Below are 72,089 nucleotides of genomic sequence, written 5' to 3'. Positions count from 1 at the left end.
GGCGGCAGAGCTTCACACGGAACAGAGAAAGTAAACCTGCATGAAATGAAACATCAAGAAGACAAAATGATCTCGGTGGAGTGAAATGGAGAAAACGTTAGACCTGGAGTCTGAAGACGTGAGCTTGAGTCCTTCTCAGCTGACTTGTGACAGCTTACTTCATCTCTTTCATCCCCACTGCCTTCAATCTGCAAAGCAAGAGGTTGGTCTAAACAATGTTTAAGCAGAAATCTAAGCATTCCTTTAGTCTGCACGGGAATGGTTCAGCGAAAGAGACTATTTGACTGTAAATTAATAATTAAAACTCAGCTCTATTTGACAACAGACAAAACAGTCTCATTAGGTGACTGTTGGATGCCTGGGTTTTATCTGCTTACTCATAAGTTAGATGTAACACGTTCAAAGTGACGCAATAAATGTCCAGTTGTGTTCACATTTCAGTCAGTGTTCACATTTTTCTAATATATATGAAGGATGTGGTCCTTTTCTCTCACCACAGAAAGTTTTAGGGGGATGGACGAGAGTGAGGTGGGTGTTTTGCAAATCCTGAAGCTCTGACAGGCTCTGGCATTTTGGAAATTTCTCCAGCCTGGAGTGAGAACTGTTGGATGTGCAGAAGGCTCAGGTCATGTCCCAGGACCTGTGGCTGTATCTCAGAACGGCTTGTGGAGGAACCTCAGGTTCGTCCTCTCCTGTGGGAAGACCCACGATTAGATGCTTGGGGCTGCATTAGGCTTCCAGCTTCTCACGGCTACCGTGTACCTTCAGGGCAGGTGCGTCGTGTCTCTGACCCTATGGCCAGGTACCCTTTGGCTTCTATCCTGTGGGACTATAGTGTCACCACCGACTCCCTGGCCAGTGGATGGAAGGTACCAATGGACAATTTCCCCCCTTTCTTACCCGGGGGAGGTAACCTGAGACGTATTTCACAAGGTCCTGCCTCCTGAGATGTTATTTCACGCAGTCCTCATGATGGGTTAGCTGGAGCAGGGGCCTCCTGCACTGTGTTCTGGTCATTAGCTCTATTGTGCACACCGTTTCTTACATTCCTCATTTAATTCTCTCAGCAACCTTATTTAGCATTTTAAGTATGAAAACATGGACGCTTAGAGAAGAAGATAAGTTATGTGCCTCTATTCACACAGCTAGTGTGTGGCAGTTGTTCAGTTGCTCAGTTGTGTCTGACTCTTTTTGACCCCCCATGGCCTGCAGCATGCTGGGCTTCCCTGTTCTTCACTGTCTCCTGGAGTTTGCTCAAATTCATGTCCATTGAGTTGATGAAAAGCTTGCTTCAAACCTAGATCCAATCTAGGACACGCAGAGGGTTCGGGGGCTTTTCCTGAGCCCCACCCCCACTTCGGGACTGTGACCAGGCAATTCGCCTTCTCTGCAGCCTCATCCTACAGCATCCTACAGCGCAGCCTGTTCCCAGGGCAGCCCCTGCCCTCAGCTGGCGGGGGCCTCACTGTCCTCTCTTTAGGCCTGACTGAGCCCACTCTGCTGTGAGCTGTCCTGATGTTGACCCTTCCTTAATCAGCCCCTGGAGCCAACCATCTGTTTCCTGCCACAGCCCTGCCTGGTGCAACTTGGAAAGATGTCTGATTTATTTAAGGTATGAATGTTGTCCATTTTAGTCATTTAGATCCATACATGTGTCTCTAAAATATCACCTTTTCTCAACATATTCAAACATATAATCTAAAAAGGAGATTATAAGAAAGAATTTGAATTGATGTTAGAAAGAGAAATGATTAAGAATATTCTCCTCTGTTCCCTTCTTTTTTAATATCCAAAGAGTGACTTTTTTACAAAACCCCAAGTGTTACTGAATTTCATAGCTTGCCATGTAATCAAGGCCAGTGTGAAAAGAGGAAAGTTCCACTATCAGAGCAAAGATCTCTCAAAAGCTTTCATTCCAAAATGAGTCATTGAGACTGTCACAAGGCTTTGTTGAGTACAATGCTATGAGCAAGTACAAAATAAAAACAGCAGAGGAGGAAGCTTATGGATGAGCTCTGGTCTTGGGGTTTTTCCATGGGAAATTGATTTATTCTTCACAAGTCTGTAAATTCAATTATGTCTCTGACTTCCTGTATTGATAAAAATGCTGTGGATCCAGGGAAGGCTCAGGCAGACACGACTGGCGAATGTTGCCCATTTTTCTTTCTCAATGAGATGAGCTAAAATTGCATTACAGACGACTCTGCTCTGAGAGCCCATACATGCATGGTTTCTCTGCTGTCTGGGGAAACCTGAGGCTGTGCAGGCAGCTGCTCTCCTGACCCACCGCATGAGTCCTGGCATCTGCCTGCCAAGCTGCATCTGTTCCCGTGGTCACTGCCAGCTGAGATCTGAAGAGACTGCCCTGCGCCTCTGTTTCCTATGGATTAAGAAGTGGTTTGGCTTCCTGGTGGCTCAGTGGTAAAGACTCCGCCTGCCAATGCAGGAGATGCAGGTTCGATCCCTGGGCTGGGAAGATCCCTTGAAGAAGGAAATGGCAACCCACTCCAGTATTCTTGCCTGGAGAATTCCATGGACAGAGGAGCCTGGTTGGATATGATTCACAGGGTCGCAAAGAGTCAGACGTGACTGAAGCAACTTAACATACAATCAAATTTTTGGCTTTATCCCAGCAAACATGAAATAATTCTTACTGAATGTGTTGCTTGAAACTTCCTTACTTTTCCACTGATAAAGTGGAGAATTCCTAGAACTCCTGGTATTGCTGATGAGCACCCGACCCCATCCCCTCTCCTGCCCCGTCTGCTCCCCTTGGTCATCCTGTGACAGGACCATCATCTGACTCTACCTGGTGACAAAAGCTTGTCCTGCACGGGGTTGCCCACAGGATCTCACCACAGCTCCTGAGGGGCCCCGTCTAAGAGAGTCTTTGAGGGGAGACTGGAAAACATTGCCCATGCGAGTGCAGGTTCTAGAGTGAGACTGTAACCCAGCAGGACCTCAAGGGGCCTTGGGGAGAGACAGGCCTTCCCCCGCATCTTCTGCTGCAACTCCTCTCTGGAGTACCTAGATAACAGTATTTGATGTTTTCTGATACTATCTGATGCTATATAGTTTCCTAAGTTGTTTTGCAAATGTAAAAAACACCCCTCTCTCCACCAAATGGAAAATGTTAACTACTTGACGACCTTGAGCCCCAGGCCTCCTGGAGCCTAAGGACTGATGATGTTCTTTCCTCTAATACGACCTGCTGCCTCCCCATCAGCCAATCAGAGGATTGTGCACGAACTGATCACACACCCTGAGACCCCCTCCCTCACCTGCTTTTAAAAATGCTTTGTAAAAACCTTCAGGGAGCTCTAGGCTTCTTAGGGCATGAGCTACAGGTCTGCTTACCCAGTCCTGCAGTAAACCCCTCTCTGTTCTGCACTTCGATGTCACAGTGTGCCTGGCCTCACTGTGTGTTGGGCACACGGGCCTGCACTAACAGGACATCCTGGGTGTGAGGCTGTCTCCACCACGTGGTGATCTTGTGGCCTGTGGCAGGTTACTCACCTTTTCTAGGATTCGGTTTGCTCCTGTGAAAAATGTAAATGATAACAGGTCAAATGCCTTAGTACCTAAAACGCTTAACGCACCCACAGAAGATACCCACTGCATCACAGCTCTGAGTGTTTCTCCCAGGATGTCTGAGGCTGTGGGACCCCGGCCTCGGTCTCCTTTCTGGGAGCTCCTGTGGTTGGATTTGGGCTTGTTCATGGACCCAGCCCCTGATGAACCCGCAAGGGGCCCCAAAACCAGATGCTGTGCTCAGTTCTTCGTTTTATTTTTACCAAGACATCTCAGTCAAGTGTCAGGAACACTTATCTTATTTAAGATAAGAATATATTTATCTTTATACAACCAACAAGAAAAAACACAGTGCAGTGAAACTGTAATATTTTTCCCCAAATATTTCGTCAGTGGAAAGAGCAAGAGAGATGGTAGTCTGCGGTGGGAATCTGGAAAGGAAGGTTCCCGGGCCCTGACAAAAGGGCTCAGGCAGGAGCAGGGGAGGGCTCTGGTTGGTTCAGCCCTGTAACAAGACTTTGGCACTGAAAAGTCCACATCCCGGGAAACCTTTAGCTGCAGGTCTGCTGGGACTGTCAGTCACCATGAGAGTCATGGCCCTGTGGCCTCGATCTCCTTTCTGGGAGCTCCCATGGTTGTACTTGTCCTTGTTCATGGAGAAAACGGGTGATGTGCAGCTGCGTGGGTAAGTGTGGGCAAGTCCCCAGCCTGACTATCATCCTGGCGTCTGGTTTAAGACACCAGGTGTCTGCACCTCACAAGCCTGCTCTCTGTTCTAATGAAAAACAGAGATTATTCTATTTTCATTTTTTGTATCATTTTTTTTAGATTCTCCATATAAGCAATATCACATGATATTTGTCTTTCTCTGTCTGACTTACTTCACTTTGTATGATCATCTCCATCTGTATTGCTGCAAATGGCATTATTTCATTCTTTTTGATGACTAATATTTCATTATATATATGTATATATCTTCCTTATCCATTCCTCTGTTGATGGACATCTAGGTTGCTTCCATGTCCTGGTTATTGTAAACAGTGTTGCAATGAACATTGGGGTGTCTGTATTCTTTTGAACTATGTTTTTCTCTGAATATATGCCTAGGAATAGGATTTCAGGGTAGCTCTATTTTTAGTTTCTGAAGAAACCTTCATACTGTTCTCCATAGTGGCTGCACCAGTTTACATTCCCACCAACAGTGTAGGAGGGTTCCCTTTTCTCCATATTCTCCAGCATTTATTGTTTGTAGGCTTTTTGACGATGGTCATTCTGATTGGTGCGAGGTGATACCTCATTGTAGTTTTGATTTGCATTTCTCTAGTAACTAGTAATGGAGAAAGCAATGGCACCCCACTCCAGTACTCTTGCCTGGAGAAACCCACGGACTGAGGAGCCTGGTAGGCTGCAGTCCATGGGGTTGCTAGAGTCGGACACGACTGAGTGACTTCACTTTCACTTTTCATTTTCATGCATTGGAGAAGGAAATGGCAACCCACTCGTGTTCTTGCCTGGAGAATCCCAGGGACGGAGGAGCCTGGTGGGCTGCTGCCTGTGGGGTTGCACAGAGTCGGACATGACTGAAGCGACTTAGCAGCAGCAGCAGCAGTAACTAGTGAGGTGGAGCATCTTTTTGTGTGCCTCTTGGCCATCCATATGTCTTCTTTGGAGAAATGTCTAGTTTGGTCTTCTGCCCATTTTTTTGATTGGGTTGTTTGTTTTTTTCGTATTGAGCTCCATGTGCTGTTTGCAAATTTTGGAGACTAACCCCTTGTCAGTCTCATCATTTGTAAATATTTTCTCCCATTGTGTGGGTTGTCCTTTTATTTTGTTTATGGGTTTCCTTTGCTGTGCTCTATTTTTACTTCTGAGTCATGCATTATTTTATATATGCTATTACACAGTCAAAACAAATTGTACTTTGATATTATAAAAGTACCTTGAAGAAAAGCAAAAGTAAAGAAGAAATTTGGGTGCAGACATATTATAAAATAGATGCTAGCCCGGTACCCAACAACATAACAAGTTATCTTTCTGTGGAGGTCTAAATACAGAACAATTGTGGGTAGGATTGTACTAAAACTCAGAGATCAGGTGTAACTGCAAACAAACTGCCCAACGATAAAGTCAGACTACAAGTAATTCCCTTAGTATTATGCAATCAGATCCCCAAATTACCCTCTAGCTGAATTCACAGACCACACTGTTGTGAAGAAATACCTCATGCATGGTAACCTGAGGTTCCTTGGCCCTTTGTGTCAGGGCAGCTTCTCCCCTGAGCTGCACTGTTCCAGACAGGCCTTGGATTGACTCCAAAGCTGCAGCTGCTCCCCGCCCCCAACCTGGGGCCTCATCACAGACTGATGTTAATGAAGCTGCAACAGCCTCCTAGGAAGGCCCCCTGGGAAATCACGGTAAATAAGAGCTGGCCTGTTTAGATCATAATTTACCTGCTTAATGGGCTCTGACAATCCCTGTGCTTTCATAAGCCAACTGAACTACCCTCCTCATCCAATTTTCCTTGAAAAATGCTAGATCACACAAAAAATCAGAACAAAACAACAAGTTTCCAAAGGTTTTACGCTAAGAACCCTGTTGGGAAACAGATTGGCCCTGCAAACTGGACCTCATTCCTTTCAGGGTTGCTGAGCTGTGAAGGTGGGGGAATGCTGGGCAGTGGGTGGTCCTTCTGCCTCAGACCAGCCTCACTGCCCACGAAAAATTGCTTATGCAGCACTGGAGTGACCTCTCCCCATTATAGGTCCGGAAGATCCCCTGGAGGAGGACATGGCAACCCACTCCAGTATTCTTCTTTTAAAATTTGTATTTATCTTTACCTTTAGCTGTACCTGTTCTTCACTGCTGCACGTGGGCTTTCTCTAGTTGTGGAGAGCAGGGCCTACTCTCTAATTGTGGGGCATGGGCTTCTCGTTGCCATGGCTTCTCTTATGTGGTTACTGTGCTCTAGGGCGCAGTCTCAGAAGTTGTGGCACATGGCCTTAGCTGCCCTGTGGCATGTGGGATCTTTCCACACTAGGAATTGAACCCGTGTCCCCTGCATTGCAAGGAGGATTCTTAACCACTGGACCACCAGGGAAGTCTCCACTCCAGTATTCTTGCCTGGAGATTCCAATGGACAGAGGAGCCTGGCAGGCTATAGTCCATGGGGTTGCAAAGAGTCGAACATGACTGAAGCGACTAAGCATACACACAGGTTATTGATTTAAATTTTTCTTTTTTATTATATCCATTTGAGGCTATAAACTTATATTTAAGCACTATTTTTGCTGCATCCCACAAATGTTAATATGTTGTGTGTCCATTATCATTCAATTAAAAACATTTTATAAATTTACTTATAATTTGTTCTTTGACCAATGGATGACTTGAAAATCTGTTGCACAATTTCTAAATGTTTGGGACTTTTCTGTCCCTCTTTTTAATTTAATTCAGCTGTGGTCACCGAGTGGCCTCTGCCCGTTTAGTCCTTTGGGGTTTGCTGGTCCCTCTTTACTGAAGGTTGATACTTTTAAAAAGATTTCAGATGATTGTTATTTACGGTAACAGGTGAGGACCACTGGGTTAGATGACCTTTGGGGTCACTCCTAATGTAATAATCTGGTTCTTTGCTTTCTGTTGTTAGGGAGAGGTTTTTAAATAATGGTTTTTCAGGCTGACATACGTGTGGACAGGCTCTGCTGCAGCAGGAATCCCCTTTGGACGCTGTTTCCTGGGAGCTGATACAGCATGTCAGCTGCCCCCACATCTGGCGCCGAGTTGGTGTTCCAGGCTGACAGACAGCCTCTGGTTATCTTGATTCGTATCCTTTCTGTACGACGGGTTCCAATGAGAACCAGAAACCAGCCCTGCCGATGGCTTTTCTGCAGAGATGCTACTTGTGTTATTAATAAAAGAAGGGCACGTAATGAACTTGATTCATTTAGCAGCTTTGCAGGGTGATAGATCATCCACAGAACATATTAATTGGGTGTATCGGATAGTCTGGAATGAACACCGATGTTATTAAGGACCTTGTGTTGAAACGACTTTCACTGCCAAGTCATGAAGCTCAGGCAGAAAGGGAGACATTGTGAATATAAACTGAACCCAGCTCAGGCACTGCAGTGCTTTTCCTCCTTACCTGCACTGTTTTGGAGGTGACTCTGATGAAGCATCTCTTTCTGCAGGGAAGACATTGGCAGTCCTGGAGCAGCCCTTCTTTGATGCCACTAGTCAGTGTCAGAGAACGAGGGCAAGGAGATCTTGCCAGAGTTTCTGTTTCTCGCCAGATGACCCCGAAGGCCCTGATTCATGGGAGGCTCTGTGATTCCTGGAAACACCCGCAGGTTATTTTCAGGGTGACTGGCTTGTGCAGGAAGCTCAGTGACTGGGCTCTTTGTCCTTCCCTGACTTTCCTGATTTACTGTCTAATAAACCCATTTCATCACCTGCCTCAGGTGCCTGCAGGTACAGCCTGCAGAAGATGCAAATGTGATGGGCAGCTGAGGTTGAAATAAACAGTTTTTCTTTTATTGTTCCAGACACAGTTCAACGGTTTCTTATATTTCCTTTCCTTTGCTTTGGACATAAGCTCTGAAAAGTTGGTATTATGATACACAATCTTATGGATAAGGAAACCAAGGCTCAAAGAAGTCCAACTGCCCATGGCCATTTGTTTTGCTCAGTTGCTAAGTCATGTCCGACTCTGCAACCCCATGGACTGCAGCACGCAAGGATTCCCTGTCCTTCACTATCTCCTGTAGTTTGCTCAAACTCATGTCCAATAAGTCTGTGATGCCATGCCGCCATCTCATCCTCTGTTGTCCCCTTCTCCTCCTGCCCTCAATCTTTCCTAGGATTAGGGTCTTTTCCAGTGATTAGCTGTTCGCATCAGGTGGCCAAAATTTTGGATCTAACCCATGGTCATACTGCAAGGTTTATCTGATGCTGAGCTCTGTATTTTCTTGCGATTTTTAAGGTCATACATATGACTCTTGGGAACTTTTCATTTCTTAGTGGAATCTTCACCTGAAGATTCTCCCCAGCCCTCTGAACTATACAATAATTGAAATGAAAAATGCCCTAGAAGGGACTGATAGCAAACTGGGTGATACAGAAGAACCCCTTTAAAGTGATCTGGAAGACAGAATAATGGAAATCACAAATCAGAACACCGAAAAGAAAGACAAATTCTGAAAGATGAGAATAGTTTAAGGGTCCTCTTAGACAACATCAAGTATATCAACATTTGTGTTATAGAAGTCCTAGAAAGAGAAAAGCGAGAGTAAAGTGTTGAAAACATATTTGATGAAATTATGAGTGGAGACTTCCCAAACTGAAGAAACAGATTTTCAGGCACAGGAAGCACAGAAATCCCCCAATAAGATGAGCCCAGAGACACTCACACCAAGACATATCATAATTAAAATGGCAAAAATTAAAGATAAAGAGAATTTAAAGGTAGAAGGGAAAAATAGAGTCATATACAAGGGACGCCCTGTATGGTTGTCAGCTGATTTTCTGCAGAAACTTTGCAGGGACTATCCCTCAACCATAAAAAAATGAAAAATTGCCATTTGCAATAAAATAGATGGACCTGAAGGGTATTATGCTAGTGAAATAAGTCAGACAGAGAAAGACAAATAAATGTGTTAAAACTTATATGTGGAATCTAAAAAAAAAACCAAATAATTGAATAAAAGAAAACTGAAGCAGACTCACAGATGTAGAGAATAGAGGAGTAGTTACCAGCAGGGAGAGGGGTGTGGCAAAGGGCAAGATAAGGATGCAGGTCTAAGAGAGACACACTACTATGTATAAAAGCACCAAAGAGACATTGTACAGCACAGGGAGATACCATCTTCATTTCATAACTTTAAATAGAGTATAATCTATAAAAATACTGAATCACTATGTTGTCCACCTGAAACTATTATAATACTGTAAATCAACTATACTTCAACATAGAAAGGAAGGAAGAAAGGGAAGAAGGAAGGAAGAGAGACAGACAGACAGAAAGAAAAGAAAGAAAGAAAGAAAAGAATAGCTTCTTGGATTCCTGTGTTATAAAGTTATGCACTTCATCCTTCAGTTCAGTTCAGTTCAGTTGCTCAGTCGTGTCTGACTCATTGCGACCCCATGGACTGCAGCACTCCAGGCCTCCTTGTCCATCACCAGCTCCTGCAGTTTACTCAGACTCATGTCTATTGAGTTGGTGATGCCATCCAACCATCTCATTCTCTGCTGTCCCCTTCTCATCCCACCTTCAATCTTTCCCAGCATCAGGGTCATTTCGAATGAGTCATTTCTTTGCATCAGGTGGCCAAAGTCTTGGAGCTTCAGCTTCAGTGTCAGTCCTCCAGTGAATATTCAGGGTTGATTTCCTTTAGGATGGACTGGTTGGATCTCCTTGTAGTCCAAGGGTCTCTCAAGAGTCTTCTCCAACACCACAGTTCAAAAGCATTAATTCTTCAGTGCCCAGCTTTCTTTATAGTCCAACTCTCACATCCATACATGACTTCTGGAAAAACCATAACTTTGACTAGATGGACCTTTGTTGGCAAAGTAATGTCTCTGCTTTTTAATATGCTGTCTAGGTTGGTCATAACTTTTCATCCAAGGAGTGTCTTTTTATGTCATGGCTGCAATCACCATCTGCAGTGGTTTTGGAGCCCCCCCCCCAAATAAAGTCTGTCATTCTTTCCGTTGTTTCCCCATCTATTTCCCATGAAGTGATGGGACTGGATGCCATGTTCTTAGTTTTCTGAATGTTGAGCTTTAAGCCAACTTTTTCACTCTCCTCTTTCACTTTCATCAAGAGGCTCTTTAGTTCTTTGCTTTCTGCCATAAGTGTGGTGTCATCTGCATAAGTTCTGTTTATTAAGGTCTGTAATTGTTGTCCCACCTTAGATGGATGGCTGGCCCTTTCGTAAACAGCAGGGGTGGATGATTAATTGCTAACTCCCTGAAAAGCGCGGGGCTATTAGCAAAAGCCTTCTTCTCCACTCCTCACTGCCCTGCATTACAACAGTCTCTTCTAGGTAGGAGTATGTACGAGTAATATATGAACAATATTAATTAAAGTTATGTTTGTAATTTAGGTTGGGCAACAGTGCATCCACCCACAAGTAATCATGTCTATTAATTCTGCTGGGCTGCTCTAGCTTGGGTAGGGGAGCTGACTACAGATAGCTCTCATGGGTCCCCTCTAGCCTGTTTGCCTCCTGTCACTGTTCACCCTGTGTACCAGTCAGCTCTGGTGACTACAGCCTAGGACCACAGACTGGATGGCTTCAACAGCACAACTGTGTCACAGTACTGCAGATTGGGAGGTTTGGCAGGCAGGTTTCATTCTGGGGCCACCATTCTTATAAAGGCACTAGCCCCATTGTGAGGGTCTCACCATCATGGCCCAATTACCTTCGAAGACCCCTTACACAGATACCATCACCTTGTGGACTAGGGCTTCAGCATATGGATTTTAGGGCAGAAACATTCAGTCCACAGCTCTATCTGGCTGATCTGATTATCACAGCAACAAAGGCTCGTGCATTTGGACGAGGTGGGGCAGACAGCAAGCCTGAGTTAGTATAAAGTCCAAGTGATAGAAACTTTAAGGATCACTATTTAACATGCAGTAACCAACATTGTGTCCATCAAGAATCACCAGCCAGGTGAGGCAAATGACTGTGTTCCATGGTCTTGGAGTCACCCTGTCTTAGTAAACAGCAATGTCTTTCTTGCATCTCAATAACATTATTGATCTGTTTAGTTGCTCTAGTCATTCCTGGATATACAACATCACATACTTCTTAACCATGGGCTCAGAATAAGTACATTTCATCACAGATTTGTAATTTCTGAGTGTATTCCCTCTTCTGGAACAGTTAACTTGGCCTCATGCTATAGATCATAAATCAGATCAGATCAGATCAGTCGCTCAGTCGTGTCCGACTCTTTGCGACCCCATGAATCACAGCATGCCAGGCCTCCCTGTCCATCACCAACTCCCGGAGTTCACTGAGACTCACGTCCATCGAGTCAGCGATGCCATCCAGCCATCTCATCCTCTGTTGTCCCCTTCTCCTCCTGCCCCTAATCCCTCCCAGCATCAGAGTCTTTTCCAATGAGTCAACTCTTCGCATGAGGTGGCCAAAGGACTGGAGTTTCAGCTTTAGCATCATTCCTTCCAAAGAAATCCCAGGGCTGATCTCCTTCAGAATGGACTGGTTGGATCTCCTTGCAGTCCAAGGGACTCTCAAGAGTCTTCTGCAACACCACAGTTCAAAAGCATCAATTCTTCGGCACTTAGCCGTCTTCACAGTCCAACTCTCACATCCATACATGACCACAGGAAAAACCATAGCCTTGACTAGATGAACCTTTGTTGGCAAAGTAATGTCTCTGCTTTTGAATATGCTATCTAGGTTGGTCATAACTTTCCTTCCAAGGAGTAAGCGTCTTTTAATTTCATGGCTGCAGTCACCATCTGTAGTGATTTTGGATCATAAATATCAAATAACAAAATAAGAATGAGATGTTGTTGTTGTTTAGTCACTCAGTTGTGTCATACTCTTTGTGACCCCATAGACTATAGCCTGCCAGGCTCCTCTGCCCATGAGATTCTCCAAGCAAGAATACTGAAGTGGGTTGCCATTTCCTTCTTCAGGAGATCTTCCTGACCCAGGGACTGAAACTGTCTTCTGTGGCTCCTGTATTACAGATGGATTCTTTACCACTAAGCCACCAGGGAAACCCAATCAGGATGAATAGTGTATTCAACAACATAAACTGGTGAGAATTTCAGAAGGAAATGGTTTTTAGAAAACAAATTTTTGAAAACAAGCTTGTGGCAAATGATGAGGACACTTCTATCCTTGTGTCCTGCCCATTGGATACATAACTGAAGACCCAGGCAACCCCAAACTGACCTGTCATCTGCTACATATGTGCTCAGGGTCTGTGCCATTGCCAGCTTAGGATGAGGATGTTGCAGTGAGTGATCTTAAGTCATCTTTTAACATTAATTTCTGTTATATTTCAGGCAAAAAGATAATTATCCTAATCAACTAATGATCAAATCAACTGAGAAGTGGAATATTTCTTGCCATATCAGTAAACAAGGATGTCCTGGTCATCAGTGATTGTAGCCACAACCAATGGTGAGCTGATGAGCCCCGAGGGAGCCCAGGAAGGAAAGAACACCTGCTATCTAGCAGCCACCAGACTGCAGCCTCTCCCAAGGTGAGCCCTGAGGAAACTCAGGGTGTGAACACACAGGATACTGGCCCCAGATAGCTGACAGGTATATCAAAGAAATGATTTCAGTGAGTCCAGACTCTTGCATCTTCTCATACATAGAAAAGTGCAAAATTCCTTAACTTGGGGTATCTAGTTTTCCTTAATTAACAATCATCTTTTGAGGTTCAAACCACCTGCTCTTTCTTGTAAAACTCCTATGTACCTTGGCTCCGAGTATTCTCTCAGGGCTGCTTGAGATGCTGCCTCTCAGGCTTAAAGTCCTAAAATTTCCCACCAGATACCACATAATTCTTTATTTTTAGGTTGTGCATTTACTTTTTTAAAAATTTATTTTTATTAAAGGATAATTGCTTTACAGAATTTTTTTGTTTTCTATCAAACCTCCACATGAATCAGCCATAGGTATACATATAACCCCTCCCTTTTCAACCTCCCTCTCATCTCCTTCCCCATCCCACCCCTCTAGGTTGATACAGAGCCCCTGTTTGAGTTTCCTGAGCCATACAGCCAATTCCTGTTGGCTATCTATTTTACATATGGTAATGTAAGTTTTTATGTTACTCTTTCCATACATTTCACCCACTCCTCCCCTCTCTCCTTGTCCATAAGTCTATTCTCTATGTCTGTTTCTCCATTGCTGCTCTGTAGATAAATTCTTCAGTACCATTTTTCTAGATTCTGTATATATGCCTTAGAATACAATATTTATCTTTCTCTTTCTGACTTATTTCACTCTGTATAATAGGTTCTAGGTTCATCCATCTCAGTAGAACTGACTCAAATGCATTCCTTTTTATGGCTGAGTAATATTCCCATGTGTATATGTACCACAACTTCTTTATCCATTCATCTGTCGATGGACATCTAGTTTACTTCCATATTCTAGCTATTGTAAATAGTGCTGCAATGAAAAATGGGATACATGTATCTTTTTCAGTTTTGGTTTCTGCAGGGTATATGCCTAGGAGTGGGATTGCTGGGATGGTGGTTTTGTTCCTAGCTTCTAAAGGAATCTCCATATCATCTTCCATAGTGGCTGTATCAGTTTACATTCCCACCAACAGTGCAAGAGCATTTCCTTTTATCCACACCCTCATCAGCATTTATTGTTTGTAGACTTTTTGATGATGGCCACTCTGACTGGTGTGAAGTGATATCTCATTGAAGTTTTGATTTGCATTTCTCTAATCAATAACCTCAGATATGCAGATGACACCACCCTACGGCAGAAAGTGAAGAGGAACTAAAGAGCCTCTTGATGAAAGTGAAAGTGGAGAGTGAAAAAGTTGGCTTAAAGCTCAACATTCAGAAAACAAAGATCACGGCATCTGGTCCCATCACTTCATGGCAAATGGATGGAGAAATAGTGGCAGACTATTTTTGGGGGCTCCAAAATTACTGCAGATGGTGACTGCAGCCATGAAATTAAAAGACACTCCTTGGAAGGAAAGTTATGACCAACCTAGACAGCATATTAAAAAGCAGAGACATTACCTTGCCAACAAAGGTCCATCTAGTCAAGGCTATGGTTTTTCCAGTAGTCAGGTATGGATGTGAGAGTTGGACTGTAAAGAAAGCTGAGCACTGAAGAATTGATGCTTTTGAACTGTGGTGTTAGAGAAGACTCTTGAGAGTCCCTTGGACTACAAGGAGATCCAACCAGTCCATCCTAAAGGAGATCAGTCCTGGGTGTTCATTGGAAGGACTGATGCTGAAGCTCCAATATTTTGGCCACCTGATGTGAAGAGCTGACTTATTTGAAAAGACCCTGATGCTGGGAAAGATTGAAGGCAGGAGGAGAAGGGGACAACAGTGGATGAGATATTTGGATGGCATCACCAACTCAATGGAGATGAGTTTGAGTAGACTCCGGGAGTTGGTGAGCAACTGAATTGAACTGAATAATGAGTGATGCTGAGCATCTTTTCATGTGTTTGTTATCCATCTGTATGTCTTCTTTGGAGAAATGTCTGTTTAAGTCTTTTTTCCACTTTTTGATTGGGTTGTTTGTTTTTCTGGCATTGAGTTGTATGAGCTGCTTGTATATTTTGGAAATTAATCTTTTGTCAGTTGTTTCCTTTGCTATTATTTTCTCCCATTCTGAGGGTTGTCTTTTCACCTTGCTTATAGTTTCCTTTGCTATGCAAAAGCTTTTAAGTTTAATCAGGTCCCACTTGTTTACTTTTGTTTTTGTTTCCATTACTCTAGGAAGTGGGTCATAGAGGATCTTGCTTTGATTTATGTCATTGAGTGTTCTGCCTATGCTTTCCTCTAAGAGTTTTATAATTATGGTCTTACATTTAGGTCTTTAATCCAATTTGAGTTTATCTTTGTGTATGGTGTTAGGAAGTGTTCTAATTTCATTCTTTTACATATAGTTGTCCAGTTTTCCCAGCACCATTTATTGAAGAGGCTGTTTTTGCCCCATTGTATATTGCCTCCTTTGTCAAAAATAAGGTACCCATAGGTGCATGGGTTTATTTCTGGTCTTTCTATCTTGTTCCATTGGTCTGTATTTCTGTTTTTGTGCCAGTACTGTACTGTCTTATTGACTGTAGCTTTGTTGTATAATCTGAAGTCAGGAAGGTTGATTTGACCAGCTTCATTCTTCTTTCTCAAGACTGCTTTGGCTATTCAGGGTCTTTTGTGTTTCCATATGAACTGTGAAATTTTTTGTTCTAGTTATTTGAAAAATGCCATTGGTAATTTGATAGGGATTGCATTGAATCTATAGATTGCGTTTGGTAGTATAGTTATTTTCACAATACTGATTCTTCCTACCCAGGAATGTGGACTCTCTCTCCATCTGTTTATGTTGTCTTTGATTTCTTTCATTAGTGTCTTGTAATTTTCTGTGTACAGTTCTTTTGTCTCCTTAGGTAAGTTTATTCCTAGATATTGAATTCTTTTTGTTGCAATGGTGAATGGGATTGATTCCTTTATTTCTCTTTCTGATTTTTCATTGTTATTATATAGAAATGCAAGTGATTTCTGTGTATTGATTTTGTATCCTGCAACTTTGCTAAATTCACTGATTAGCTCTAGTAAATTTCTGATACTATCTTTAGGGTTTTCTATGTACAGTATCATGTCATCTGCAAACAGTGAGAGCTTTATTTTCTCTTTTCCAATCTGGATTCTTTTTATTTCTTTTTCTTCTCTGATTGCTATAGCTAGGACTTCCAGAACTATGTTGAATAATAGTGGTGAAAGTGGACACCCTTGTCTTGTTCCTGATCTTAGGGGGAATGCTTTCAGTTTTTCACCATTGAGAATAATGTTTGCTGTAGGCTTATCACATATGGCCTTTACTGTGTTGACGTAGGTTCCTTCTATGCCCATTTTTTGAAGAGTTTTAATCATAAATGGGGCTGTATTTTGTCAAAGGCTTTTTCTACATCTATTGAGATTATTATATGGCTTTAATCTTTAAATTTGTTAATATGGTATGTCACATTGATTAATTTGCATATATTGAAGAATCCTTGCATCCCTGGAATAAATCCAACTTGATCATGGTGTGTGAGCTTGATGTTTTGCTGAATTCTTTTTGCTAAAATTTTGTTGAGGATTTTTGCATCTATGTTCATTAGTGATATTGGCCTGTTTTTTGTGTGTGTTGTCTTTGTCTGGTTTTGGTATCAGGGTGATGATGGTGGCCTTGTAGAATGAGTTTGGAACTGTTACTTCCTCTGCAATTTTTTGAAAGAGTTTTAGAAGGATAGGCATTAACTCTTCTCTAAATGTTTGATAGAATTCTCCTGTGAAGCCATCTGGTCCTGGGCTTTTGTTTTTTGGGAGATTTGGGATTACAGCTTCAATTTCATTACTTGTAATTGGGTTGTTCATAATTTATATTTCTTCCTGATTCAGTCTTGGAAGATTGAGCTTTCCTAAGAATCTGTCCATTTCTTTCAGGTTATCAATTTTATTACGATATAGTTGTTCATAATATTCTCTTACAATCCTTTGTATTTCTGCACTGTCTGTTGTAACCTCTCCTTTTTCATTTCTAATTTTGTTGATTTTGTTGCAGGAAGGTGGACCCCTTCCAGGGCCTGAAACTGGGCTCTTGTCTAACACTTGGAAATGAACTGTCTGAGGAGACACATGTGCTGACAAAGCAAGAGATTTTATTGGGAAATAGCACCCGGGTGGAGAGCAGTAGGGTAAGGGAACCCAGGAGAACTGTTCTGCTGCATGGCTCGCAGTCTCGGGTTTTATGGTGATGGGATTAGTTTCCAGGTGGTCTTTGGCCAATCATTCTAATTCAGGGTCTTTCCTGATGGTGCACGCATCACTCAGCCAAGATGGATGCTGGCGAGAGGGATTCTGGGAAGTGGACGGACACGCGGTGTCTCTTTTCAACCTTTCCTGAACTCTTCTGGTTGGTGGTGGCTTCTTAGTTCCGTATTCCTTATCAGGATCTCCTGTCATAAAACAACTCATGCAAATGGTTACTATGGTGCCTGGCCAGGGTGGGCGGTTTCACTCAGTGTGCTTCCCCTAACAATTTGATTCTTCTCTCTGCTTGAGATTATATACCATGCAAATGTGCATTTAACTTTTTAGTCAACACAACTAAGCAACCCAAGTATACCAGATTTTTTGAAGCAAAAGAAAAAAAATTTTTAAGCAAAAATCTGGAAAATAAGGCGAAATAATACTAATTTATTTAAATCAGTTAACTTTTTAACCTTAGCTAGGTAGGCAGTAGTCTTAGATTTAAACATCTTTGAAATGAGATATTCAGAAGCAGAAAGAAATCCCATAAACTGGTGTGACGTGAGAGGAAGCAAGTCAAGGTCAAAACCGACCTGGAAGAAAGTCTTCTTATTAGATGGTGTGGTGACCCACTCCAGTACTCTTGCCTGGAGAATCCCATGGACGGAGGAGCCTGGTAGGCTGCAGTCCATGGGGTCGCTAAGAGTCGGACACAACTGAGTGACTTCACTTTCACTTTTCACTTTCATGCATTGAGAAGGAAATGGCAACCCACTCCAGTGTTCTTGCCTGGAGAATCCCAGGGACAGGGGAGCCTGGTGGGCTGCCGTCTAGAGTCGGACACGACTGATGTGACTTAGCAGCAGCAGAGGTTCCCCTCTACTTTTACAGTAGGTCAAAAATGTTTCCATCTCCCATTGTTCATTTTCTACCTGGCACCCCTCTCTCACTGGCAATTTAATCCTGACAATAAAGAACTGGCTATTAAACTATAAATTCCAGGCTCAATATGCTGATTTCATAGTATGTTTAAGAAGAGAGAAGGGAAGATTTATTTTCAAACTAGTTTTATACAATCACTCAGCTTCTCTTAGATAATCCCTCACAACTTTTCCTGCTGGAATGTTCTTTGAAATTCCCTGGAATGTGACTTTATTCCTTGCTTCCTTCAGAGAAGCCATCCATATGGTCCTCCCCTCAGGTGTCAGACTCGAACCCTTTTATCACCACAGGCAAAGTTTGGGGCATTTGCTTCCAGTGGTGACTGGAATACACTTGAGAAAACAAAACAAAGCAGCTTCCTGTCTGGGCACTTGCAGGAGATGTTTGCATTTAAAAAAATTATGTAGTCAGAGGTTCTGGCTGTTCAGTATGCCCATCAGCTGGTAACCTCCCTGCCACCTGGAGTAGCATTCTAGGAGGCAGATATTCCAGGAGGCAAATGAGGGACAAAGGACTCCAGCTGTGGGGTGAGCTTCCAAAGGCAGCCAGGTTTCAGGGAGCTCCAGTCACCAGGGCAGGGTTTTATTGTAGTCATCATCTGCCCTGATTTAGTTTGAAATGAGCAGAAAGGAAAAAACAAGAACCCTCATGACAGTTTTTAAAAATCTGGTGACGGAATGGTCCTAGCAAGTGTCCTTGGAGGAGGATGGATCAGCGATCAACATGACGAGTGTGCTTCTGGGGAGCACAAGCCACGGTCATCTTTCAGGCAGACCGCCATGGGAAACAAGCTGAGAGCTTTGTTCCTGTGCAGGGAGAGGAGACAGCTGGAGGGCTGTAGGTATTAATATTTTTCTAAGTCATGTTGAACAAACAGAATTGTTTGAGGGAGAGGGAGTTCTCAAATTGATGGTGGAGGAGGACCAAGTTTCCATTTTACTGCAGGCTGATACCTTTTGTGAAATGCAGTAAAAAGAACTATTAGCAAATAACAAACAAGCATATATATGGAATCTAGAAAAACGGTACAGATAAACTGATTTGTAGGTTATTTATCCGTGTTGATGTTGTGTTCAGTTGCTCAGTTGTATCCAGTTCTACGACCCCATGGACTATAGCCCACCAGGCTCCTCTGTCCATGGGGATTCTGCAGGCAAGAATACTGGAGTGGGTTGCCATGTCCTTCTCCAGGGGATCTTCCCAACCCAGGGATCGAACCTAGGTCTCCTGCATTGCAGGCAGATTCTTTACCATCTGAGCCACCAGGGAAGCCAGATCCTAAATGATGCTAAAGACAACAAGAGACATTCTGCCCTTCATGTGTAAGCAGGTCCATTGGCGCACTTCCTAGGAAGTTAGTGGGTATCATATTTGATATTATGCACACTGTTGTATACAAACGATGTTTGTACAACAATGCCTGAAGGCACAGGTGAAAGGCAGTTTCATTGTGTGATGTGAAAGGTGCACTTCATATTCAGCACTGTGTATGCATGTACCAAGGTCAAGCACCTGACAAGGGTCTTGGTGACCGGAGTCTTCCCCTGCCCCAGTCAAGGGTATCCTGTTCCTGTCCCATTATGGGATTACTTCCCCCTCCTTTCTTCTCACTTGTTTTTGTCATTTTCCTTCTCATGTGCATGTTCCCCTCTTCCTTCATTTTGACCTCCCTTTCTTCTTTTTTCTATTCCTTCTCCCTTTCCTTTTACTTTCAGGTCTGCTCTCAGGTCCTGGGGCTTCCCCCTCTCCTGAAAACCCACCCATAGCTCAGCCATCAGGGGACACTCTGATGTGCTTAGGATGGAGCCTAAGTCTCTTGCTTCCAGTGAGGAGACAGGGGTTTTCTCCCTGACCTTACACTAAGATTGAGCTGTTTATCATCTGGTTCTTGCCACTGGCTTCACAGGTACTGCTAATGATAAAGAACCTGCCTGCCAATGCAGGAGATGCAAGAAAGGCAGGTTTGATCCCTGGGTCAGGATGATCCTCTGGAGGATGGAATGGCAACCCACTCCAGTATTATTGCCTGGAGAACCCCAAGGACAGGGGAGCCTGGTGGGCTATAGTCCATACAGTCACAAAGGATTGGGCATGACTGAAGCGACTGAGTACACACCCACGCTTACCACTGGCATTAGAAACTACATGTGAGCTGTTTCTTGAAGTGCACCTAATATGTATAGAAACTGAAGAATATTTGTGGAATAAGTGAAGAGACACCGAATGTTTGTGTAGACTGTCAGGGTCTATTTTACAGCTGTATGGAGACAGATGTGGCCCGTCTGCACTTGGCCATCTGAAATGAGGACCCTGAGGCTTTGCAGAGACTCCTGATCTCCTGGAAGCAAACACTCCACATTCTGCTCCTCGGCACCCCCAGGGCCTTGCTCAAATTTCTCCAAATGCACAGAGTGTGTGGTGCCAGGTCCCGACTATTTACCTTTGTGATGAACCCTTAATGCAAATGGCAAGCCATCCCTAAGGCGGCTGGCATTCGTGCCCGCACTGAGTGGGCTGGCAGCAGTGTGTGAAACGCTGATGTCAATGGCCATTAATGCAAATGAAAATGAACATTTTTCATCAGAGTCTTACAGCATGCCTGCAGGTGGGCCAACCACGGGGCCACCTGTTTACAGAAACACGCTGCTAATCAGTCAGTAAAAGCCCGCAAATAGCTGTGATTCTCCATTAGATTAGTCTCAATTAGTAAAGCTAATGTGTGCAGAAATATCGAACATTTTATTTTAATGGAAAGCATCCTGCTGGGTGAAGAATATGGTTTCTATCTGAAGCCCCTATCTCTAGCACAGGCTGTGGATTCCCTCTCTTGAAAGGTTAATCACAGGTTTATTGTAATCAAAGCACCGATGTTGGATTTTTTTTTTGATTTCTTACGAATCATTAAAAAACTTGATACTCATTTCTCCAGCGATGAAGCTCCATTAGGAAGGGAGTGACCTAGTTTGTGAGTTAGCATTTTATCTTTTCTCCTGTTGGAGCGACAAAAAGAAAGCTGCTGCCTTGTGAATGTTTTCTATCATCTGAATAGTTTTCATACAAATAAAATGGAAAATACAACCAGGCACGGCGGGGGTGGACTCATGCTCCTGCGCCCTTGTTCCTGTACGCTTGGCTCTGTTTTATTACTGCACCTGCGGCCTGATTTCTGGGGTGGAGGAGCCCCGTGTAACAGAATGCCAGAAGAATTTCAGTTCCCTGTGATTTTAGATGCCAGCTTTGTTCTCTTGAAAATAAACTGAAAGAACTACAACCAGGTAATGAGAAAATACGTTTTATTTATTGGCAGATGTTTCTATGTTGACATTTACAGGGATTTCGGTTTTCAGCCATCACTGAAGCTCACAGATTCAGTGACTGGTGATTTCGGATCTTCCCAAAGATCATTGCAGTGGGAGGTGGACAGGTGGAGGTGACAGGTGGAAACATGTGTGCAGCATGCAACCAGCTACCTGGGCTAGTCCCTGGGATCACAAAGAGGTGGACACGATGAAGTGCCTATCACTTTCACTTTTCATACAACCATCAACAAACAAGATTCCACCAGGAATCAAATTCAAGGGAACAGCAAATAAAAAAACATCAAGATAAATGTCATAAATCAAAAATAACCATGTATTCTCATCCATCATGCTACAGAAATAATGATGACTCCTGGTTGTTTATCAACAAAAGATATAAAAATTAAAAAAAAAAAGTCAGATGCTGGAGCTCAGGAGGGAGTGGAACAGAAAAGGGAGAAAAGGGACAAGGGTTAGCTCAGGGCTTCTGGAAATATTGTTAAAGCAAGTGTCATAGTCCAGGTGCAGGTTGGAAAAGAATTTCCAGACATGAGACAGAATGAGAGGGAAATAAAATTTATTAGAGTGGGAGACACTGTTAGAACAGCCGGCCAGCTCAAGGAAGAGCTGACATTGAACAGGGGTCCTTAGTCCACTTTTATACCCAGGGTACAAGGAGTGGGATAGGGGTCTTGCAAGTCATTTGCTGATTGGATGAGGCATGTATACTGGGTGGGGGAAGAGTACAGCAAATACCTTCTCCCTATGGGGTAGGAGGGGAGACAGGTTATACTGTTCCATTAATAGTTACAACATGGGGGAGGAAAGGACGATAAGGGTTTGGTTTTTCCTTTCCTGCATTCCAAGACCCTCCTTGGTTTTATCTGCTCTTTCTTCCTTGGGTTACCACAGCAAGTCTGTGCGCCCTATACACCGTGGGGCCAAACTGAGGCCAAACCCAACACTGAAATGTTTGGTGCATGGAGCAGAGAAAGATATGTTGCATGCGAGGAGACTAGTGGCTCAAGCCCTAAAAAGCCCTGAAGTACCTGAAGGGTTTCTGCAAAGCATTTTTAAAAGCAGGTCAGGGGAGGGGTCTCAGGGTGGGTGATCAGCTCATGCATAACCCTCTGATTGGCTGATGGGGAGGCAGCAGGTGGTGTTACAGGGTGAACATCAACAGTCCTTAGGCTCCAGGAGGCCTGGGGCTGTGTGCTCAGGTCAAGTAGTTAACATCTTCCATTTGTAGGAGAGAGAGGGGTTTCTTATCTGCAAAACAACTCAGGAAATGAGCATCAAATACTGTCATCCAGGTGCTTCAGAGAGGAGCTGCAGCAGAGGATGTGGGATGTAGGGGAAGGCCCTTGTGGCATCCTGCTCAGTTACAGTGTTAGACCCCAATCCAGTGCCCTTTGTAGACAGACTCACATTTCAGTTGTGTCTCTGATTCCTTCTCTGTTGGAACCACTCATTCTGGAGGAACGGAGTCCGTGTTCATAGACATGCTCCAGGGAATGCAGTGGGCAATATTGACATGTGACTGTGGGCCCACGTTCACGATTTCCTGGTTCTTACCAGGGTCCCCAAACTCACAGGTTGAGGCCATAATGGCCAGTGTGCTGGTGTTGAGAGGGGGCTTGGGAAGAGCACAGGTTCTTAGTGAATCTAGAGACAGTGAACAACTTTTATTAATATGATTATTTATTATATACAATTATCTGAGAGTACAGAGAAGGCAATGGCAACTCACTCCAGTACTGTTGCCTGGAAAATCCCATGGATGGAGGAGCCTGGTAGGCTGCAGTCCATGGGGTCGCGAAGAGTCAGACACGACTGAAGCAACTTAGCAGCAGCAGCATCTGAGGGTAACTCTTTGAAGCCAAGACCTTCCTCTCATCATCCCTCTTCTCTTTGGATCATCAATAACAGACAGAGCTTTCTGTCTGAGTTCTTAGCCCAGGGCCCCCAGCCTTACTCTGCTGCTGCAGCTCAGCTCTTCCATTTCCAAAGCCACATTTGGATTTTTAAAGGCCCAGAATTTTGGCACAACTTTTTAGCCTTGGCCTTCATGCTGAAACAGCACATGGCCAAATTGTTTATCCAAATGCCAACCTTTCCCTCCATCTGTCTGGGAACCACTCTCCTACTTGGAGATTGCAAACACTATGCAAACTTACATGAAATAAAATCACACCTCCAAAATAATTAATTCCACATTTTATCTGTAGATGTACATAATATTTTCTCATTAAAAAATAGGCTTATTTTTACAGGTAGCTCCCAGAGAAAACTCATCCCATAATTTCACTTTCTGTTTTGTATGCTAGTTTTCTAGTCCATAGAGTAGAAAATGGAAACAGCAACACAACCAAGTGTCTTTCCCCTCAGTCTGCCTAGTACATTTGGGGTCAGCAAGTGTCAAAGATAGCTAGTATATGCTGAAAGGTGATTATCTTGTAGACTGTCTCTACAAAATATGCCCTGTAGTAGAAACTCCCTTTTGAAGAGAGTCCCCCCCCACTTTTTTTTTTTTGCTGCCCTGGGAAAGCAGAATTCAGGATGTAACCCAGGGAAGCAGCGGGCTCTTTCCCTGAGAGCTCAGCTTCTCTGCTCTGGACTCCCCAGAGATGAGCTGCTGCTCTGGGTTAATGCAGCCCTAGTTTCGCTCTGTCCTGCCCTACTGCCCTGCCGTGGGCAGTTCTCACCCAGGGGTTTGGCCTCCATCCTGGGAAGCTACACAGGAGGAGAAGTAAGTCCATGTGATGGTACTGCCACTTATGTGTCTGTCCCCAGGCAGGCATTCAGCCTCTGTAAGTGATGAGCTTATTAAGGGTTTGCTCTTTCAAAGGGCCCCCAGGGACAGCTCTGTCTCTCTGCTATCTCTGCTCAGAATGTGACAGACAGCTCCCCCGCCTTCCCCTCCTCCCACTCAGCCAAGCTTCTGGCTGTGCCAGCTGTATCCATCACTTCTGCCTACACACCAGGTCAGGGCTTCTCAGATGCCTCAGTGGTAAAGAATCCACCTGCAAAGCAGGAGATGCAGGAGAGGCAGGTTCCATTCTGGATCAGAAAGGTTCCTTGGAGTAGGAAATGGCAACCCACTCCAGAATTCTTGCCTGGGATAATCCCATGGATAGAAGAGCATGGTGGGCTACTACCCATAGGGTCACAAAGAGTCAGACACAACTGAGCATGCATGCACTAGCACACACACACCAGGTCTGCTGGGGGAAGTCAGAGATGGGAGGCTGTTGGTGCAGCATCTAATTGAGGCAAGTCCCTCTTCCTGGGGCCGGGTGACTTTACAGTGAACAGAAAAAAGTCAAATTTAAGAAATTGTAAAGCAGTACAGTTTGGTGAAATGCTTAGAAGTAGAGACATTGAACTTACCAAGTCAAGTTAGTTTGGGGCTCTTTGGGGATTTTTGGTCTTAATATCCCCTGTCCCTTCTGGGGTCACTGCTCAGTGCTCTGGTAAATTTCTAGGAATCACAGTGGGTGCATTGTTATGAGAACCTCATAAAGCCATAAGCATATGAGTTTTAGCAGAAATATTGCTTCACACTTTTTGAAATGAGTCAAGAGGTCAGGAAGCAACAGTTAGAACTGGACATGGAACAACAGACTGGTTCCAAATAGGAAAAGGAGTACGTCAAGGCTGTATATTGTCACCCTGCTTATTTAACTTATATGCAGAGTACGTCATGAGAAACGCTGGACTGGAAGAAACACAAGCTGGAATCAAGATTGCCGGGAGAAATATCAATAACCTCAGATATGCAGATGACACCAGCCTTATGGCAGAAAGTGAAGAGGAACTAAAAAGCCTCTTGATGAAAGTGAAAGAGGAGAGTGAAAAGGTTGGCTTAAAGCTCAGCATTCAGAAAATGAAGATCATGGCATCTGGCCCCATTACTTCATGGGAAATAGATGGGGAAACAGTGGAAACAGTGTCAGACTTGATTTTTGGGGGCTCCAAAATCACTGCAGATGGTGACTGCAGCCATGAAATTAAAAGACGCTTACTCTTTGGAAGGAAAGTTATGACCAACCTAGATAGCATATTCAAAAGCAGAGACATTACTTTGCCAACAAAGGTCCATCTAGTCAAGGCTATGGTTTTTCCTGTGGTCATGTATGGATGTGAGAGTTGGACTGTGAAGAAGGCTGAGCGCCAAAGAATTGATGCTTTTGAACTGTCGTGTTGGAGAAGACTCTTGAGAGTCCCTTGGACTGCAAGGAAATCTAACCAGTCCATTCTGAAGGAGATCAGCCCTGGGTGTTCATTGGAAGGAATGATGCTAAAGCTGAAGCTCCAGTCCTTTGGCCACCTCATGCAAAGAGTTGACTCATTGGAAAAGACTCTGATGCTGGGAGGGATTGGGGGCAGGAGGAGAAGGGGAGGACAGAGGATGAGATGGCTGGATGGCATCACTGACTCGATGGATGTGAGTCTGAGTGAACTCCGGGAGTTGGTGATGGACAGGGAGGCCTGGCGTGCTGCAATTCATGGGGTCGCAAAGAGTCCGACACGACTGAGTGACTAAACTGAACTGAAGAGTAAAAAAAAAATACATCCAATATTAACATAATGGCAAAATTGGCCACAGAGGCAGCTAAGTCCTAATACCCTCTCCTTTTAGGTTAATGTTTCAATGTTGCAGTAAATTACCTGGATGAAAGAGAAGATAGTGTCACAATCCACATTTTTATTTACTGTCAATAAGATGACAGTCTAAGACTTACAAATAAGTATAAGCATATCATCTTCCCTGGTGGCTCAGATGGTAAAGTGTCTGCCTACAATGCAGGAGACCCAGGTTCAATCCCTGAGTTGGGAAGATCTCCTGGAGAAGGAAATGGCAACCCACTCCAGTATTCTTGCCTGGAAAATCCCATGGACAGAGGAGCCTGGTGAACTACAGTCCATGGGGTCTCAAAGAGTCGGACACAACTGAGCGACTTCACTTTCACTATAAGCATATCCCTATAGCTTTATCTTTTTGTGTTATTTAGATAACAAGAATATACAGCAGGTTCATTGTATATAATGAAGTATTACTATATTTATGGTGTTAGCTCTCAGGTATGTCCAACTCTTTGAGACCCCATGGACGTAGCCTGCCAGGCTTCTCTGTCCATGGGATTCTCTAGGCAAGAATCCCCTTCTCCAGGGGATCTTCCTGACTCAGGGATCCAACCCAGGTCTCCTGCATTGCAGGCAGATTCTTTACCTTCTAAGCCACCAGGGAATAGCATTAATATATTTACAGTTATATATTTCTATGGCTTCTAGTTGGGATTATAGTAGTAAAAGCTTTTATGTATAATTCTTAGAGCAAATTACAGTTAATGAAAGAGTGAGATTTTAAAAATTAAGACTCAGTTCAGTCACTCAGTTGTGTCGGACTCTTTGGGACCCCATGGACTGCAGCCAGGCTTCCCTGTCCATCACTAACTCTTGGAGTTTACTCAAACTCATGTCCATTGAGTTGGTGATGCCATCCAACTAGATTTTTAACTAGTCTCAAAAATTAAGACTAGTCACAATCAAAGTAGTTGGTAGAATTAAAAAGAAACTTGCAACTTCTATTCATCAAATGGTAATTGATCACATAATCTTTATCCCCATCATAATTATTTTATTTTTTCTTTTCTTTTTACATAAAACCACTTTGGTTGTGAATAGTCTTAATTTTTAATCTTATATTAAGTTTTTACTATGTTTTAAAATTGAAATGCAGTTGATTTACAATGCTGTGTTAGTTTTAGGTGAATAGCTATTGCTGTTCAGTTGCTCAGTCATGTCCAACTCTCTGCGACCCCATGGACTGCAGCACACCAGGTTTCCCTGTCCTTCAGTAACACCTGGAGTTTGCTCAAATTCATGTCCATGGAATCAGTGATGCCATCCAACCAATTCATCTTTTGACGCCCCCTTCTCCTCCTGCTCTCAATCATTCCCAGCTTCAGGGTTAATGAGTCAGGTCTTTGCATCAGGTGGCCAAAGTATTGGAGCTTCAGCTTCAGCATCAGTCCTTCCAATGAATATTCAGGGTTGATTTCCTTTAGGACTGACTGGTTTGATTAGTCCAATCAAACTTGATGTCAAAGGGACTCTCAAGAGTCTTCTTCAACACCACACATAGAAAGCATCAATTCTTTGGCACTCAGCTTTGTTTATGGTCTAACTCTCACATCTGTACATGATTACTGGAAAAGCCATAGCTTTGACTATGCGGGCCTTTGTGGAATAGTAGGAATTTCTAATTTTTGAGTAAGCTGACTCAGGAGTCAGCGAGGACCCCTCACTTATATCTTTCAATGTGCTCAGAAGAACACTTGGAAAGAGGCAGTGGGTAAGCATTAAGCAGAGTCCAGAAGTTTTAAGTGCATCTTTCAGGATACCAGTGGGTCTCTTTTCCTGGGGGAAATTTGAAAGAGGAAAGTCAATGATACTGACTCCAGCACCACCAACACACCTAGCTTCAGGGTCACAGGTCATGCTCATTGTCCCCTGCCAGGAGCAGGAGCTCTGCCCCTGGCAAAGGTCATGAGGAAGGAGGCTCGGCATACGCAAAGGTGGGATCAAGCCTCAGGAGTCCCCCTGGAAATTCTCGAGCATCTGCCCCCAAAACCAGAGTCTGCCTACTTTCTGCTTTGTGCTCTCACCTACACCTCTGACTTTACGGGGGGCTGTCCCCCACTACCTCTCTCTGAAAAAAGTTAACTTACAGCTCCAGTTGATAATTCCTGGGAGTGACAGTGTTTCAACCTACAAACTCCTTTGGAAGTCCTCTAGTCTGCCTGAATAGGTTTTTCCGGCCACATGTGATTGTTCAGAGCCTCCCAACTGTGAGAGGCATGAGATGTTCTAAACTGTCTGAATACAGATTCCTTTGAGCAGTTAAAAGATTGATTAGAAATTGTATTGGTGAAGGGTTTTTCACTTGTTGGGCCGATGTTTGCTGCTAAGTTTCCATATCACTTACCTGCTGTGTCCCTGGCAGTGTATTGATTAATATAATTGGTGTAAGTAGTAGCTTTAATGTTTGTAATCTTGGACCCTTGAGTTAATTCTTTTTCTTGTTACAGCCCACCACACCTTTGCCCTATAGGAATGCATTTTAATGCTTTTGGAGGGTGGCGCCTGACTAGTCACCTTTAGAGGAAAATAAGTTTTCTGAAGAAAGGGTCTTAAAATGTTAACAGGCCTCTGGGCCAGAAGATGATGCAAATCACCTAACTTTTGCATATGATAAGTTTGCAGGAAGAAAGCCTGGCTTACTGCATGACTCTACCCCTTCCCCCATTATCCTCTATGCATGACTTAAGGTATAAAAGCTACTTTGGAAAATAAAGTGCGGGCCTTGTTCACGGAAACTTGGTCTCCCCATGTTCTTTCTCTCACCTTCTGGCTGAATTATTCAGCCTCTTTTCTCCCCTGAATTTCCTCACTGAGCTATCCTTATTTCAGCCTCTTTTCTCCCCTGAATTTCCTCACTGAGCTATCCTTATTCTATTACTCTTTATATCCTTAATTAACATTTAATTAAGCAGTTGTTTCCTGATCCTCGCCGACGCCGTCCCCGCTTCAAATTCCCTGGATCCACCGGGGCTGGGCCCCGGCAGTCCCCCTTCTCTGCCAGTCATTCTAAATCCCCTTCATCCAAATCAAGATACAGAACAGATCCATCACCACAAGGTACTCTTCCCGCTTGCATAATTCTTCACTTCACATAAGGCACTGAATTTGAGATACTAGAAACTAAATAATTTGAATAGTTCTAGGATGACACCCCACTCCAGTACTCTTGCCTGGAAAATCCCATGGACGGAGGAGCCTGGTAGGCTACAGTCCATGGGGTTGCTAAGAGTCGGACACGACTGAACGACTTCACTTTCATTTTTCACTTTCATGCATTGGAGAAGGAAATGGCAACCCACTCCAGTGTTCTTGCCTGGAGAATCCCAGGGACGGGGAGCCTGGTGGGCTGCTGTCTATGGGGTCGCACAGAGTCAGACACGACTGAAGCGACTTAGCAGCAGCAGCAGCAGGATGAGTAATGATTTACATCTGGACTGATATGGAGGGTAGCTGTAGATTCATGTGGCTATCAAATTTCATACCAGAGATGCCAGAGAGGTGTTTGAAAGATCATCATTTATAGAAGATGATTTGAGACCAAGATAGGTCAATGAGGTCATTTAAGGTCAAGCAGGAGCAAAACCAAGAATGAAGTGTTGCATCTTCTAATTCCTTGGCAGAAGTGATAAATGCTGGATGATATAAGCCCTACTGGGTCATCAAACAAATGTTGAAAACTTGCTTTTACTTCATGCATCATTGTTTAAAAAGTCTCTAACTTTTTTCTTAAGTTAGAAGATAGAGTAAACAAAAGTTAATTTTAAAGATTTTTAGTCATATTTCTAAATACCAGTGATTTTAGAATTGTTTTGTAGATAATAGTTCAAAAAGAATAGAAGACTGAATTAAATGTGAGTGGGGTCAGAAACTGATGTTTTAATGTTATAGTAAGTTTTTAAAATCTCTAGTTAGCTCTGAAAAATGAGATGTGGGTAATATTTACCAAATATAGCATCATTTAATAGAAATTTTACTATAAAAACTAAAGTAAGTGAAAAGGGAGTTGCTGTAAAACGGAAGCCTATGTAGGTTAGATTTTTTCCGAAGGCTTAATTTTGACTTACTGTTGATTAGCAGAAAATAGAGGATACAGTGTCCATTGTATGTCTTCAAGCTCCATGAACACAAACAAATGTGGTGGAACTGTAATTGTCTCCTATGAATTCAACCCAATTGCTCCCTGCACTTAACTCATAGCTTATGTGTTATGCCCATGGCCATTCATGCTGGGACATTTTAACCTATATAGAGTACTGTGGTTTGCAGTACTTTCTTGACCTTGATGCCTTTAAATTTCTTGTTAATTTTTACTGGTTTCCATCAGCACTGTTTCCCATGCCTACCCGGGCATATACACTTATGGGCTTTGAAGGTCAGTGTTGATTGGTATTTGAAGAACAAAATTTGCTTTTTCCGTCACCTATAAGTTTTACTACCGTTTTACTTCCCTGGTGACTCAGATGGTAAAGAATCTGCCTGCAGTGCAGGAGACCCGGGATCAATCCTTGGGTTGGGAAGATCCCTTGGAGAAGGAAGTGACTACCCATGCCAGTATTCTTGCCTGGAGACTCCCATGGACAGAGGAGCCTTGGGAGGCTGCAGTCCATGGGGTCACAAAGAGTCAGACATGACTGAGCAACTGAGCAGAGGCACACGTACATCCATTTTCAGGCTAGAAACCAGAAGTCTGGTTCCTGAAACCCTTCTTGTGCTAGGCTCACTTCTGCTGCACTCACAGCTTTGTGATGGGGTAGTTTCAATTATTCCTTTCATTAAACCCCACTGCTCTAACTCTATCATTAGGTCTTCAGTCCTAACTAATTTTTAACTACTTCTAGATCAAAAATTAGTGAACCAAAACAGCATTTTGGTTTCAAAATGCATAATACAGTACTTCTTTGAAATAGTGAACCATAGTTTTCCAACTAAAAATCAACATAAAATTTCCACATACTCTTAGACTTCAGAGAATTTAATAAGAGAAGAATGTTTTCACTGTTTTGGAGTTTCTCTTGAATTTAAAAATTAAAAAAAGAATTTAGCTTCAACGTGGGCATGCAGGATCTCAGTACCCTGGTCAAGGATGGAACACACACCCCTGCAGTGGAGGCATGGAGTCTTAACCACTGAACTCCAGGGAAGTCCCTGGAGATTTTCTTTAGATGATTGTATAAAAAAGGAAGAAATAATCATTTATCAGGTCCCTGTAGGTCCCTGGATCTCTCTCACAGTATCTGTCTTGGGAAAATGCTGCTGCTGCTGCTAAGTCGCGTCAGTCGGGTCCGACTCTGTGCAACCCCATAGACGGCAGCCCAACAGGCTCCTCCGTCCATGGGAGTCTCCAGGCAAGAACACTGGAGTGGGTTGCCATTGCCTTCTCTGGAAGAAGGCATATACCAGCTCCAATATCATATTCTCAATTCTCCTTTCTAGCTCTAATAATTTCCCTGATATTATAGATTTGTGTAAAGCAAATATATGTGTTCTCCAGAAATGTGTGCATATGGCAGGCAAACTGATGTGATATTTCCTGCCCAAACTACTTGTCTCTTTCTTCCTTCATCCTCAAGCTAACCAAGCCCCTACTCCCTGTATACATATGTAGGCTAGTGACTAAGGTGGAAAGGACTTAGGTTCCTCTGAGGAACCTTCCCTGAGGAAGCTTCCCTGGTGGCTCAGTGGTAAAGAATCTGTCTGCAATGCAGGACAAGCTGGTTAGATTCCTGGGCTGAGAAGATCCCCTGGAGGAGGAAATGGCTACCCACTCCAGTATTCTTGCCTGGAGAATCCCATGGACAGAGGAGCCTGGTGGGCTGTAGTTTATGGGTTTGCAAAGAGTTGGACATGACTGAGTGGCTAAACAACAACAACAAAGACCCCTGAGGAGCCCCTGAGATAAGAAATATGAAGTATATCCTTGCAACACAAAGAGAACCAATTCATCATCTAACGATTGGGGGTGTATCCTAAATCACCAATGAGCAGAATGTTATCATGGTTTTTAAAAGCAGATCTTCTTGATATTAATGGAATAGATATAATGTCTATTGATTTCTTTGGTTTAAAGAAAGAGCTGTGTACAGTGATAGAACTTCTTTTCCAAGAAAATTAATTCTCATTTGTTTTTTTGAGCTATGATATCATGTATTGCCCCAAGATTTATGCCTGGTGTTATATTTCCATTTAGTGTTTTCATGTGTTCTGGTAACAAGATGGTTTATTTCAGTTTCAGTGCATAACTGTCTTTTCTTAAAACTTTTATTTTATATTGGAGTATTGCCAATTGATAGTTTCAGATGAACAGCAAAGGGACTCAGCCATACATATACATATATCCATTCTCCCTCAAACCTCTCTCCCTCCAGGCTGCCACGTAACATTGAGCAGAGATCCCTGGGCTATACAGTAGGTCCATTTTAAATAGAACAATATGCACAAGTCGATCCCAAATGCCCTAATTATCTCATCCCCCCATTCTTCCACTCTGGTAACCATGTGTAGGTTCACTATGTCTGTGAGTCTGTTCTGTTTTGTAAATAAGTTTACTTTTATCTTCCTGTTTCTCTGACTTTCTTCACACAGTACAATAATCTCCACGTCCATCCATGTTGCTGCAAGGACGCACCCTCTATATTCCTTTTAAGAGGGGCCCCCAAAAGCCAAACCTAGGCGGTAGTAGCCTGAATTGCACCAGCACAATTTAATATGATGCCATTACACCTAAAACATTTACAACAGTTGCAAATCTACTTATTTTAAGCACAGTTTATATAATACTTTGACAAACAAAAATATACATTTAGAACTATTATATGTATCTATCTGCTCCGTAGCAAACTTACAATAAATTATACATTATACCAGAGTACATTTTCTTAAAGGCTAAAAAGAAAAAGCCACATTTATGTTTAAAATACAACGCTAGCTCATTATTATTATTATTTTTTTAAAAACTAACAGCCATTACATAAGATTCACTCATTTCAAGCTTACATTCATTTGATATTCACATCAAATTCATTACTTATAAGATTGGCGATGAAGTTGGCTTTTAACACTGTTTGGAAGTTTGTTCCTGACATTTCAGTTCAGCTATGAGCTTGTTATTTTGAAAATTATGTATGAAAAGAAACATGAAAATGACACAAGAAACACGTTACACTCTTTGTAAAAGTATGAAAATAAAATCTGTGTTTTATTCCTATGCTTTGTCCACAGATATCACCTCCAAAGACTGATACAGTGGTGTTTGAGATGTTGCTGTTTCACTTTCATTGAGAATGGGTTTTTGAAAATTAGGTCCACCAAGGAAAAACAGAAGTTTGCAAAGCTGTGAATGCTTCCCATAATGTCAAGACAGAGCAAGTGATGAGCACAAAGCATTGTCTACCACATCTCACAACTTGGTTTTTTCCTTGGAAATTGGGGAGTTTGTGTGTAAATGAGCCTAAATAAAGACATTATAATTGCTATTTCATTCCTTTGGATACTCAACTTTTTTTGTCCTTTTAAAAGAATCATCTTGCTAATGTTTAAGCATTTACAGGTGTGTTTTACACTAATCTAGTTTTTATGTATATCTGGTTTGAAAGTAGGAAAGAAATAGTAAGTTAAATAAAAACAGAATATTATTTATTAGCTTAAAGCATTTAAGCTTTCCGGTTTTTAACATTTGGGACAAGGTGAATGCTCTTCCCACTTTATCTTTCTACTATTACAAAATGAACAGAATGGGAGAAAATTTCACTATTTGTATTTATTCTTTTTCACTGGATTTAAATATGGTCATTAGACAACTGTTACCCAACAAAATTGTAAAATATAATATCAGTAGAGACACTACTTCTCTATTTCATGCTACTATAACATGGGTAATGTGTTTTTACGGAAGACTGACTAAAGGGGTTGAAACAAAAATTTACAGTGATGAAGTGGGTGAAAATAATTATTTACACAGAGTGCTGGAAAGAGAAGTAGCATACTTGCTAGGAGCTGCAGTTCATCAGTTAACTACCTTTACATGTCAGAAATTCCCACCTTTGTAGTTTTTAAAAAATGTGTGGCCTCTTCCTGGTTCTTCTCTCAACCCATGTACAAGAACTTTGGGACTCCCATACTTACTGGTCCCCAAAATGTGCTTCTTTTCAAGCACTCCATAGAACAGTGGACATAGAGCAGATGCTGAGCAAATAGATGAGTAACAACAATTCTCTTTTCATTTAGGTTATATTTGATGTTTTGTAAAAGTTCTGAATGCAATGTCTTATTCACCATCATGTTTGGATAAATCATTAAAAATATGGGTGAAAGTCAAAGTGTTAATCACTCAGTCATGTCCAATTCTTTGTGACCCCATGGACTGGAAATATGGGAATGACAATTAAAATATGGGAATGACAAGTAAAGTTACTTATTTTCATTTTTAAGAATTACCCTGTAAATTAAATTCATGTTTAATAACATGGAGAAGGAACAGCAACCCGTTCCAGTATTCTTGCTTGGGAAATCCCATGGATAGAGGAGCCTGGTGGGCTATAGTTCATGGGATCACAGAGTTGGACATGACTGAACAACTTTCACTTCACTTAATAACAAAGGAAATTATTATTTGTTGCCTTTAGACAATTACAATAAACAAGGAATTCTAGCTTCCTAAACACAACTTGTGGACTTAAAGTTGACACTGAATTCACTTCACTTTGTCTATGAATTGCCAAAAAAAGAATTTTTTTTTTTTTTTGGAATAATTGTGTTAGTTTGAATGACTCAGACTGTTTTCCTTTATTGGATCAAATGTTCAGATAACTTTTCAGCTGATTAGTTCATTCTGTTTTTGTAGAAGTAGCTCCAGTTATTTCTATTGTGTGACTGGTGGAAAAACATTTAAAATTCTAAAATGGATACAAACCATAATGTATAAATATACACATTTTTTTTTAACTCCAGAAAAGAAGTAAAACAGTATTCAATGACCAACCTCATGAAAGTTATGTAGATACCAAATGTTAAAATTGATGGCTTCTTTCCCTTAGGATGTATTTTTACTTTCTCCTTTCTTCTGCATTTTAAAATCCACTGTATACCACTTGTAGTAGTGATTTGTCTAGTACCTAAGACTGGCTTCTGCAAAAACGTGCTGCAGAGTAGCTCTCCTGACACTCATTAACAAACCAGCCTCATTAACAAACACTCAAAATTGAATGGTTTTACTTTTCTAGTTTTACTACTTTCAGTAGTGTGGTTTGTCTCTCACTTTGATAGGCCCTGTAGCTATCTCACCTTATAAGTGGCTCAATTTCACTTCTAGTACAAACAGACGGTCAAGAGATGACATTTTTGTCATGAAGCAAAATGTTCCAAACCTCAGATGAAGGTAAAATTCACTGCTGTTCCTGGCACTTTCTACTTAATGGCCTTCTTGATTTATCACTGCCAGATTGCCTAATGATCACGCCTTTCTCACTGTACGTACTTTCCCCAATGCATATGGTAGTTGTATGGTAGTTTTAGATACACCCAAAGGAGCCAGGAATACTCTACCAAGATGCACTCTACCTTACTATTACCTTGCATGTCAAGACATGCTGCTACACAATATTTTTTGTTTGCTTTGCCTGCTCTCAGGATAACACACATCACCAGTAAAAGAGAAACAAACTGCATATTCAGCAAATGTTATAGTTAACAGGAAAGAAGAAATTACTCATCACACCAGAGAAATCAGCTGACAAATTCATTGTATCATCCAGTGGAGTGACAGGAATTATTCTTATAACTTCAGTGTGATAGTTAAATCACACTCTCAGGGCATTCTCCAACAAGGTCAGGATCAAGGCTACTCAAACTCCTTGGCTTTCTCATATCTAAACTTCCTTTTTCCATAATTAAGGTGAATACTCTATTTGGCTTTCTGTTTTTTGAGTGGGATTTTAGTCATGTTCAGATACTTAACAAAACTGCCAAGAGTCAAAATTAAATGAAGATGAGACGTGTCCATGAAGGAGAGAGAGGTGCTGCTTCAAGGGTGCTTCCTTTTGACTTGTCTTGGATCTGTGCAAGCTAACTACTCTATGGATTTTTGTCCTGCTCATTGTTATTTTTTTTTTTTTAATATACTGTATATGCTGCAAACCACACTTCCAGGACTAGTCTGCTCTAGTGTCTCATCTGAGAAAGCAGAGTTTTATGCAGATGTGGTTACTGTAAATTATCCTCAGTCCCAGAGCCCTCTGGACTTGAATCCATTTCCAGGAGGGCCTCCTGATGGGTGAAGGTCGAGCTGAGAGTTATGCTCTGCCGTGGCTTCACAGGTGCGAGTTCATCTAGTTTAATGTTTTCATTTCTAACCAGAATCGTCTTGTCCATGTTTTCTTCACTGTGCCTTGCGACAACAGCATCGAATACATCCAATTTTGGTGGTAAGGTTCCACTTTCAAACAGGTATTTGGCTATATAGGAGATGCAAATGTTGGATAAAAATGATGTCATCATGGCGAGGGTTTTAAATGGGAATCTCTGGTTATATATGCCACCTTTATCAATGTAATAGCCAGGGTAAAAGATCAAAGGCTGCAGGTTCAGGTAGGGCTCCCCGCCAGTGACTCGCAGGAAAAGGCCCGAGACGTAACCTGCCGCGGCTCCATACGTGTTGGTACCCTTGATGAAGAGCACGCAGAGCAACTGCGGGAAGATGATGATGTAGACCAGGTCAGAGCTGAGGTACCAGAGCCCATACACCGTCTTCGTTAGCAAGGCCATGGTCATCGCAGAAGCTCCAAACACGAATACCGTGATGCGCATGACCCAGACGATCTCCTTGTCAGAAGCCTGTAAGAAATTGCCATCGAGTCAGTTTTTCTCAGAAAGTGCGGGCTTCTCCAGGAGGAGAATGAGATGCCTTCCTGTGCTTTAAAGCTGCCCTAAAGAACAACTCTGGTTCAAATGGCACAGCCTACAGGTAAAACCAGCAGCAAGGAACAGAGCAATCTAGGTGGCCTCCATGGTGGACCTGGGGAGGAGTTTCAGTGACCGGTATGGAGGAACCAGAGCGCACCTTTGCGCTGCTCGCTGAATGTCAGAAAGAGATGCAAGATGCTGCAATGCGGGAGTGAGGGGGCATGGCCTGTCTGGCTTCCTCTACTAACGGCCTTACAAAACAAATGGGACCACTTAGATGCTATGTGGCAATACTTGTAAAACATCCTATAAATATTGTTTTCAAAGAATAGTTTATAAGCTTTTAAAAAATCATGAAACTAAAAAAGTATTATGGGCTTCCCTGATAGCTCAGTTGGTATAGGATGTGCCTGCAATGCAGGGGAGACACCGGTTCCATTCCTGGGTCGGAAAGATCCGCTGGAGAAGGGATAGGCTACCCACTCCAGTATTCTTGGGCTTCCCTTGTGGCTCAGCTGGTAAAGAATCTGTCTGCAATGCGGGAGACCTGGGTTCCATCCCTGGGTTGGGAAAATCTCCTGGAGAAGGGAAAGGCTACCCACTCCAGTATTCTGGTCTGGAGAATTTCATGGATTGGATAGTCCATGGGGTCGCAAAGAGTCGGACATGACTGAGGATTTTCAGTTTCACTTTCAAAAAAGTATTATACATTGTGTATTTAAGTGAAGGCTGAGAAAGGAAATTTGAAAATTGAAAAATTAGGAATTGAATGCAGATTAGAATCTAAAGCAAAGCATTGCTCTTAGCTCTTCTCCGCCATCCTATGTGCGGTTGAGTTCTCTCCTCAGCATGTCTTCTCACAGGACTTTCAGGATCAAGCGATTCCTGGCCAAGAAACAAAAGCAGAATCGTCCCGTTCCTCAATGGATTCAAATGAAAACTGGCAATAAAATCAGCTACAGCTCCAAGAGAAGACATTGGAGAAGAACCAAGCTGGGTCTATAAGAAGCAAGCTGGGTTTATAACATGTGTGGCACACATGTTAAGACCACTTTTTTAAGCAGCCAAACCACAGTGAGAACATCACTACTGTAATGCTTGGCTCCTGATGTTATTTCCTCACTATCAGTCTGAGACTCAGTAATAAATATGAAACGATGGAACTGTTAAAAAAATAAATAAATAAAGCAAAGCATTGCTAATAGCAACACAAAGGGGTACTCTGGAGGATTAATTCCTTATGTATCTCATTTCACTGTTAAGCACAACCTTATTCATCTGCAATTAAAAAACCATACATAATCAATAAATTATTGTTTGTGTATTTTGTAAAATTTATTTTTCTTGCCTTCAATTTAGAAAGACCATTATGTTGATAATAACAAAGATTTTCACACACAAAACAAGAAGTGAGACCACTGTGTGAACTATGACCTAGAAAACTTACAGAAAGCCAAGCCTGAGTGAGGGAAGAAGGTGTAGAGGGCTACGGGCCCCTTGGTGACCATGAGTGTGCTGCTCTATGCCCTCAGATTCAATGAGGAAAATCAAATTGAGAGGCTATTTCCTGACAAAGGAGGACTTGGGGTTCAAGTGAAGAGCAAAACAAGCATGACACTGGTATCTATGAAATAATGACTCACTATGTTCTGCCTACACCAGGGTTTCCTGAGTTTCTTACTGTATTTAAACTGGAAGTTTTTCTAAGATATTTTAGGTTTTGTTACTGCTTCATTAGAAAGAGAAGACATTTAAATTATTGCAATATGCACCTCTTGGGAAATAATTATACTGATGCATGTCCTTCAGTATTAGAGTGAATAATAGCATGCATTAAAAACCTTCATGTATGTATTAGTCACTCAGTTATGTTCAACTCTTTGCCACCCTATGGACTATAGTCACCAGGCTCCTTTGTCCATGGACTTGTTCAGGCAAGAATGCTGAAGTGGGTGGCCATTTCCTTCTTCAGAGGATCTGCTCGACCCAGGGATAGAGTCCAGTCTTCTGCATTGCAGGCAGATTCTTTACTGTCTGAGCCACCAGGGAAGCCTTCATATACAACATATATGAAGGACCTTCACATACAACGTAAATAAAATGCATCATCATTTAACCTTGTGTGCTGAATCAAAGTAGGGTCAGATTTTCACAAAGACTATTAATAATATAGAATAACACCTACACAGTAAGTGCAAGGATGAGAACAATAACAACAATGTAATGTTAAAGAAAATATAACTATTCTTACATTTTGTCTGAATGAAAGCTGGTAGATGTTGCGAGCAAACATCGAACTTGCTGACAAGATGGAAGAATCTGCTGAGGACATGACAGCAGCAGAAACGGCTCCAAGACCAAAATAAGAAATGTACACGGGGCAGAGATACTTGAGGACAATCGGCAAGATCATGTCTGCCTCCTGTTTCTCCCTGGGAGCAAGAGGCCCGTATGCAGTCTGGTTCCAGGCTGTTGACAGAAACAACAAACACAGCCAAAGAGCCATCTATCCATCCATCTGGAGTCCTTCTATTCACTAGGTAGCTTTCGAAATAAATTCAGAACATGTGACCTAGTCTAATTGGTGGGATATCTAATTAGTCCAGTGGGGTATGTTAGTTTAATTAGGTGGCAAGTCCATGTATTGGTCCAGTGACATTGTCTCCTATATTCTGGTGTCTAATGGGTTTTGGTTACACTTAGTCTTATCCACAGGACCTGCACAGGATATGGTGGTGTGAGATTTTTTAATACAAATTTCTCTTCTGCAGTGTTACAATGGTGTTATCTGGTGCAGACTCATTGAAATTAAGTGTTCTCAAGCTGAAGCCTAGAGGGTTCCCCCAACCACATGGAGATGTGAGAGAACACTTAGTGTTTCATTGCTCAGTTATACTCATAAGTGGATAAAGGCAACAGTGGGCCTCTTCTCACCCACTCTCTTCCTGGATAAAGCCTTGTGGTAGGAGCTTCCTTGGCGTTATTTTTCTCTCAAGTAAATTCCTTCTTGCACTGAATTTCACTTATTAGAAATAAACATGAATGGATCAAAGACAGTCCCTTTTTATTGAATAAAAAGTGCAAGTACGGGGTTGAAATTTTCAGGCAGTTTTTGGACTCTGTGGTAGAAGGACTTGAAATATAAGCTTATCTTTGGATATAAATCTTTACTGTTTAGTTATACTAGTATGTAAGAGGAATACAGCAGAAGCTTTAACAGTTGTTTAGTATAGCTCCTTTTATATTTGTTGAATGTTAATGTCATGATTATAGGACCATATAGGGGTGGTTTTCCTTGGATCCTACCATTTTTCCTTTCCTCATTTTCTATTACAGTTGTTCAAAGCCATGCTTTTATGTGGCCAGTTTTATAGCATTAACTGGAATATTATGGGACTAGAAATAATACCCAAGGGTCAGGAGTAATTAGTAAGTGCAATCAAATTAAGGACGAAACTTAAAAAATGTTCAGGATAGAGGCTAAATGGGAGGTAAGCAAGTCATAAAACTCTTTTTACCAATTTTGAGTAAGATATTCTCTTAGTGTTTTAGTTTATCTTTACTTACAAACTTATTGATTGATTTCTCCAAGAAAGGAAACCTTTAATTAACAAACTATTGAAACTGTAAACTGAAGCCTCAAGTTCAAAGTGATCCTTGGGTGGTTATGGTGATGGCAGGTCAACTTCTACTTTTTTTCCCCCATTAAAAAAATTGGAGTATAACTGCTTGACAATGTTGTGTTAGTTTATGCTGCACAACAGCATGAATCAACCCTACATACATATATATATATCCCCACCCTCTCTTGAGACTCCCTCTCAAACTACATCCCCTCGCCCCTGCATCCCACGCTTCTAGGTCATCACAGAGCACAGAGCTGAGCTCCTTGTGCTGCATAGAAGCTTCCCACTTACTGACTGGTTTTCAGGTTTGACTTACCAAGGGAACTTTTAAAAACACCGATCTCTGACTCTGTCTTAGGGCACTAACAGAAAATCCCTGTGGAGTAGGATAGAAACGAGTATTTTTTAGTCCCTCCACCTCCCTGGATGATGACGGTGTGCATGTTGGTTGAGAACCATGGCTGACAAGATCCCAGATACACAGCTGATGAATATCCCAACAGTGGGGCTGGGGGCTGCTCACAAATGTCTTATTGGTGAGGTGAGCAGTCACACAATGTCTGAACTATAAGACGATCTGTTGACGTCTTATATAACAAAGGCAGATACACAATGGGGGTAATGGGGAAAGTGGGGGAGAGAGGGCAGCTGGGTGCTCGCTGGTAACTTGGGTGAAGCCTGAGTGAGTCAATCAGTGAAGCTGCCAGAGGTTTACCTGTCGATGCGCCAATGGCTCCAATGAGCACGGCTGGCAGAGCCATTACCAGGCACCCGAAAGCTGCCAGGAAAGACAGCACCTGAGCGTAGGTGGCGGAGGATGAAGACAGGACCCTCTGGAAGTAGGCTTGCCACGGGATTCCACCCAGCATCTGCATGGGAGCCATGGGGACCCAGGATGAATGGAGGCAAATAGCATCTATTAGTTGTTTTTATTTTTTTTTAATTTCCTGTTTTATTTTTATTTATTAAAATTTTTTTAAATTGGGGGATAATTGCTTTTCCATGTTAGGTTGGTTTCTGCTCTACAAAAACATGAATTAGCTATATGCATACATATATCCCCTCCCTCCTAAGCCTTCCTCTCCTTGACATCCCACCCCTCTAGGTCATCACAGAGCGCAAGGCTGGACTCCCTGTGCTGTATAGCAGCTCCCCACTAGCTGTCTATTTTACACATGGGAGTGTATATATGTTTACTGGGTATTTTTAAAATGAGATTTTTTTTTTAATAATCACATTCAGAATAGTGACAAGCAAGACTCTGAAGTATAGAAAATGGTTCTACATACCACTCATCTTCACTGCTGTCATTGTCACAGTTTCAACTGTGCAGATTTCTTCAAGTTCTTTTCTTTTATAACTATATAGCACAAGATTTTCTTTTCCTTAACTTACCCACTTTAAGCTGTGTTAAAACTATCCAGAAACCTTCAATTTGTTCTTATCTGGAAGTTACAACCACCACAAAATTGTCTCAAAAACATTAATATTCTGAAACCATGAAGTGTAATTTGAGTCAAAACAACCCAATGAATATTTCTTGATCCCAGTCATGTGCCAGGCAATGGAATGGTTTTGAAGCCCAAAGATGAGTGAAAAGTGGTTTCTACTCTTGAGATCACTGTCCGCTGGGAGAACTAGAGCATTGAGGTATTTTCTAATATAGAGAAGATTCTCTTAGAAAATTCTCTTAATATAGAATTTCTCTTTATACTCATTTCTACCTTGTACCTAACTGTGAGATTGTTGTTTTATTAAGTGATCTACACAATGTGTAGTACAGTACATATAAGCAATCTATGCCTACATTGGGGTTGTGCTTAACATTCTTATTGAGAATATATTATAAAAAAATTGGAGACATTGAACTGGAATATAATTTGTTGATGCTCTAAAGAGGCACCATGGGAACAATAATGAACATCAAAGCACTTCCCTGGTGGCCCAGACGGTAAAGTGTCTGTCTACAATGTGAGAGACCTGGGTTTGATCCCTGCATTGGGAAGATTCCATGGAGAAGGAAATGGCAACCCACTCCAGTACTCTTGCCTTGAAAATCCCATGGGTGAAGGAGCTTGGTGCAGGCTACTATCCATGGGGTCGCAAAGAGTCGGGCACGACTGAGCGACTTCACTTTCTTTGGACATCAAGGGGTGTCAGTGGGTGGAGATGGAAGGAGGAAAGTCCTTAGGAAATAATCCAACATGAAAAAGAAAGAAACCAAGAGGCAGCCATAAGACCACCATGTATTTGGTATAAGCAGAGGTCAGGGTGTGTGGGGGTGGCTAGAGAGGAGACTGGACAATTCTCTAACTGACATAGAGTCAGTGTTCAGTAAATATTTATCATGTGAGTGAGTGAATTGATGAGGGAACTTCCCAGATCACAATGTACTGAAGTTGCTTCTTTGACTGTTTCTCTCATTGGCTCCAAATCCTGGGATATCTGCTTGTTTATCAGTATCTCACATATTGGCTCCAGAAAAATTTCCGTCTTATAAAAGCCATACAAGCTCAAAAAGTTGGCTTAAAGCTCAACATTCAGAAAACGAAGATCATGGCATCTGGTCCCATCACTTCATGGCAAATAGATGGGGAAACAGTGGAAGCAGTGGCTGACTCTATTTTTGGGGGCTCCAAAATCACTGCAGATGGTCATTGCAGCCATGAAATTAAAAGACTCTTACTCCTTGGAAGGAAAGTTATGACCAACCTAGACAGCATATGAAAAAGCAGAGACATTATTTTGTCAACAAAGGTCTGTCTAGTTAAGGCTATGGTTTTTCTAGTAGTCATGTATGGATATGAGAGTTGAGCTATAAAGAAAGCTGAGCACAGAAGAATTGATGCTTTTGAAGTGTGTTGGTGTTGGAAAAGACTCTTGAAAGTCCCTTGGACTGCAAGGAGATCCAACCAGTCCATCCTAAAGGAAATCAGTACTGGGTGTTCATTGGAAGGACTGATGTTGAAGCTGAAACTCCAATATTTTGGCCACCTGATGTGAAGAGCTGACTCATTTGAAAAGACCCTGATGTTGGGAAAGATTGAAGGCAGGAGGAGAAGGGGATGACAGAGGATGAGATGGTTAGATGGCATCACCAACTCAATGGACATGAGTTTGGGTAAACTCCGGGAGTTGGTGATGGATAGGGAGGCCTGATGTGCTGCAGTTCATGGGATCACAAAGAGTCGGATACGACTGAGTGACTGAACTAAACTGAACAAGCTCAAAAGCAAAAATAAACAAAATAAAATAAAACAAGGAGAAATTCTAAAATTCATAATCCCATGCCTCACTCTATATGCTTCCAAAACTTTTCCCTTTGTTTTGCAACCCGTAAATCAATCTATCATTAACATCTTCCATGTTGAAAAATATTTCATCAATAGTTTCAATGACTGTATGAGCTGATATACATAATTTACATACCTATGTCTCTGGACACATAGGTCATCAAGGTTTGTAAGTCAGGTACAATCTGGCCTCCGCTGATGAACAGAAGCTCTGATGGGAAGGTGGAGCAAGGAGTGGGAGCCCACTCACCAGGGTGTCCAGGGGTGGTGATGAGCACTGAGATGAGGATGGACATGTGTGTCACTTACCAACAACAAAAAGCTGTCAAGCCACGTGTAGATTTCAAATGGCTCGATGGTCCCCAGCCAGGGCTTCTGGTACTTGGTGTGCAGGGCAGTGAAGCCAATGTCAGCAACTGCAGAATTGGACAGCGCGAACGGCACGCTGATCCACTGCAACCAGAGTTCGTGAAAGCATTAGTGTGGCTATCTGGGACATGCAAGATTTCATGTATTAGTTTTTTTTTTTTTTCCTTCTCATAGATGGCACAGCTTGGTCATTCCTCTTGTTCAGGGGAGGACCTAGAAGCATGTTCTCTATGGACACCATGGAACACTGATTTAGAAAAGTTAGAGTAACACGTTGTCAGCTTCTGAGCTAATTATGCCATATCACATTGACTGCAAAACCTTCGGGAAGAAAACACTGAATTCGAGAACTTTACATATGTTTATACAAAACATGAATATTTGTTAGCATATATATATATAAAACATGTATTTTCTTAGAATTAGAAGATATCCATTTCTTAAAGTGACTGGGAAGATTTGAATGAAAATAATCTCTAGGAGCAGTCTCATGGCATAACCAAAACTAATGTAGAGAAAGGTTAAGAGACAAACACAGATCAGGGTCACGGTTTAAATTTTAACTCTGACAGAAGTCTTTGAAGGAAGATCACACATGTTTCCATCAAATGTAGGCGTGAAGGAAAGGAGCCCCCAGAGCTTTCTAAGAGCTAACTGAGGGCACTTTTCTGTCAAAATCTCACAATGTGATTAGAGTTTTTCATCCAAGTAATCGATACAGAAAAGCAAAATTTCCAATACTGTATGACTTAATGTGTGTTAGTCATGATGGGGAAATAGGACTTCTATTAGTTTTTGCCGAGTTAGTATGAAATACCATGTCATCTCTTACAAAAGGAGAAATGAAGGAAGGCGGGAGGGAGGATGAAAGGAAGAAGGAAGTCTGTGAATGGCCCTACTCACCAGGCCCACGAAAATGCAAAAGAGCTGAACGACATCCGTGTAGGCCACAGAGTACAGCCCGCCCACCAGGGTGTACAGGGTGGCGATGAGCGCAGAGACGATGACAGACATGTGCACACTGGCCCTGATGATCACGCTGATGGTGGCTCCTGCAGAGATGGGATGGGAACAGCCCAGCTGAAGTTCCACAGTCCAGCTCTTCCTTCTCACTCCTAACCTGAGTGTGCCTGTGCACATCTGTGTTTGTATACACATATACACATACAGTCTAAAATGTTCTTTCTGAAATTAGTGCTTTGCTCACTTATTTATGAGGAAACCTGAAACTCATGACTTGATTACAGAATTCCATGACATAAACTGAACTGAACACTACTATAAGGTCTTGCAATCATTTCACCGACTGCCTAAAACTCTGACTTCGTTGAACACATGCAGTGTATTTACTCACATCCATGAGAAAAACAAGCCTTTATGATGAGCATAACCACCCAGCTTCTCATTTTACAATTAGCATTGATTTGCTCTTTTGCATTAACTCTGACCTCTGTCGGCTTTTATTAGATGACACACGGTCTAAGGTATCAGGGTTTGAAATAAATTCACAGGAAAAAATAATAAAACTGGTAATAAAATTGCACTTTCCAACTTTTTCAATTTTATGAAAGATTACTTTTATTTTATTTCCTTTTCCTGCAGCATTCCAATCTTGTTCCTAGGATACAAATGTACTGAAGAGTCATAGATTTAGCATCATTTTTAAGGGTTTTTATATTCCCTTAAAAAATTTTTTTATTGGAGTATAGTTGCTTTACAATGTTGTGTTAGTTTCTGCTCTGCAGCAAAGTGAATCAGCTATGTGTACACAAACAGCCCCTCTTTTTGGATTTCCTTCCCATTTAGGTCACCACAGAGCATGGAGTAGAGTTCCCTGTGCTCTGTAGTAAGTTCTTATTGGCTACCCAGGCTGGACACTATAAACTCCTAGAGGAAAATATAAGCAGAACACTCTCTGGCATAAATTGCAGCAAGATCCTTTTGACTCACCTCCTAAAGTAATGAGAATAAGAACAAAAATAAATAAATGGGATCTATTGACCTTAAAAGTCTTTGCACAGCAAAGAAAACCACAAACAAGACAAGACAACCCCAGAATGGGAGAAAATATTTGAAAACAAACCAACTGACAATGGATTAATATCCAAAATATACCAACAGCTCATGCAACTCAATATCAGCAAGCATTATGTTTTATAGTGATTTTTATCACTATAAATTCATCAAAATTGTAAAGCCACTTTAGAAGTCAGTCTATGCTTTTCTAACTTTATGATTTTGTTTATTGTGTTTGCTGATGTCTACATTTCTAATAGAATATTAATATCATGGTATGGATAGCTGGACCATTGTGGAGTTTTGGGCTGCCAGTTCAGCATTCATTTGTTGTTCTACACACCCTTTCCTGTTGTTCTCAAGAGTGGTATAGTTTATATCTTGTATTATTAAATGTAGCAATGATATTCCTCTCACATTAATGTACATGCAACACGTGTGATCTGAGTCATTAACTGCAATCTTACATTCTATTCTCACTTCTCAATTGCATGCTAATAGCATATGCAGCCCATCTGAGACGAAAATCCATTATCTAAAGAGCAGTATGAGATATCTCAGATACTGTTATCTGAGATAACAATGCAAAATATTTTTCAAAAGAATTTTCTGCTTAGTGCTTTGGTTTAGTGAAAGTGTAAGTCACTCAGTCATGTCTGACTCTTTGCAACCCCATGGACTATACAGTCCATGGAATTCTCTACACCAGAATACTGTGGTGGGTAACCTTTCCCTTCTCTATGGGATCTTCCCAACCCAGGAATCGAACTCAGGTCTCCTGCATTGCAGGCGGATTCTTTACCAGCTGAGCCACAAGGGAAGCCCATGGTTTAGTATCAAAATTAAATTACTTTCTTTAGTAAAAACCAATTGAGAAAAGGAAAATCTTAGTAAATAACTGGGAGCAGAAGACAAAGGAAAGAGGTTGGTTATTTACAAGTGACTTTGGACAACTGACTTATTGTTGTATGGATATTTAACAAGTTATTTTTTTTTCTCCTGAGACTATTCACTTCATGTTGAAACTTTAGTTGCAATTCTTTGCCATTCACCTTTGGTCTAGCTCTCTACTGTAATAACAATATTTTAAAGTTACATCCCATGAATTATGAAAAGTTCAATTATTACTCTACTTCTTTTGAATACTGTTTAATTTTCCACCCTTTAGTGCAATTTCTATTAATCCTACACCTCCAAAGGTAGGGAGGCTGCATGTTACAGAAGAAAGGTCACTGGATGAGGAGTCTAAAGATGTAGGGTTTAGTGTGTGGTGGCTCAGATGGTAAAAGCGTCTGCCTGCAATGCAGGAGACCTGGGTTCGATCCCTGGGTTAGGAAGATCCCCTGGAGAAGGATATGGCAACCCACTCCAGTATTCTTACCTGGAAAATTCCATGGATGGAGGAGCCTAGTGGGCTACAGTCCATGGGGTTGCAAAGAGTCGGACACGACTGAGAGACTTCACTTTCAGTTTTCACTTTCAAGTCACTTCAGTCATATCCAACTCTTTGAGACCCCATAGACTGTAGCCCACCAGGCTCCTCTGTCCATGGGATTCTGCAGGCAAGAACACTGGAGTGGGTTGCCATTCTAGTAAAAGCTGTCATTTGGCAGTAACTCAGTGGCTTTAAAGAAGCCACCGACTTTCATTTCACTATTAAGCTTGGAATGAATTGTTTTCTCTAAAATATTTTCTAAGTCATTCCATCATTTGTAGTGAGTAAAACCAAACCTAGACTTCCAGAGCTGCTGTGAAATATTAATTTACTCATGCAGCCAGAAAAATAAATATACTGAAAATAAAGTTATAAAAATTCTCTGAATTTGATCTGTTATGTAAATACACATTTCTTTAAGAAGCTGTAAGGATGTTTATATATATCGAGAAGACAGTTTGAGATACTCCTAAGTTTTACAGGTGAGCTATGCACATTCATAGTAAGGTGGTAAAATATCTTGTCCCGAGCTATTTCTAATAAACACTAATTTTGAAGTATATCCAACTATTATTTTTGAAGAAAACAGAGCTGTTGTTAAATTGAAATATACTTTTTTTTTTACTAGAGCATATATTTCAAGAATAGCAGTCATGTTTTCATAAATGTTCTTTGATACATGTGTATGTAAAGAGAGAGACATTAACATATTTTACATGTATGTTGACATACACACAGATGTAGACACGTAATTGCTAAAATAACTAATTGCAGCAAAGTTCAGAGTTTAGCTATTATGATTTATATTTCCAAAGTACTTTAGAAATAATAGGTTTTCATTCTATTCTCCCTTTAGGGCTCTGTTATATGAATTGATCCTTACTCAGCGAGAGTGAACATTTTGTATTCTGTTAGATATTCAGCCCACTCCTTTTTTGATATCTCAGCAGGCAGTTTGTTCTTAAAACCAAAATTTTCTGGCTTTGAAACCAATGACAAATAAACTACCATTGCTACTGAGAGCAAGGTGGGAAGGAGCTGTGTGTTTATGTAAAACTTCATGAGGATACGGCAGGGATGGTTGTAGAGCATGACCACTCAGTGCCAGGAAAGTGCAATATTTTCACTGAATATTACAGTGAAAATTATTTACCTATTAAATTCACTTCTTTTCTACATTAAATCATTCCTTCATCTGACAGTTGGAGACCAACAAAATAAGATACAATTATACAGGAGTCTAGAGAGAAAGGAGTGAAGAGTGGTGTAAAGTATTATCTGATGTTACAGAGACCAAATCTGATGACAACCCTGAAAGCAGAAGAGTAGCCTGTAGTCTAATGCATAACACAGGAGCTTCATGTCATCTGACTTTTCTTTGGGCCACTTAAAGCCTGACTGTAGATGTAAGCCCATTGCTTCCCTTTTTAAGAGGAGATGGAGATGACAGTGTCCTGGATGTCACACAAAGACACAGCTCATAAAGGGAGGACAAGGAAGGCCTAACCCTACGAGTCTTCAGGAAGGAGCTCAACATTCAGTGGGATGGCTTAGACTTATTCTGGATGAAAAGGGAGGGTGCTGAGCCTGAAGCTTGCCCACAATCCCACTGAACTCTCTCACTTCCTAGGTTTTATGAGTGGGCTGAGAACTCAAGGACAGGTTGTCCTTAGCATGGATGGATCTTGGAAGTAAGTTAGACCCCAAAGAGTCTAAGTTCATTTTTCAAATCCCTGAATACGTCTACACTCCAACACTCTGGATGAAATGGGATTCATTGAGAAAGGAAAGACTGTTGTTTTCCTTTTCTCCTTTGGAGAAAGTGTAGCTATGGGTGATTCATTCATTCATTCATGTGTAATGGGACAATAAGTGTTAATAAGATGCAGGCCCTGCCTTCAAGAAATTCATAATTCCTTTTGTGACCATTTGGAAACTGAGAAATAGATAAATAGCCATATAAATACAAAGTAGTAAATCCACTGAAAACAAAATTTCTGGTTCTTACAGAATCCCAGAGGAAAGGCATCTGGAAAGTTCAGGATGACTGCCTGGAGGAGGTGACATCTGTAGAAGATTTGAAGGCTCTTCCTGGCTGGTTTGAAAGGAAAGCGGGGGCTGTGCATCCTAAGAAGGGGTCACTGGGCTTGCAAAGTTCTGGAGGAAGGGAGAAGGAAGAGTCCAAAAGAAGCTTTTCCAGCCCAGTTTAAAGGTCTGGTTTTAATCAGTAAAGGGGTGTGGTCGGATTCAATCTAATATACTGTGTGAAGATCATGGGAGAAGGGTGGCCTTGTAAGCAGCAGGGTGGTGGTGTTAATCTAGGTAAGCGACACTGGGGCCTGTGGCTGAAGATAGTAAAGCTGTGTATCTAATACTTGTTCAACCAGAGTGCATGGGCATGCTAAGTCACTTCAATTGTGTTTAACTCTTTGCAACCCTATGGACCATAGCCCGCCAGACTCCTCTGTGCATGGGATTTTCCAGGCAAGAATGCTAGAGTGGGTTGCCATTTCCTCCTCCAAGGCATCTTCCTGACCCAGGATCGAACCCATGTCTCCTGCATTGGCAGGTCGGTTCTCTACCACCAGCACCACCTGGGAAGCTCCCTGCATGCAGAAGGATGTTTCGTTGGTTCTCACCTAAGGCTGAGAAGATGGCTGCTGCCCAGAACATCTCTCCCATCAGCGCAGGGATGAACAGCAGCCCACCCATGCGCTTCCCATAGATTTGCTGGAAGGGGTCTAGCATGGTCACGTAGCCCTTGGAACGCATGGGTTTTTGAAGAACAGACCACCTAAAGGAAATTCAAACAAGCGTTAAAGAGAAAATTGAAAATCTGCAATATAAAAGTCTTTGCTAACCTTTTACTGTGTATAATTTCTCAAAGGAAATGAATTTTTTAGAATACTTCTATGTGTTGAGGAATCAGTCTGCAAAATCCTGTGAGTACAGGACCAAGAAATATTTAGCAATAAAGTGGAAATTCCTTAACACAATGACCGTTGTAGGCATCCAAGGCTGTACATAGCATGGCCAAATCATTTGGGCTGAAAAACGTGGACCAGCTCAGCACTCCCTTAAATGTCTATGCACCTGTATTATTTGATTAAGCACAAGATCCAACAAAAGTATTCTAAGAGCAAAATAATAAAACAAAAATAGGAACTGTGTTAAATAATATTCTTGATCTTTTATTAGTTTGATTTACAACAAGATATTCAGGTACCATTCAAATTGATTCATTTTTAATGATATGTCCACACTATTTTGGAAATAAAAAACATCATTACACTAAGAAATTCACTGTGCTGATTGCAAAACGATCAAGGGAATTTTTTCCACATATTCCATAATCAAGAGATCCAGTCAGCTACACATTCATGTTACCACTTCCTGATAACAGTGACTTCGGTGGGATTTCCGGTGGCATTTCCCACAATATTTATGCTGTTTGACTTATTCTTTCGGTTGCTATTTATACTCCTAATCTTTATGCTTTACTGACTGAGTCACTCGGGTATAAAGCTTTTCTTACCTAAAATCAGACTAAGAGAATATCCAATGGGTGCCTGAGCCCACGCCAAGCCGTAATCTGGAACATACACGGCCTCCGCTGTCCCGTTGATGTAGCCTCCTCCAACCCAGGTGGCTGAAACAGGATGAGGAGCGAAGGGGAGATGTATCATGCCTGTTGTCCCTGAGACCCGCTTGGCCCCACAGGGTGCCCCTGAGCCCCGAGAGGCCTGTGGGACTGCCACCAGACACATGGCTGGTCTTTGTGGAAGTGATCGAAGAGTGAAAACCGCACTTTGGATTTCTAAGACTCATCATAGAAAAATAAGTGTTAAGACTTCTTAATCTTTTTTGTACTGGTTACACAACAAAATTAAAACATTCTCAACATACTGAGTTAAGTAATTCTATTATTTACATTAATTCACCTATTTTTTTGTGCTTTTTAAAAAGTGATATGTAGAAAATTGAAGATTACATTTGTGGCTTACATCATATTTCCACTGAACAGTGTTGCCCTGGATATTTTCTAAATCCCCCAAGTCATGAACATTTTGAAATGATTTTATAATATCACAAAGTCTGAGATCATATGTGATATATTTCACGACTGCCTCCATTCTTAATAATGCTACAACTCTTCCCCTTGCTTCCATAACATGGAGTCAAGTGTCTTGATTTCAAGGGCCTTTTATTTTAATTGTATTGATCTTTCCTCATTGATAATGACTATTGTCTTCAAGGAGTGAAGTGTGTGTGTGTGTGTGTGTGCATGTTTGCATGTGTGGTTGTGGGTGTGGGTGCTTTCCATTAATAGAGTCACTTCATAAACATGCTGGGTGCATAGGGTTTTGGCAAATCTATCTTAAATGATAATGTAGTTGTACTTACTACCTTACACTGTTAAGGAAGTGGAGGGAGGAGGGTGCCAGGTGATGTAATTGAGCTTAAATTGCTTTTTCCTTCTCTGTCTCTGGATAGAGACCTACACTTAGGTGTAGGTCTGACCTACACCTGACCTACACTTAGGGTTTGGGTCAGCCTTCAGGAGAATTAAAATGTTGACTGCATGCATGCTCATTTGCAAGTCTTTGTTCTAATCTGGGTCTTTCAGGCAGACATTTGATATTTCATAAAGAATAATAAGAACTATGTCTTCTTCAGATATTATTTAATAACATTATTGTAGCATAACAGCTGAAGAAGGGAGGCCATAGAATCAAAGAAAGCATGTTTTGATTAAACAACTTTGGGTCCAAAATGATCTATAAACTCTATCATTTTCTCTGAGAAGAACTGTAGTAGTTGATTTTTGCTGAAATGCTAAAGTTAATGGAACACTCTAATCTTGGCAGTTTATACCCTTTGAAAAGTATTGTCAAACTATTTACAATAATCCCTAGGTATAATTGCTGTAAAATTATGAGGAATAGAGGCTGGCATGAAGCTTACCAAATATGAGACTGAATTCTGGGCTGCAATGGGGAATAAAATTTGACTCTGAAAAATTCTCTGAAATTTCACAGTTAGAATGTTCATAAAACAAATAACTTGTTTATGAAACTGCCAAAGACAAGTGTTTCTTGCCAAAATTTATCTGGCATTTAATCCAAACCCAAAGCAAAGGAGAGAGAGCCTTCAGTGGTTGATCCAATTTTTAAAAGGTCAATATGAAAAGACCTGCCTGCAAAGGAACTTTACATACACAAATGGAGAGTTTATACACAAAATCCTCAAGTGGACAAATGATATTTAGCAGCTACCCCATCTTCACAGCAGCTTTTCCATGGTGGTGATCAATAACAAATGCTATGATGTGCTTTTCTTATCCTAAACCTGGTGAAATTTTAAAGACTTTCCTTCCCAACCTCCCACAAATGGCAAGTAACCAGGACCTAGAGCAATGACTTCTCACAGCACAGCCCCTGAGACCTCACCTTCCTGTCAGTCATCTGTGACTCTGAACACCACACAGGAAATGTTTTGCCACGTTAAGTAAATGCCTGTTGGTCTTATTAGTGATCTTATTGGGTCTTAGTAGCACAACATTTATTAGTGATCAGTTTTCATTGTGTAGGTCTCCTCTCCATTTCCAGAAAGAAAACTGGTGCTTGAGTTAAAATATCATAATTACAAACTACTGTATTAAAGTATTATAATATAGACAGGCAGACTTGGGTACTTTTTGTAATTAAAGTCCCTCTATTGTTATCAATATGGTCATTTGCATGTTCGTATATTTTCACGTCAGATTCTTGAGAACAAGGATTCTTTTAAATCATATGCATTTTTACTTTCAATTTTTATTCCTTATCAAATAACACAATCAATGAATCTGACAAGTTTAGATAATATGGTTCAGATTTTAATTGAACTATGATATTGATCAAGGCTCTGTTTGGTTCTGAGAAAAAATCTTTAAAAGCTAAGTTCGAGCAGGACACGTTATAAGAAATATCATAATTCAAATTTTTTCAATATAGTTTAATAGCCTATTAGATTAAAATCACTCTAAATGATAAAAGAACAAATTCTGAGATATTATCTTTATGAACATAATTAATGTATTATTTAACTAGAGTATTAGAAAGTTATTATAATTTACAATTAATAAAATACTTTCGTATGCAACAGTTTATTTATTCTTTTCAACCATTTGAGGGAAATAAACAACTGTCATTTTATTTTGCTTTTCTTCTTATTTTCTTTGTCAAAAGAGAAATCTGAGGGAGATATAATTACAATGCTTTAATTCACTTCAGATACCAGTATTCCATGTGGGTCTTTGTGTGTGCTCTAATGAAAACTGAAGATGAAGATACAAAGGTGCCTGTATTGTTCATCAACAGCTGGATAATAAGAAAAAAAAAACAAGAAAATCTGCACCAACGTTTCAGTAAACATCTGCAGGTGATAGGTAAGTGGGTGATTCTTATTCTTCATGTTTTTGTATTTTTTCTGGTTTTGTTTATTATGCATCATAGAAAATATTTTGTAAAATACATTTTTTTTTCTGTATGTGTGTTTATGTACAAAAAATGAGAAACAGAGGGTAAAAGAGAGCTCTTTTCACCCTGGGTACCTTTATGGAGAAGTGGGGAGAGGTTGGGTGTGGTTCACTGTGTGGCCGCCAGACCTGGCTCTGGTCCTTACTAACCACACGAGTCTGGGTCCTGAGTAGCCCAGAGCCCTTCCGAGTGCTGTCATGAAGATCGAACAAAACCATGTATGGTTGGCGAAGAGTAAAACAAACAAAATGTGACTATCTGAGAGGCAGAATCGATCATCAATAAATTATTCTATGACACTGTAGGTTTCAAATGGCCAAACAGGGATGCAGTCTGCCCAGATTGGTTTGGAAAACTTTTTGAAATACAGGGTTAATGATTTTTAACTAGCACTTCAGGACTGAAATTTGGTTATCATTCTGATATGGTTTCCAGTGGGATATTTCTCCACTGGGCACTCATAGTAATTCTGTTGGTATGGATTATATTGATAATATTTAAAAACCTAATATAACTCTAAAATGAAATGTGTGATGTTAGTGAATATGTATCAAGTGGTAGTATGGATATAATTTTAAATTGTTGTTTTTCAGTATTATTTGAAGATATTAACAACCGAGAAGAATAGAAAAGAAAAACAAGCCACCACTTAATCAGAACCACCTTTGGGCAAAGGAGGACAGACTCTGGGGGCTTCTGGCATGGAGGGGTTTGAATGGGTGATAGCTGCAGTTGGTGGCTGAAGGATTCTTACTAAGACACACCCTGGTGTTTCCCTTTTGTATCAGTATTCCTGAAACCTTTTCCTCAGACCCGTGGATTCATAACACGTGATCGTCTTCCTGTGAGTAAAATTACTTCACTACATGGGAGAATAAGGTTTCAAGACAGGACATCAATCAATTTGGAATTGGGCTGCCTCCAAAGTGACTTATTTAGTTTTAAAACCATCACTGGTTAGTGTTCATCAACTAGTTAGCATCCATTAAGACAGCTCGGTCACAACTTGATGCCTGTAGTAAGGAGTAAAAGGAGGTGCTGCCTACATCACATCGATGAACAGAAACACAACTTGTGAGACTCAGGCACTTCTGCACATTCCCCCGCCTCTTTGTTTTCACTGCTTCCACCCACCCAGCAGCCCAGAGCCCAGATTTCTCTCACTGATATTCTGTCCAGTAACTGATAATAACATCATTTGGTCCAGTGCTACTGGGTTGAAAATATTTGAAAAATATATAAGTAGTGAACACAGAGACTTACTCAAGGACAAAGAATGAGGTTTGCTTTGTTCCCCTGAAGAGCTATGGCAGGGATGGCACAAAGGTGGGCGTGAGGGGACCCACCTGTCATGGTGAATCCACCCACCAGCAGCCCGATGTCGCGGCCGCCCACGATGATGGCCTCGCTACGCTCCTCCGCACTGCCACTGTTCTTGGTCCTCCAGGCGGCCCAGATGCCGACCAGCAAGATGAGAAGGTAGAACACCACGATGGCTACCAGCCCTTCCACCTGGAAATCCATTGTCACTGAGGGCTCTGGGCTCTGCCGCGGCAGCTACTTCATTAAGACTTCTGCGAAAACACAGATGCCTTACAAGCCAGCCAAGCAAATACAGGCAGCCCGGGTACACCAGCTGGCTCCTGAGCGGTGGCCACTTAAAGAAGAAGTGCATTGAAATCCGAAGTTTACCTGTGGCTACCAACAAGCCTTCATTCCATCACTCTCTTTCTGTTCAACAACTGAACCTTGTCTTGGGTTTGCAAGAAACAGAGAAAATGGGGGTTTTGCTGTTTAAGGAATGTGCTCATTTTGTATTAAATTCTTGCAGTATAAAATTAACCTTGTCGTGTTTTAACCCGGTAACTTGGGCAAGAAGTCACTCACAATCAGCAAGTCTGTATTTACTTTGGAACCACTATACTGTTCAATCCAGAATTGTTCAGTAGTGTAGATGCATCATAAAGGATCACTCTGAGAACCCATGCATAATCATTCATTCATTCAATCATCATCCCATCCCTCCTTTCAAACATCTTCAGGGAGTGGTTCCAAAAGTAACCTGCCATGCAAATATCTGGGGAAAAAATTTAGGAAGATCAACTTCAAAACAACATGGACCTCCAATTTTCAACAAGTGCAGGAGGATTAAGTTATGGCAGCCACTAAAGGCTTGTGCTATTTAGAGGGTCTCCCTCCTTCAACCCTTCCCACCCAGTGTCTTCCCTCTCTCCCCTGCTCCCTCAGTGGCACACACAGGGAAACGACTTAATAATACAGAAATGCTTGAAACAAAGCGGAGCGTCACAAGCACTAAAAACAAGACCCTTAGAAGAGACGCGTCAAGTTCTAATGCCTTTAATTTCTAGAATTCTTGTTCTCTCGTATCTTCCTCTCGTGCCTGTGGCTATCCATTCTCCTCAATTGGCACGGACAAGTTTTTGGGCAAGCCAGACCTCCGTGCATGCAGATGGGCGACAGATCTTGGGCTAAAGAACCAGCCTCCGTCCCTTGGGCTCAGAGAAGTCAAAAGGAGCGCGAGTGGCGAGTGAGGGGTGAGCTTTGCCTTTGCAGCCTTAGCACCCCGTGTTCCCCTCCCCACCCGCAGGTCTCCCCCTATCCTGCTCCGGGCGGATCCTTCTGCGCCCCAGGGTCCCTCCTGAGCCCGCGGCGTCCCCGGCGCCCCCACTGCACCCCGACTTCACAGCCGCTCGCACCCAAGGACTCAGGCTGCGAGACCCGGCCCGCTGGGCGTCCCCGCGGGAGGGAGGCACAGAGCCGCGTCGGAGGGGTGGCCCCGACGCGCTCCTACCTGGAGTGGCCGCCGCGCAGGGAAGCGCTCCGCGGGTCCAGGCTCCTCTCGGCCGAGACTGCACCGGACACTGGCGTGTGGTCGGGGCGCAGGGCGGCAGGCCAGGAGGGTCCGCTCCCGAAGCTCCGCACCCGGAGTCTCCAGAATCGTTGCGCGCGCGAAGTTGACAGGTGTGGGCGCGGCTCGGGGCGCTCGGCGCGGCCAAGAGGCGATCGATCCAGTATTGGCCACAGTCCCCTTTATAAGGGCGGCCGGTCGTCAGAGCCGGGGAGGCGAACGTCAGAGCAAAGTGCCCCGCGAGCCGGCGGGCGTGGGGCGCAGGGGACGCGCCGGAGCCGCGGGCCGGGCTGCGCTCTGGGCGCGGGGCCAGCGCCGCCGCGGGGTCCCGGCCTGACGACGCGGGCGAGGCGCGGCCACTCCCGCTCCCTCCTCCAGGAAGTGGGGCTCGATTCCCCGGAGTCATTGCCAATTCCTACTTTCCACGACTCTGGTTGGAAGCTGGGAATGGGGAGATGGGGAGGGTCTCAAGAAATTGTTTTCAGGTGGAGTCTCTGGAGGTCCGGCAGAGGGGAGGGGTCTAGGGAGTCTCACCTCCCCCAGACTTTGGTTTCTTGAGGCGCCACTCGCTGGTGCGTGAGGACCCCTCCCCGGGCCCCGGTGGAGGCTGATCCTTGCTTCTCTGGTTCTTTGAAGAAGACATCTCACAAAGGTTTCGAGAATCAATTTTAAATCCATACCCTTTCTACACTTTGGAGTGGTCTGAAACAATGGGGGTGTCATGTCAGCCAGCCAAGGTTGAGCTGAACAGGTTGCTTGCCCACCAATGTACATTTTCCAGTGCTGTAAAATTTTGCTGCTGCTGCTGCTATAAAGTTTTAAATATCTATCTACACCTAGACATTATATCTGATACCTAGATTATATATCCATGGGTATAGTCGCATGTCTATAGCTGTATTTACATCTAGCTATATTTCTGCATCTATGGAGATAGATCTCTAGATAGATCTATCTTTCGATAGATCTCAATCTATGGAGATAGATATAGTTAACTGTGTGTATTTCTATAACTGTGTGAGTGTAGGGGAGAGAGGAGGGAGAGGGGAGACACACAGAGAGAAAGACAGCCTCTCTGGCTACTCTCTCACTCAGCTCCGTATTCCACCATCCATGCCACTGAATTAAGCAGTGAAATATGAAAATCTAATAATTAATGGAATAAGTAATCATGTTTGTTAACGACTGTCCACCTCTCTTGATGCAAAATTTCAGCACATCCCCCGTTTTTGTACACTGGATTTGGAAATGAACTTTCACATTCCCATCACTACTGCTTTTCTTTGTTCTCTATAAACAATGATAGCATCCAACCACCTTGTTTGAGATAAAGCCTGGGGAGGTCAAACTCTTCAGATAGAGAAGGACCTGTGAGTAGTTATCTTGTCTGATTTGTATGATTAACTCACAGCTTTCCTGGAAAATGATCGCATAGCCTGTCAATATGACTCCATTTTTAAACAGGTAAGGGTTATAAATTTAAGCAATTTTAAGAAACTCATGGAGGGAAGACAGAGATGAGATTTCATATAATTACTGAAATGCTCTTAGTGGAGATTCATTCATTCATTCATTTTGTTTTTGACAGTTATAACTCAATTTCTGTTTCTGGGCTTTGGCCACAGGTTAACGTCTTCCATACCAGAATGTACTTCAGGTGATGATGGCGGAAAGCATGTGACTGTAGCAGTATAGCAGGACAGGTATGGATAGTGGCTGTGTGTGAATTGGTGTCCACGGCTAAGGTCAGTCTCAGATCCAAGGAGGGATGAAAAAGAGGCTGTCCTCAAAGAAACATCACCAGGGCTTAAGGGACAAGTGTCGGAATGCAGCCAGGGTGAGAGCTCTCCTCGGGGCCCACCTAATCCACTTTAAGATGCGGGACTTGCCAGACTCCAGAATTGGAGCCAGATCTGGGAGGTACAATGACCTTGAAGATGGCCAGACAGATTCTGGCCTGGCAGAGGAGCTGTCTGTCCTTCATGACGAAGAATGCCAGCTGAAAATAACAACCGCTGACGTGTTGAGTCCACTTCTGGGGAGACATTTGCTCATCTGCCGGGTCCTTGGAGCTCCAGTGTCTGATCCCAGGATGACGCTGCTGCGAATTTCTGCTCCAGGATGTGTTCCCTCTGACACTCGCTCCTCTGTTGTCATCAACGTGCCTCTCGCTCTCTGCCCACCTGGGAATGCATGATCACACACACGGTTAGAGAAATTCGTGTCAAGGGAAGATTGATTATAGCTTTGTTGGATAAAAAAGCAGTGATTGCCTTTCCAAATCATTCACTTAACAGACTTTTCCAGAGTGTCTTCTATGTTCGGAACATGGTCCTGAGTACAGAGAAATGTGCAGACAATGATATAGCTCCTGCTCTTGTGCAGTTTATTATTAGTGAAAGGAAAGCAAAAAAACTAGCAAAAGCTGTCCTCCTGTACGTACTTATAAATACTGGGAAGAATGTATCATATCGGTGAACGTGGATTTTAGGAAAAACAGAAACAAAAGGCCTTAAACAGAAGAGGGTTTTCTTCCTGGAGAAGGGAGAGCAATCATTCAACAAACTCACTATGTGAACACCCACTGTGCATCAAGAATTGTGATTGGTGGTAGGTATATAGACAAGTGATTTGAGAGAGAAGACCCGTACTCAATGGGCTTGAGCTTTCCAGGTGGCTCAGTGGTAGAGAACCTGCCTGCAGTGCAGGAGACATGGTTAGACTTCTGGGTCGGAAGATCCCCTGGATGAGGAAATGGCAACCCACTCCAAAATTCTTGCCTGGAAAATCCTATGGACAGAGGGGCCTGGCAGGCTACAGTCCATGGGGCTGCAAAGAGTTGGACATGACTGAATGACTGAACAACAACAACAACAACAACAGGCTTACAGTCTGAAGCCTTGCTACGTAAAGTGTGGTCCTTGGAGCAATAGCACTGGTACCATCTTTTCTCTTAATAACTATGAGAAAGGTCACTTGGCATACACATTCTGAACATGACTCAGATATGGATGAAAATGCACAGTGAGATTTTTGGGGATCCATTTTCCTTAAACCATTGCCCTTTATCTTGCCCTAGTTTCCTCATTACAATTTCTGCTTGAGCCTTTCACAATTTTTAGTTGATTACTTTCATCTTCAATGGCATCATTGTCCTGTCATTTCCAAACCAGGATGATGATCAGAATCACAGTGCTTTAAGAATTTCAGGCCTTAGGGCTCCACAATAAGAATTCTGGTTTGAGAAATCTTGGGTAAGAGTTGAAATCTTTTTTAAATAGACTTTCTTTTTTTTTTCCTTTTTTCTTAAGTTTCAAAGCAAAGGAGAAGAGAGTATCTGAAATCCTCCCTGCCCTCCATATACATTGTTGTTGTTTAGTTGCTCAATCGTGTCCGACTTTTGTGATCCCGTGGACTGTAGCACACCAGGCTTCCCTGTCCTTCACTGTCTCCCGGAGCTTGCTCAAACTCATGTCCACTGCATCAATGATGCCACCTAACCGTCTCATCCTCTGTCATCCCCTTTTCCTCCTACCTTCAATCTTTCCCAGCATCAGAGTCTTTTCCAATGGGTCAACTCTTTGCATCAGGTGGCCAAAGTCTGGGAGCTTCAGCATCAGTCCTTCCAATGAATATTCAGGGTTGATTTCCTTTAGGATTGACTGCTTTGATATCCTTGCCATTTCTATGAAGGCCACACATGCATAATCTCCACCATCATCAACATTCCCACCAAAGGGTAGGTTTGTTACAAAGGATGAATCTACCCTGACATGTCATCATCCAGAGCCTATAGTTTACCTTAGGGCTCACTCTTGTTGTACAGGCTGTGGGTTTGATCCCATGTATGAAGACATGTGTCCACTATTATTGTGTTTCACTGCCTGAAAACTCCTCTGTATCCCACTGATTCATCTCTTCTTCTCTACTAAGCTGTGGCAATACTGATTTTTTTTACTGTCTCCATACTTTCACCTTTTCCAGAACTTCCCTTATCAACAGTTTCATTTCCTATGGTAACCCTCATCTGAAAATATTAAAAGAAAAAATGCCAGAAATAATTTATAAGTTTCAAATTGGGTGCTGTTCTGATCAGTGTGATGAATTCTTGCTCCATTCCACTCTGGACATGAATCATCCCTTTGTCCAGCAGATCTGCACATTAGCCACTTAGTAGGCATCTGGATTCTTAGATCCTCTGTCAAGGTATCGCAGGGCTTGTCTTCAAGTCACCCTTATTTTACTTAATAACAGCCCCAAAGCATAAAAGTAGTGATGCTGATAATTTGAATATCCTAGAGGGAAGACATAAAGTACTTCCTTTAATGAGAAGGTGAAAGTTCTTGACTTCATGGGGAAAGAAAAAAAATTATATGCTGGGGTTACTAAGAACTATGGTAAGAATTAATTTTCTATCTATGTGATTATAAAGAAAGAAAAAGAAATTTGTGCTGGTTTTACAGTTGCATCTTGAACTGCAAAAGTTACTGTCACAGTGTATGATAAGTAAGTGTTAGTCACTCAGTCATGCTTGATTCTTTGAGACCCCAAGGACTGCAGGCCACCAGGCTTCTCTGTCCATGAGATTTTCCAGGCAACGATACTGGAGTGGGTTGCCATTTCCTTCTCTAGGGGATCTTTCCAACCCAGGGATTGAACCCTGGTCTTCTGCACTGCAGGCAGATTCTTTACCTACTGAGCTACAAGGGAAGCCCACAGTGTATGATAAGTGCTTGGTTAAGATGGAAAAGGCAGTAAATTTGCACAATAAGGTATTAAGAGGAAGAGAGAAACTACATTCACATAATTTTATTATTCTATTTTATTATTGTATTGTTAAGCTCCTATAGTGCATAATTTATAAATTAAACTTTATCATATGCATGTATTTATAGGATAGAACATAGTGCACTTAAGCTTCTGTACTTACCATGGTTGCAGGCATCCACTGGGGGTCTTGACTTTACCTCCTGGCCCTGTCCCAGATAAGGGGAGACACACAGTTGTTGGAATCAAAATGTGTGCAAACTTTTCAGAAGGACTTTATTCTTTCAGTCATGTGAATTTAAGGTTTCTCCATGACTTTTCATGGTTTGAGATCAGATCATTTGCAAAGATGTGGGTGGACCTATAGCCTGTCATACAGAGTGAAGTAAGTCAGAAAGAGGAAAACAAATATAGTATCAGATCAGATCAGTCGCTCAGTCGTGTCCGACTCTTTGCAACCCCATGAATCGCAGCACGCCAGGCCTCCCTGTCCATCACCAACTCCCGGAGTTCACTCAGACTCACGTCCATCGAGTCAGTGATGCCATCCAGCCATCTCATCCTCTGTCGTCCCCTTCTCCTCTTGCCCCCAATCCCTCCCAGCATCAGAGTCTTTTCCAGTGAGTCAACTCTTCGCATGAAGTGGCCAAAGGACTGGAGTTTCAGCTTTAGCATCATTCCTTCTAAAGAAATCCCAGGACTGATCTCCTTCAAAATGGACTGGTTGGATCTCCTTGCAGTCCAAGGGACTCTCAAGAGTCTTCTCCAACACCACACTTCAAAAGCATCAATTCTCTGGAACAGAAAATGCTGGTCAAGGAAGTACGAGTATTCATGTAATATTTAAGGGCCAGCAAGTCAGCTGATGTGGGTGGAGTTTAGTGAGGTGGAGAGAAGGCCAGAGCACTATCACTATGTTTCAAGGCTCTTTCTTGTACAAATGAAAGTTGTGTGGGATGAAGTGTAGTTGGCTCCTCTGTCTAACAGCTGTACAGAAATGGAAAAAAAAAAAAAGCATCAATTCTTCAGCGCTCAGCCTTCTTCACAGTCCAACTCTCACATCCATACATGACCACAGGAAAAACCATAGCCTTGACTAGACGAACCTTTGTTGGCAAAGTAATGTTTCTGCTTTTGAATACGCTATCTAGGTTGGTCATAACTTTCCTTCCAAGGAGTAAGCGTCTTTTAATTTCATGGCTGCAGTCACCATCTGCAGTGATTTTGGAGCCCCCAAAAATCAAGTCTGACACTGTTTCCACTGTTTCCCGTCTATTTCCCATGAAGTGATGGGACCGGATGCCATTATCTTCATTTTCTGAATGTTGAGCTTTAAGCCAACTTTTTCACTCTCCTCTTTCACCTTCATCAAGAGGCTTTTTAGTTCCTCTTCACTTTCTGCCATAAGGCTGGTGTCGTCTGCATGTCTGAGGTTATTGATATTTCTCCCGGCAGTCTTGATTCCAGCTTGTGTTTCTTCCAGTCCAGCGTTTCTCATGATGTACTCTGCATAGAAGTTAAATAAGCAGGGTGACAATATACAGCCTTGACGAACTCCTTTTTTTATTTGGAACCAGTCTGTTGTTCCATGTCCAGTTCTAACTGTTGCTTCCTGACCTGCATATAAATTTCTCAAGAGGCAGATCAGGTGGTCTGGTATTCCCATCTCTTTCAGAATTTTCCACAGTTTATTGTGATCCACACAGTCAAAGGCTTTGGCATAGTCAGTAAAGCAGAAATAGATGTTTTTCTGGAACTCTCTTGCCTTTTCCATGATCCAGCAGATGTTGGCAATTTGATCTCTGGTTCCTCTGCCTTTTCCAAAACCAGCTTGAACATTAGGAAGTTCACGGTTCACATATTGCTGAAGCCTGGCTTGGAGAATTTTGAGCATTACTTTACTAGCATGTGAGATGAGTGCAATTGTGTGGTAGTTTGAGCATTCTTTGGCATTGCCTTTCTTTGGGATTGGAGTGAAAACTGACCTTTTCCAGTCCTGTGGCCACTGCTGAGTTTTCCAAATTTGCTGGCGTATTGAGTGCAGCACTTTCACAGCATCACCTTTCAGGATTTGGAATAGCTCAACTGGAATTCTATCACCTCCACTAGCTTTGTTCGTAGTGATGCTTTCTAAGGCTCACTTGATTTCACATTTCAGGATGTCTGGCTCTAGGTCAGTGATCACACCATCATGATTATCTGGGTCGTGAAGATCTTTTTTGTACAGTTCTTCTGTGTATTCTTGCCATCTCTTCTTAAAATCTTCTGCTTCTGTTAGGTCCATACCATTTCTGTCCTTTATCGAGCCCATCTTTGCATGAAATGTTCCTTAACGCCTATATGTGGAATCTAGAAAAGTGGTATAGATGATCTTATTTGCAAAGCAGAAATAGAGCACAAATGTAGAGAACAAAGGTGTCAAGGGGGATGGGAGCGGGGTGGGATGAAGGGGGAGATTGGGGTTGACACATATGCACTATTGATACTGTGTATAAAATAGATAACTAATGAGAACCTACTGTACAACACAGTAAGCTTGAGTCAATGTTCTTTAGTGACCAAAATGGGAAAGAAATCCAAAAGTAAGGAAATATATGTATACTACCTATAGCTGATTCACTTTGCTGTACAGCAGAAACTAATACAACATTGTAAAGCAACTATTCGTCAATAAAATTTAATAGAAATGATAATTGCAAGGATTTTATCAAAACACTATAAGAACAAATAAGTGAATTCAGCAAGGTAACAGGATATAAGATAAATTGCAAAATACTAATGAAAAGAATCAAAGACCTGATGGAGAGACATGTCATATTTACAGACTAGAAGATGCAACAGAATAAATATGTACACTCTCCCCAAAGTTATAGCACAATTCTTTTAAAAAATCACAGAAAGGCTCTTTTTTTGAAATTTATACAAGCTTATTCTTAAATTTATATGAAAAACACAAGCCTTAGAATATTTAAAACAACCTTTATAAAAATAAGGTGGGTTAAATCACTTTACTTGATATTAAGACTTAACTGTAGAGCTACTGTAGTCAAGAATATGTGGGATTGTGGAAGGACAGACACAGATCAGTGGCTCAGAACACAGAACCCAGAAACAGATCCACACAAATTTGTCCAACTGATTCTTTGCTAAAGTTGTAGAAGCAGTTCAAAGGAGGAAGAATAGCCTTTTCAATGGATTTCTGAAACAACTGGCCAGCCACAAGCGACAGAAACAGACAAAAAGCTCTATGGTATTTTTTAAATTTATCAGTAAATTTGAACACTCTTATAATAAAATGCTGGGGAAAATTGCTCAACAGGTATTGCTTCCAATAGTACTATTTGGTAAAGTTTTAAAGCCAGTTATCTATAAGACCAACTCATTCCATGTTGTATTTGGCCCGTGTGGAAATCCTCCCATTTTTATTGAGAAATAACCACTTTGTATATCTACAGAATCCTTGTTAACACTCAGAGGTCTGTGCAATGCTGGTGCTTCAGTCTGTAAGAAGGATCAACATTGCTTCTTCCCATCTTTATTGATATTTCCAGTTGGGATTCCAAATAAACCACGGAAGCAAAGATGGCTGTGGTATCAGCAAGTGGCCAAGAGGCAGATAAAATTTCAAAGTCTTCTCGTTGATCCTAGTTTTCTGCATCAGGGACCCTGTTGAATTGAAGACAAGTGTGATATCTGGAATAAACAGTTTTGGGGACAATTGTTTAATGCTTTAATTTCCTTTAAAAATCATAGCCCAGTACAAAAAGATCTATTAAGGTAATTGGTTGTAATATAGAGAAAAACATGAGAGTTAGCCAAAATTGTATGCTTGCATTTCATAATGCTTAGCTAAATACCTGACTTTTCTTTCATTGACCTTTCCTAGTCTTCCAGAAAGGTAATTTTAATGAGTTTCAATGCTACTCACTGTTAGCAAATTATAATTACATTTCATTTCTTCACTTTATAGTTGCTTGGTTCTTTGCTATGAAAGGGTAGGCTTTTTTTCTTTTTCAGTTAAACTATCAAACAGAAAATAAGCACTTGTTATACTTAATAATAATATTGATTTTCTTGTCCTCTGTGTAAAAGTGAAGCTCTCTGATTGTACCATATGTTACTTCAAAGTTAGAAAGGCTTTATTTTTCAAAACTAGAGTAACATTTTTCTTTCATCCTTTTGAGAACTTTCTTCATGAAATTTAAATTATACTCTTTGGAGAGAATAGTTTGACACGTGCATTTCTATTTATTGCAAAAGCTTCCATTTGCAGAGAACACAGGAATATGATATGTAATGGATGGACTGCTTGGGAACATCTGGGCTTGACCAGTTTGTGATGGCAGTAGGAACACAGATACACTTCATTTTATTGGGCTTTGGAGATATTCCTTTTTTTTTCTTTAAATAAATTAAAGGTTTCTGACAACTCTGTATCAAATAAGTCTACTGGGCCAATTTTTCCAATGGCATTTGCTCATTTCATGTCTTTGAGTCACATTTTGGTAATTCTTACAGTATCTCAAATTTTAAAATTATTGTTATACATGCTGTGGAGGTCTGTAATCGGTGATCTTTGATGTTACTATCTTCACTCACTGAAGGCTCAGATGATGGTTAGCATGTTTCAGCAATAAAATGTTTTTAATGAAGATACCTACATTGTTTTTTAGATGCTTAGCTGACTTTTTGAACACCTGGTAGCTACTGTATAGTGTAAATATAACTTTTGTGCGTACTCGGAAACCAAAGATGTGTGTGACTGGTTTCACTGCAATATTGCTTTATCACAGTGGTCTGGACTCTGAGATGTGTCTGTACTGGATGCTGACATTGATAACCAACACATTTCTTATCATTGTAAGTATCATTTACAACCGAATAGAGATTCATTTTATCTCAAGTATCGTCAGTAAGAATCTGGGAAATGGTTGGAAGCACAAGCCAGTTTTTGCTTTTTATTTATTTTTAAATTAATTTTATTGGAGTATGGTTGCTTTACAATGTTGTGTTAGTTTTTGCTGTACAGAAAGGTGAATCAGCTATATGTGTACATATATTCTCCCTTTATGGATTTCCTCCCCATTTAGGTCATCACAGAATAATGAGTAGAGATCCCTGTGCTATACAGTAGGTCCTTGTTGGTTATTTATTTTAAATATAGCAGTGTGTACATATCCATCCCAAATTCCCAATGTATCCATCCCCCCACTGTTCCCCTCTGGTAACCATAAGTTCATTCTCTAAGTTTATGAGTCTATTTCTGTTTCTTAATAAGTTCATTTGTATCATTTTTTTCAGATTCCACATATCAGTTCAGTTCAGTCGCTCAGTTGTGTCCAACTCTTTGCGACCCCATGAATAGCAGCACCCCAGGCCTCCCTGTCCATTACCAACTCCTGGAGTTCACATATAAGTGATGTCATATAATGTTTATCTTTGTCTTACTTCACTCAATATGATAATCTCCATGTCCAACCGCGTCGCTGCAAATGGCATTACTTAATTCTTTTTAATGGTTGAGTAGTATTCCATTGTATATATGTACCACAGTATGGTACAGGCACAAAAACAGAAATGTAGCTCAATGGAGCAGGATAGAAAGCCCAGAAATAAACCCACACACCTGTGGTCAATTAATCTGCAACAAAGGAGTTAAGACTACACAATGGAAGAAAGAGAGTCTCTTCAATAAATGGTGCTGGGAAAGCTAGACAGCTACATGTAACAAATCGAAATTAGAACACTTTTAACACCATACACAAAGATGAATTAAAAATGGATTAAAGGCCTAAATGCCAAAAGGCCAATTTTATGCATAACAGTCCCCAGAAGAGAGCATACATATATTAAATGACATCAGGACTGCTCAGTGATGCTGGGAATAAAAGAAACTGCCTTACAAAATATTATAAATCAATTATATTTTAATAAATTAGAAAAAAATAAACTGTCTTCTACAGTTAAGGAGTCTTCATGTCTGCTGGATTAAGGCTGGACTCTTCATTCAATATTAAATTTCTCTTAAGGTAAACTGGGAGCATAATTTCTCTCTGGGCACAAAAATCATGGATGAGAAGTTGGCTTATCTATTTTCCTCTTCACTTCTGTGTAGCAATATTAATAATAATTCATGTGAACAGAAGGGAAAACTAAAGTCCACTCCCAGTTACTCCTCTTAACAGGATTTTCATTTCCTTAAGTGCATAAAATATTTCTTATAAGTAGTTAGGACAGAATCCTTTATCCTAAGAAGGAAAGATAAACAGACTTCAAGAATGGCCTTGGCTACCACGGTTTTGTTTTGTCTTAAAATCTAATGTTAAAATCTGAAACCTACACAAATGCTGGAATAGAACAATTAAGCAAGTGATGGGAAATGGTGGAGACCAGGCATCTCACTGTCGGAGGGGAGGTTGCAGAGAAGCAGGGGAGGAGGCTTGGATGGTCGCTGGGAACTGGACTAGAATGGGGGCATCCGTGTGGACTTGTGTTTCAGTTCAGGTGCAGATGCATGGATCAAAACAGAGGGACACATGTAGACTATTTATAGATATGTTCATAAAACTGATTAGCATTCATACAAGGCTTCTCAGTTAGAGCAGTGGTGAAGAATCTGCCTGCCAATTCAGGAGACACAGGAGTGGGTTCAATCCCTGGGTCAGGAAGATCCCCTGGAGGAAGAAATGTCAACCCATTCCAGTATTCTTGCCTAGAGAATTCCATGGAGAAAGGAACCTGGAGAGCTATAGTTCTTAGGTTTGCAAAGAGTCTGACACAACTAAAGTGACTTAGCATGCATGCACGCATGCTTAAAATTGTGGAATCTTAGGTTTTTAGGGTATAAATATCATAAAAACTGGAAACTATAGGTAGGTCTCCTTGCTAATTTTCTCTGATAATTATCTTGCTATTTTAAAGATGAGTAACTGTAAGCATTGAATTTGGTTTTGCAGTAAGCCTGTGTAATGGGCCATTTGGTGGGTCTGTTCTAATTCACAGACGTGAAATGTTAATCATCCCTTAGTCACAGGGAGCATCCTCTGGATTGGTATATTGTACCTGATGGTTGTGATTTATTTATTCGGTTCCTGTTGGATATAAACACATTCTGTTGTGTTGTTTCTGACTTGACTGAATATAAACACATCCTGTTGTATTGTTTCTGACTTGACTGGACGAAAATAAAAACGAACACTATTTACCACTATTCAACCCATGACTCAACAACTTAATAGATGTAGATGTTCAGAAGATAGCTCATGTAAAAGTTAACAGAAATTAATGCTGAAATTATTTATGTTGCAATTAACTCCTTAAAATATATAAGCAAATAGATTTCCAAATTTTATTAAGGATAAAGATTCTACCTATACTCTTAATGCAGAATAGTTTTAGAGGCATCCTGTATTATTAAAAGAAGATTTTTCTACAAAATCTATATGCAAAGATTTCACCTTTGGTCCAAATAATGGTAAAGCAATCTAACCCATAGTTTCTATACATTTCTTTATTGTAGATATTTTTATGTTTTTATTCAGATTAAGTTTTATTAACTGCAATGGTCTAGAATGAATGGATTTCAATATCAGTTCAGTTGCTCAGTCAGGTCTGACTCTTTGTGACCCCGTGGACTGCAGCATGCTAGGCTTCCCTGTCCATCACCAACTCCTGGAACTTGCACAAGCTCATGTCCATTGAGTTGGTGATGTCATTCAACTATCTTATCCTCTGTTGTGCCCTTTTCCTCCTGCCTTCAATCTTTCCCAGCATCAGGGCCTTTTCCAATGAGTCAGTTCTTTTCTGGCTTTTAGATTGCTACATAAGAAGATCCTTATGAATGACTTCCCAGGTGGTCCAGTGGTAAAGAATTTGCCTGCCCTTGTAGAAGACACAAGAGATGCAGTTTCAATCCCTGGGTCAGGAATATATCCTGGAGAAGGGAATGGTAACCCATTCTAGCATTCTTGTCTGGAAAATTCCATGAACAGAGGAGCCTGGTGGGCTAGAGCCCACGGAGTTACAAAGAGTCAGACATGACTAAACACGCACACACACACAAACACCCAGCCACACACATTAGACGACTCAATGATATGTTTCTGTTCATTTCAGTTATAAATGTCTAAGGCTCATATATGCTCTCTTGCTGAACATGGTAAGAAAATAATCCATTCTTTTAACAATGATTATTGATTACCCACCATATGCCAGGCCTATGTGTGTAATAGCTTTTCAATTTTTATTTTGCATGTTATAAAAGTTGAGTAAGAAAAGTCAAATTTTATTTAAAGATACATGTAATTACACAATTGTGATCCTCTGGAAATAAGCACTTTTTCACACTATGCTGGTTTGTGAGCAAAACAAGATGTGTGTTATTGTTCATCTCTCTCTTTCCTTGCAGATCCAGAGCTCCTTACTCTTTTTATTATATTTATTTTTTTTAAGATTGTTTTTGATGTGAACCATTTTTAAAGTCTTTAATGAATTTGTCGCAATATTGTTTCTGTTTTATGTTTTGGTTTTCTGGCCATGAAACATGTGGGATCTTAGCTCCAACTGGGGATAAAACCCATACACCCTGCTTTGGAAGGTAAGGTCTTAACCACTGGACCATTGGAGAAGTCTTCTATTTTCTTACTCTTTTAGGTATTGTAACATATAGATTACAGAAGTAATATGTAGCCATGCATTCCTAATTCCTGGCCTAATACTTGCAATGCACTCTTCTTCTTGTTTCTCTACATTTGTTGTTGTTGTTCAGTTGTTAAGTTGTGTCTGACTCTCTGTGACTCCATGAACTGCAGCACACCAGGCATCCGTGTTCTCCTCTATCTCCCAGAGTTTGCTCAAACCCATGTCCATTGAGTCCGTGTTGCCATCCAACCATCTCATTCTCTGTTGCCCCCTTCTCCTCCTGCCCCCAATCTTTCCCAGCATCAGGGTCTTTTCCAATGTGTTGGCTCTTTGCATCAGGTGACCAGCGTATTGGAGCTATATGCAATACAATAAATAAGGTAAAATGCAAAGCATTTTTCTTCATAGGTATTTCAAATAAAAATAAATGTAGCATTATTACAGAAAGAATGGTGTTTTATTTAAAAGACTAAACATTTCAATAACTTGATTCTTTTGCTTATTAGAGGCTATTGGGCTGTGGCTGAGACAGTCCTGACATTTTACTCATTTGCCTTTTATTTTCTCTATATCATCAAGGTAGGTTGTTCTACCTGGGGAATAAAATCCTGGTCAGATGGATGTGGGTGTTTTTTGTGTTTTTTTTTTTTTTTTGCTTTCCAGGCAATAATTTATACTAGTCATGTGCATCTAAGTCTGCATCACTAATAGAGACACAGTGGTTGGTTTGGTGATGTATCTTCAGTGAGCCTTCAGCCCCTCCTTACTCAGCTCTCCAGCATCATCCAGTTAGATAGAGCCCTCCCAGGAACAGAGAGATGATTCATAAGCTGGGTCAGCCTGCAGGTCACTTGTGTTTGAGTCACAGAATTTTGGCATCTCTAAACACTTTAAAATCAGATTCTGCAAAACATTTAGCCTTCTCCAAGAGCTGACAGGCTCGCCTGGCTGTTGTAAGTTTTCCACAGGAAATGACAGGCCAGGTTAAATGGTCTCTGTTGGCTTTTAGGGCTCACTGACAGCTCTTGCTTTCCTGAGACTGAGGGTAAGGGTCACTTTGCATTGAATTCTGCATCTTTACTTTGCATTTTAGAGTAATGGTTAAGAGAAAAATGCTCTATGTATTGAAAAAATCTCTATCAAAAGTGGGAAAACAGAAGATAGACAGAGGTCAATTGTTTCACTATTTCCTGTTCACTCATTCTACTTTATGCATATTTCACTGGTGACTTCCAGTGTATCCAAACATTATTTTGAATAAATATGCACTTGCATATGTGTGTTGTGGGTTCTATTAGCTAAATTCAGTGCAATGGGCTTTGAATTAATTAGAGTTTACCCATTCTTAGGAACTGAGGGCCCAGAAATGAATGAGACATGATAGGTATTATTATAAAGGAGTTTGTGGTCCAGGCAACTCTGCTGGAAATCCTTCATAATTATTGCCTCATTCATTTTTCATCCTCTTTTTAATTTTGTACCTCTTTTTATTCTGGTTGCATGAGAATCCCCTGAACTGGAGCTGAGTTCTTCTTTAAATGTTATTAATGTCATTAACTTAGCACAAATATGTACTAATTTTTAGATGATGGAAAAATCTAAACTCATTCAAAGATATTCTTCATTTAAGTTGGCAAACAAATTTTCTGGAACTTACTGATAATATCTGTGAAAAAAACTTAAAAACTGTTTTATTGAGGAGGAGAAGATTATTTCTATTGAGAAAAACATAATCCCTGGCAAGAATTATAAG

At 41.5% G+C, this 72,089-nt stretch overlaps 2 protein-coding genes across 2 annotated transcripts; one reads left to right on the top strand and one right to left on the bottom strand.

Moving 5' to 3' along the window:
* Positions 1–36,101: 36,101 nt before the first annotated feature.
* On the bottom strand, positions 36,102–55,584 carry SLC5A7 (solute carrier family 5 member 7). The gene is given in 9 exon segments (XM_005889976.3): positions 36,102–36,731; positions 39,052–39,269; positions 41,142–41,295; positions 44,029–44,172; positions 44,992–45,140; positions 50,179–50,319; positions 50,322–50,333; positions 51,075–51,188; positions 55,407–55,584. Coding segments are annotated over 9 exon segments (1,740 nt in total).
* On the top strand, positions 37,613–37,817 carry LOC102278958 (large ribosomal subunit protein eL39-like). The gene has a single exon (XM_070380155.1). The coding sequence runs from the start codon at positions 37,650–37,652 to the stop codon at positions 37,803–37,805; it is 156 nt and encodes a 51-aa protein (XP_070236256.1). The 5' UTR covers positions 37,613–37,649; the 3' UTR covers positions 37,806–37,817.
* Positions 55,585–72,089: the final 16,505 nt, after the last annotated feature.

This window comes from Bos mutus, chromosome 11 (assembly GCF_027580195.1).
Source record: "Bos mutus isolate GX-2022 chromosome 11, NWIPB_WYAK_1.1, whole genome shotgun sequence".
Lineage (NCBI taxonomy): Eukaryota > Metazoa > Chordata > Mammalia > Artiodactyla > Bovidae > Bos > Bos mutus.
Note: the sequence above shows the minus strand (reverse complement) of the source record. Positions and strands in the feature narration are given on the sequence as shown.

Coding starts and splice junctions, on each gene's coding strand:
- LOC102278958 (XM_070380155.1), top strand. CDS start 37,650: ATGTCTTCTCACAGGACTTTCAGGATCAAGCGATTCCTGGCCAAGAAA.